Below are 72,089 nucleotides of genomic sequence, written 5' to 3' on the forward strand. Positions count from 1 at the left end.
GTTGACACAAATACCCAGAATGAGTCACCCTCAGAACCTATTCACGTTCATGACAAACCTCATAGGTTTTCTAAAAGAAGCTGCAAATAGCAACCAAATCACCTGGCATCAAAAACATTTTGCGTACATATCAATAAAATTCCTGCGAATTCTCTGGCAAACCGTTTCCTTTGGCGTCAACCTAGAAATATCAGACGTCAAAACGCTTTGGAATGCGGTCTACAATATTGCAAATCTGTGCCAGGATAGCAATGAAACACATCTTCGAGAGCTGAAACGTTATTCAAAATGAGGTGATGACAGATCGAGAAAGCAGCAACAATGTACAAAAGATAAATATCTGAACTTATGAAATGAAATAAATCTTCGCGCAAAAAACACAAAGGTATTTCGGAATATCTTATGGCAATAGATAATCTTGACTGAGCCTAAATCAATCCCGACATGACTATTCGGGCTCTTTGGTGTGTATTTCATCCCTCATGCATTAGAGGGGTGACGTCCAACACAGATTGTTACGTTGTCGCTGTAACCGTTATTTCGAGCTTGAACTCTGACTCTCACAAACAATGAGCGATAGTATTGTATATCCAGACGGTAAAAGGTATTAGACGAATATAAGGGTATGCGCAAGCTGTCGTCGCAACATGATTGCTATACCGGGAGCAGCGATTAGCAAGCGGCCGTGAGTTCTTGCTAAGAGCCTGGCTTCTATCAAGTGGTGTCTCGCTGCCTTTTGCTTCAGCTACCTCCGTTTATGAATGTGTATTGTGCGACATAAGAAAATAAATTATATTTATTAGATCATCTGAAATGATATGCTCTTCCAAGCATGCTTTGTGACTGCAGTTCACTCGAGACATATAGTGCGCAGGAATAGTCTATGGACGAGGAGTATAATAATATTTTACTAAGCAGTTCCTAATGGGCGCCGTCTCGTTTTAAGGGCGCTCATCATCAGCATTAAAGGCTGCGATACCTCAAACATAACAAAGAAACTCTGCCAAGCGTCAGAGTATGTGTAACAGAAGCATTTGTTCTTTTGTTTTCTGTTTGTCCCTGGAAGTTATGTCTTGACGGCTTGGCGCAGAATGAGATCTCATGGTAGCACTAGAAAACAGCGTCTTGACGGTGGCTCCGTCTGATTTGATTGCCTACTATGACCCAACGTCGCATATCTGAAATAACTTAAGCATACTGCGTGATTGAGCCTGACAATCCTGATGCGACAAGAACAGATGTTTTTCTGAGGCAATGATGTTGCGTATAAATATTATTCCCGGCTCTTTTAAAAATATCAATGGCGTGGTGTTCTCGGATGGCGTACTCAGTTACGTGATCTTTAATAACCTGTGGAAGTTATTCTCCTGTATTGCATGTGTTATTATTTTGTGTGTTCGTGTTAATTCCTTGCTCTTAGTGAAGCGCGATTCATTTTAGAGCTTAAGCTGCGATGGACTCGCTCCAACAGCAAATCCTGCTGACGATCTCGCCAGCCGGCGCTGGCACGATCGCACCAACAGCTTCGCCTGGCGATCTCGCCAGGCGCACTGTCGTGCATATTCAGAAAACGAAAACACAGAAACTCCTGTTAGACTTCTTTTAGGTAGCCACAGTCTGTAGAACGCTGTTTGCCGGCGGCATAGGCATGGCGTATTTCACCTTGTTAACGTCGTTCGCCGGCGTCTGGAACGGCCCAACAGAAGAACCATCCCGCGATTATAGTAATGAAAGGGTAGAATTATTTCTCTCAAAGTGCGGATGTTCAAATTTGTACAATGATCCAAGTCGACATTACACTTTGTCCTCCAGAGAGCATTTAGTGCACCAACGCGAAATATTTCAACATCTGTAAAGCGTTGGATCACACATACAATAAATGTATGTCCCGTTCAGCGTTTCGCCTGTAGCTCCAGTAAACGGAGACATAAGCAACATGCTTTCGTAAGAAACGCTTTATTATTCAAGTAATTTAAGGAAATCAGAATGCCGTACGGGATTAACCTATCCGCGTTACGCACGCTGCATGGCACGCAATGTGTGATGGAAATCCGTTACAGTTCTTCTCGAAACCTCGTCTAATGCACCGGTGGCGTCTTTGGTCGTAGTGGTACCAATCCTGCAAATACCTTCCATAGCGTAAATGGCCATTGCACCTGCAGGCTTTAAAGATAAAAAAAAAAAACAATATGAATACAACCATGCGCAACTCACATAAATGAAAACAAGCTATTATAAAACATATGCGATCCAGATGCTAGTCGGCCGTATAGTGTGCGACTTGAAAATGGAGATGCGTCAATACGTTTCGCCCTTCCATTATGTTGCTTTATCGTCCACGGCACTTTCGAAAGTTTAAATGTTTTGAGGTGAATGCGTTGGAATGAATTTAGGTTGGAGTGAACTCCGGCCGTTCCGTCGTAATAATCGAGCGCTCACAACACCGCCACAGCCAACCGCACAGGACTGATGTTTTGTCGGAACTATGCAGCAGGTTTTCTCCCGTTCCTCCTCCAACTGATTCCCCTCGCTTTGAAGCCATTAGGCCTTACTTAAACTTTTTTCGCGCGCACAAACTTTTTTAGCGCGCACGAGCGCTAACTCTCAACTGTATATTTTTGAAAGGAACGAACATTTGAAGGAGCATTAGGCCTTACCCTTTCTGAATATGACGAGATTTCACTAACACCGAGATGCCCCCACCACCAAGTGGAGGAATGGGTTTCACTGTTGCGAAAACATCCCTCTATTCTGTGTTTTTCGAACTGCGCACATGTGTGTTCCTTGCCTCCGCAAAACACAGCTCCCAACAAGGTCATACACCTTCTGAGTATATCGAATCTTATAAAATTTTGCATATGTCAGGAAACATGGACGCTTGCTCGAATGTGTATATCACTATCAAGTATATTTCCCGAAGCGCAGCTCTTAAATCCCCGTTCCTCGGTTAAGCGTCACCTTTCGTTGCTCATTGCCTTGGCCGACCAAGCGAGCACAGCGTAAGAACTCCTTGCTCCCGCGCCTCGGGCCAGTTGCGTTCTCTCTTTCGTGGATGTCAGCTTTCTTATATAGGAGCCTTTTGTTTCACAACAATAAATAAAACAAATAAACAATATATATATATATATATATATATATATATATATATATATATATATATATATATATATATATATATATATATATATATATATATATATACAGGAACGCTCGATTCAACAAAGTAGGTTAAATGGCTATTGAATATATCAGAAATTAGGTAAACTGAATTTTCATATTATAAACAAAGAGTAGTCGCGACAGGCAACTCTTGAGCACGAATAGTGCATGAAAAATTATGGTAACATGGTAGTACCGAGAACTAGCTTCAATAGCACAAAATCCATTTTCTTGAACCTGCGATCTGGTGATCGCAGTATGATGTATTGGCACAGAAATTCTCCTCGTAGAGGCCGTACCTCAGCTGTGAAGCCGAAAGAAATGCAGGTACAATGCACTGGCATAATAACGAATAAGACTGCGCAAAGATCCCGTGCAACCCAAACATACGACGGCTCGCTCCAGGGGATGTTTAATTTTTATCTCTACCGTATTCATCTGCGGCAGCACTGAAACTTCCTTATATTGAAATCACCGATGACACGCTTCATTAGGATAACAGATAGCTAAGCTAGTTAGTAGCCATTCATTCTAACAGACAGGGCTTGCAAGCACGGACACAAGAAGCAAGCCAATCCGGAGCCGCTCTTGATGATTTGCAGTAACCAGTGTGGTTTTACGTGCCAAAACATCGATGTGATTATGAGACACGCCGTAGTTGAGAGCTGCGGAAGTTTCCACCATCTGGTGTTTTTTTTTTTTTTTACGTGCACTGACATGGCACAGTACAGGGGCCTCTAGCCTTTCGCGTCCGTTGAAACGTCAACGCCGCAGCCGCGATCGAACCCCCAGTAGAAACTGCCGTTGGTCAGATGCTTGGCTGGATGAGAGAGCTTGAGGCCCGTTACGTGGGGAATGGGCGTTGGTTATTTCAGGCGCACAGCACGGGTTGCCGTTGGTTACAAAGGACACCTGCTGGGGTTGGCGCCATCATACACCTCCCTGTATGGACGCTGGCTACATAAGGAATTCCGTCGTTGCTGACGCTACTTTCATCGAAATTCTTCCGCTTGAATACCATGCCGAAGTACCAAAGTTTTGGTGCGAAACCCTGGCACAACAGTATCTTGTTATTTCTCACGGGCGTAGCTAAGACACAATTTTTTACTCACGAGACTGACTTCGCTGATTGGAATAACTTTAAAGAAATAACGCCTTTGGTATATTCGGTGGTCTCACGGTTCGTTCGCCCTCGTAAATAAAGAGTGTGCGCTCGGAAGCAACAACTTTGCGAATATTATACATCCTAAATAGATTATGTACGTCTTTTCCGACGCGTCCATGACCAAATCAGACAACCTTCCACCTACTAAAGTCATCAGCGCCGTTGCATTTAATGCCGTGGTCATAATGAATCAGGCTACTGCCACTGGTGTGGCTACGTGCCATCGTCTTAATGATCTGGAATCTGTATGGTTGCAGCTGTACGTCAATCAAAATACCACCACTCCGATCCTTCTTTGCGAAAGATGATCCGTGCAATTATACGGATGAGCTGCAGTCTACTGGCGACTTATCGGCAGCTCCCCTTGCATCCAGCATTTCTTTGCGTGCTGTTGCTTATAGGTGTTTGAATGTACGGCTTACACATCGCATGTGAACTCTGTTGTCATGATTAGCAAAGGTAACTGCCAAACCACCGATAGAAATAGTACCAAGTCATACATAGCTTCGAGTTGTATCTTTCTGTGTGCCGTTCAGTTTTGCGGTTAACTTTACTAATCATGAATCACCAAGTGGCCCACACCCACACTATTCTAAGTTACTGTGCAGTCACAAAGCTCCAAACAACATACGCTCATGTATCCCCTGTTTTATCAGCATTCGTTGATTCGATGCTTGTTGAACAACACCGGCCCACCTGGTTTCCATGTCTCGCAGCACGCCTACTCAGTCCATTCCTCCACCGTGGCGGTTGGCTCGTGCAGTCTGCTACTGCTGTGGATATCGTGGCCACATTGTGCGTTTCTGTCGTTAGCGTCAGCAGGACGAGGGTAATGAATACGGCCCATTCGGACGGTATGACGATTATACTATATTACAATTAAGGACCAGGACGTCTTATGCTGGCCTCAAGAACTTGCGTCGACGTCATGGTCGCTGAATTCTTCCGATCGAAGAATGTGACTTCACTATAGCATACAACTCTGCTATAAAGTAGCAGGTAACCGATACGCATGTTCGCTCTCCTTAACCATCCACATCATGTAATGGTCCTGCAAACAGCTTACACGGCGAGATCTTTCTTCCTTTGCTGCTTTGCACCAGATTTTTTCAAGGCGCGTCGGGATCATTTAAGACCGTTGGCATTATTATACGGTCCTCACCCACTCCTCTCACCAATACCTCGCGGACAAAAAAAAAATGTCCGCGACGAATTGTGGCTGAGAGACCAATAGATCCAAAGCAATATAAAGGAATTTTCACCATTAATATAACTGCTGCTTCGTCGATGCTTTATTGGCCGGCGTCCGTTATGAAGAAAATAATGCTGATGATGGAGATCATATCTGGAGTAATAAATAATGTTAAACACGAATCTTGTAGTAGGAATACATTGTAGCATTGACTATAACTAAATATTAAAAGTACGAAGGTAAACTTATGCCTCCGCTGTAGCTAATGTTTCTAAAAACTAGCACACGAACAGTCTCTATTAGTAGGTACTGAGTAGTCCCGGATTTCCCGGGTGACATTTCAAGATCCTTCGGAATGTGAATGATCAACCACATTCTAATGCATCTACTATTGCATGTTTCAATGTTATAATGTATAGTGTATGTGTAAATGTTGACATCTGCGGTGGCTATGACTCATGATCAATAAATTGTAAGTTAATCATATACGAAATGCTGTGAATAACTTGTACCACATTCTTGAAACGACGTGGTAGAATACGTTTTGAAAGGGTCCGCTTTGGTAATGCACTTGAACTACACACTGAAGTTTCACAAATGCCTGAACATTGAATGTGAAATATTGTAAATGGTAAAACGAACACATACGATCCGTAAGTCTACATAGTCCTTCGTCTCTGTTACACACTGAAAAAAAATGAAATGTAGGTCAAATATTGTCGCTCTTTATCCGGGAAACGCTTGTTATTTCCATATAATTACACCAGTGGAAATTATTGTTCAGTGCTGCGTCAGAGTTGGAGTCCAATTCAGTAAACTGTTAGCCATTGCTCAGGAAAACTAGGCATGACGTTCCATCTGCTATAAAGCCACCTCTTAACGTTATACTAGACTTGCGTTACAAGTCTATGGTTACTAAGGATAATTACAATCCTTAAATATGTTAAGCCTGTTTTCGTTGCGGTAAGATTGCTAATATCTGATAGCAACAATGGGTGCAATGCGACTACCGAATAAATAGATATGGACAATTATTATGAGTGCCACTGCAACACTCTCTACGAAACATTGCGTACATTTTATTTATTATATCACGCCGATGGCACACGGTTTATTAGCTTAAGCCCGTCTAATCAATTGCAACGTCAATAAAACGTCAAATATGGTTACAATGTTGGCTATCCTCTTTTATAACAATGTGATAAGTATAATACATGTGCCCCTGTGACTCAGCAAGATATAGTAAAGCAATGCTAGAATACGCCGACAACCGCTGCTTAAGAATGCGAATACCATCGCAGCATTATGGGCATTTTCTTGCAACGAAAGTCACATCTCTGCTGCAAAGTGTGTGTCTATGAAACGGCGCACCACGAGCTGCCCTTTTCACGCCAGTGTTGTCGACATGTTGGGCGATCCGACAATATGCACACAACTACTCATTTTACAAACGACGTCGATTCGCCTCGTAACGCTTGGCGCAAAGCGAAAATTGTGGCATAGTGTGCTTGCTACTCGTTGACTGCTTTGCATGAAACGACTCCCACAAAGCGTGAGATCTACCATTTGTTTATAATCTCGATCACTAATTCTTCCCTCTCAAGGGAGAAAGAAGTGGGCTTTCATACCTAGGGTATTCCTTCTTTCTTCCACACCATTGTAGGCATGTGCATCTTGTAGTAGGAACAAAAGAACGGGCAGTAACATGACGAGGAGTGCATGAGCAGAAGCCATTTCTTTGCTCAATGTTCACCTACGAAATGGCGGCATGGGCTGAAACTCGGCGCTTATAATTTCTCCAACTGTTGTGCATTACAGTTAACGTGAGCCACCACTTCGATTTTCTGCAATTCCTTCATATGTCAGAACAAAGGAACATTGTAATTAATCTTCGGAGACAAATGCACCTGCTATTTTCTGATTGCTGTCTTCTATGAGTGATTGGTTCAGCGTTTGTTGCTTGCAATGCACTCAAAGCATCAGCCCTAGCCTAAACCCATCAGCTAACCTTAACTCATACAACATAAGTTCCACGAACCACGTTAATGATTCACTGCGATGGTTGTACCATCTCTACTCTCGCTATGCTTCATTCTTCCATCGCGACACATGCATTAACTAATGGGCTCTTCACAGAATAGAATTTACCATTACTATTGGAGAAGTAATGGTAAATTCCACTGCTCTAGCAAATCGGAAAGCGCATTGACGATGATGTGTCGCGCCGTTGGCTCCGAGATTCATTCCACGACGAAATGCGTCCAGCAAGGCTTGCGCCTTCACATTCATAGTAATGTCTAAGCACTCCCGTAATTCAAGAGCGAACGAACAGCTCTCCGTCTATACTCCATCTCAGCAGTTCCTTTCAGCAATGGGGAGGCTACGGGGCCCCTTAGCCAAAAGGAAAGGCAAAAATCCCTCATGGTGCATTGGTGCGCGTCTAGTCATTTGCTCCGCATCCCCTGGCGTGTGCGCGCACGCTTTGTGCCAGTAAAGTGTGCAGACGCCAGCGCCGAAAAAGAGACATGACCGCACCCATCGGCGCTGGTGCCCTCCGCCTCGAGTTTATCACGTTTTCCTCATGTGTTGTGCGGCCCGTAAGTCGCAAGGTGTGTGACCGGGCTAGTTGGTATTCCATAGTGACGTGAACAGCGCGTATAATACAGCGCGTCCTCGTCGGTTCTTCGTCCGTGTGTATTATACGCGCTGTTAACGTCACTACGTAAGTCGCAAACTGACGCTCGTATTTGCATTAGATTTCTGTCCTGCCACTTCAACAGCAGTGCAATGATGACTACACTGCGCGTCTTCCATGAACCATTATCAAATTCTCGGCGCTTCAAGCTTAGCAGGCGTGGCTAAACAAACAGCTGATCACGCCAATAACGACAGAACGCATGTGTGCTTTGTCCTCAGTATGAGACATGAAAAAGCAACGGCCGATTTCAGCAGCTATTTGTTCCTGTCAGCGTTTTGGGCAAGTAGGATGAGCAAGATCGGCAGTCGGGTCATGTTCAATTGTAATCAGAGCTACCGGCGGTCACTGATACAACTATTAAAGAGATGCGACGTGAACGCGATAAAGAATAGGCATATCGCTTTCCGATGTACGAAGTAACACGTGTTAAGCAAGCGCAAATGCCTGAGGCCTGCGAATTCCAAGGTTTATATATCTGGAACTCTGTTTCACTGCACAAGCATGTGCCTTGCTTACACCCCGTAGCTTTGGTAGCGCATTACCGTAGTGGTGAGATAAAGTATATAATATGGTGTAGCCGCACTAAATACGATTGATGTCATGCTCCCGGCGAAAAAAACAAAAATAGAAATGAAACGTTTGATCGATTACACTGAAAAAGCATACCTTATTGTGTTTCGACAATCGATATGCCAAAGCTGATGCCATTTTTAAACCTAAACGAGCTGTAAAGCGTGATGTGAAACAAACAGTGTCTAATTCATTTGGTGGTGACGTGTCGAAGAACTAGAGGAGACATCATTATGGTCGATCACGCTTGGGGTAGTAATATGCGAGGATTCGGGAACTTATACAGGGACCGGGGCACAACTTATGCCCGCATCGCGTTTATAAAAATTCGACAAAGTAATCGCACTTCTTATCCGCTTCATGTTATGTTGGTGCCCATTGTATTACTTCTGCAAGGTGCATGTGCATCAATACGGCTGGAGGCAAGAAGAGATGACCTAGGTAAGATCATTTCCCAAGAAAAAACGTACAAACGTAGCAGATGTTTTGTGTCTATACTTAGTCTCAATCACAACACTGTAACTTGCTTTCCAATGGTGTCCGCGAGATAATATGTGTGCAATATGGCACATAAAGTAGATTTTTTGTTGCACGTCGTTTTCGGATAAAAAGAAATAAAAATTTCGCACCTTACCAATTATATGTCAGATGCTCTGATGATTGGATACCGTTTTGGCAAATAACAATATATTCGGATGGAAACTAGCCGTTGTTGGGTGTTTTTTCGCAAAACAAATTTGCAGTGAGATAACCTTAGTTCTCAACAGGCTCGCAACAGGTTGGCAACGGCACTGCCTGCAATGCGCTGGCAAATGCCAACCCGGGCTCTTGAATGGTGAACGCTCGTATTTGCATGTTCCAGCGCACTGCAGGAAGTGCTGTTCCGAGCCTGTTTTTCAAGATACGATGGAGACACTTGTCTGGTGTATTACCACTTTACCCCATTCATGTCATCCCCACAGTTCCACTTTTGTGGAGCACAGGGTACGGTATACCATGTGGTAGGGGGGTGTACACAGCTACCTCTAAGTGAATCTAATCCATACCCCATGCCTGAGATTTGGGAGCGTCTCTTAGCCAGCCACACCCTCGAAGACCAGCGCCAGCCGGTAGAGAGGGCTGTCGACGCGGCGAAAGCCTATGGTTTCCTGGAATGGGGAGACCACCCCAAAGACGATGCCTAAATGAAACCCAAATAAAGATGTTTATTCTCTCTTTCAAGATGCGAATGTCATCTCCACAGATAGTAGATACATAGGGCGAATAATAATATAGGCTTTCCATATTAGTTGAAAGAGAGAAGGGTGCGTCAGTGAACCCTATATAGGTCTGTCGGATAAGGAATATGCATGTCTCAGTTCTACATGCGACCGTTGACTTACGTGGCCTTGCACGTGCGCCTGTTAGAATTTTTATGTGGGTTTGTTGCTGTGCGTTTTAGGGTACGCTGATAAACTTTCACTGTGACGCGTTGTCTTTTGCTGGACACTATTTAGGCCGACTACGTTTATAATAAAATCCGTTGTGAGTCTGCGCTCGTCTGTACCTTTCGTTCCTTCTTTGTGACTCCTCTGCCGCGCAGTTTGCCAGAAGATGAGACCTTAGCAACTCGCCCAGCTTTCAACACTTGTTACACATAAATCAGATTCGTCAGATTCGTTGTTTTGTGCTGTATGTTACTTTGCACATAGCGCCATCTCTCGTCGGTGGCAGCGGTGGCCTGTCGTAACTGAATGGGAAGTAGGGGAAAATATATATCTCACGATAAAAGCTACTTACCAATAGTGACTCCCGGTTCTATACAGCAGATACTTATTTGAACATTCTGCTAATATTACAGTGTCGCACTACAAACCGCGTCTTCCAAGGAGTGCTCGATATTTTACAAAGCGGCCCCATATGTTTCTAATGGGCAGTGTTGAATTGTACTGGGAAGCCACACGCTTTATATTGCGATGCTAGAATTTTGCCAAAATTATGCTGTGGGACTCCGGTGCATAGAACGCGGAGTCATTTTTGATAACTAGCTTTTTCGAAGAGACATGACTTTTTTCGCCTATTTTCCATTCAATCAGGGCAGGAAGACATTGCTTCCACCGAGAGATGGCGCCACGTACAGATGTCGACGAACAGATGTCATCTTGCTACTACAGTAGCAATAGCAATTTTTCGCGTTTTATTAGTGCTCCTTCTGAAATTACTGTGTCGCTTTAGTTTCTTGTTTAGAGGAATCTGTTTTAAAGCACAAACAGCCAGTCCTACTCAGTCTCCTACCTTACGAGGTTATTTTATTATGGAATACAAACGAGCCTTAGAATAAATTTAGCATACGAATTTATTTTACATATATAACATCCATTGCGCGTGCGTCACGAACCTGGGAGCTGCATAAATACTGACGCTTTTGTTAGATACCCATGTTATGGTAACGACGGTATGTTATAGTCCATATTCCTTTTTTCTGGTCAAACTTGTTCACTCTTTCGATATTTTCAGCTAAATCGGTAAATCGCAGCCACGTGATAAAGTTTAACTACATTTATTCTTTTCTAGAGTGCAACAGATATGAAGGTATCTGTGTATATCCCGCAGGTACGTGTTAATTTTCGCTGTTTATGCTAATGCTTATTCTATGTTTCCTTATCGATAAGCGATTAATTATTTTTTGTCTTGAGCTCCTGAAGGACTACATTTGAATACTAAAATCTGTCAACTTTGACAAAGACTGTGCAAAAATAAAAGACCAAATAGAATAATAGTTTCTGTAGAATATGCAATTACTCTAATAATTTCGAGTTAATAATTTGTGAGTGATTACTCATTAACATTCTGGGATATGTGATGTCACAAGGGAATTCAAGATTGCTGTTTTCTTTATACGATGTTTAAAACTGCGCACTCAAGCACACTTTTCTTCACATCTAAGGAGTTTGGTGACACAGCATTGGCCATATGCTTGGAATTGGCCATTCTATCGTGTCATTTGCTATTCATCTTCTTCACCAGTGTAACCTCACCGCTATCACCAACGTGGCGTTTGCGCAGCGCTCAACGCTGGTAAAGTTCCCAGGTAGGAGTTGTCATACGAATGATCGGCTCTATTGGATCCCATAGTCGATAGTCCCATGGTTGGGGATTCAAATGAATATTGCTTAAGGTGAATTGTTTTATACAATCTTCAATTCAATTCTACATCAGTCGTATGCACGTTACTAACAATAGTTCCCGCTCTTTTTTTTCTTTCTTCTTAGGCTGCACCTGCCACCCCAATCTAAGATATGGACGACCCGCCAGAGACCTTTACCACTACGAGCCCCGTTTAAACCGGTGTTTTAGATTAGGACACACGCATAACTGCAACGCATTTCTAACAATACAAGCTTGTCTTATGTACTGTGTACGCCACCGAGGTTAGTCATGTACATTGTTCATATTCGAAGAGTGGTGTCATAATAAATCAACGTATCAAAAAAGTGTCTTGTGTTATGTGTTTAGCGGCAGCGACAGAAAACTCTTCTGCGATAATGCAGTAGACAATCTCAAGGAGAACGTTCGTATGATAGCAGCGGCGCGCGGGATACCGCGTCAACGTCTGAGTTATTGCATGAGGATCGGTACACAATATCAGTGTGGCATTGCTGCAGGCGAATTTTCCAACGACCGATGAGCCCTGGCTAATGGAGGCTTCAGCGACGAGATCCAGCCCATATAAAATTATGCGGCGTCAACACGTCGAAAGGGCGAACGTAAAAGCTACGACAAATATACCAAAATACACAAATTTACGGAATAACACTAAAGGTACTCTTTTTCGGTTCCATGATCATTACGCTCGGCCTTATAAAGAGTTCCAAAATAGGACACAAGTGATATCTTGCGTTATTTTCTTCGAACCAGTGCGACATAGACGCAGGCGCCGTTGTGTTGAGTATGGATTGTCGCAGACATGCTGGCGCCAAAGCGACTTGAGGTTTAAAGACGACAGCGGTAAGTAAGGAACAGAGTAAGCAAGGATTTGTCGCGAGTTTGGGAATCATCAGGTAGGTCGTTATACACGGTGAGCGAAGCTATCATGAGGTTCTTACACGTACGTGCAGTCTCCCGAAGTTGATTCATAATCTCTTGCCGACGTCAGTGTTTTAAATGGTTCTTTCAATCATGCTAAGCATGTATTTTTTCTGTACTACACAAGCCCCACAATACTCGCGCGACAAAGTACGACACGAACCCCACAATATTCGTGTGGTATTTTTATTGAAAGTGAGGTCAAGTCCCGGAAGTTGGTCCTTTTGCCGTTGTTCTGGTTTTATCTAAGGAAGGTGCTCAAGCGGTTATGTCGTTTGTACAGATCACCAGGCCTTTGTGCTTGAAATGATGCAGTTGATATTTTCTGGCCGCTTTTCAGAATAGGCACGCCATCAGATTTAATGATTTCTGTAAGAAAACTGAAATCAAAATAGGTGAGGCCTTCTTTTGATGGCTGCCACAGGCGTCTTAATAAGATGACTCATATGTTTTAGTGTGGGCAACTACTGGTCTTTCTTTAACTGTATATTAACTCGCCAATGACAGCTTTTCGGCAAAACCTTCGTGCCGCTAAATAACAGTGACATAGTTAGATTCCTGCTAAGCCCGCCCGCAGTGAGAGGGGATGAAAAAGAACTCATATTAATACATTAAAGTGCATTAAAAAATGCTTTCTGTTTTCCAAATAAATGTTTTACTGATCACTACGGCGTGTATTATAACTGTTTTTGCACGTAATAACGCTGATTTAGTTTTTTTTTTGCTTGATGCTGGAAAGACAGAAAGACAGGGATGAAGAGGAAGGCCGGGACGGTAAACAGACATTACCATCCGGTTTGCTACCCTTATCTGGGGTGGGGAAATAGGAGTCTGAAAGAGGGCATAGTGGGAGAAAAAAACGCAGATGCACACACAGGGGAACAACGAAAGAACACACTCGCACACATGCTGGAGAAAGAACAATTTCAAAGGAGCAAGAAACATCCTAGGCTATTTTAACCTCGCTCCATTATTGCATATGCAACGTTTGGGAAATGTATTATTGTTCAGGAGTGAGGCCTCAACTGCCTTTTGTGTTTGCGTAGTGAGCAGCCTGAAGCAATAAAGACCCACCACCAAAAACGCGCTCGTCGATTATGGTGAAAACGTGCTTCCAACGATATCATAAGAAATAGCTTCTGCAAAACTGTTTTCAAGTAAGGCATCCGTAATCTGGAATACAGTATATTTGCATGCTTCTTAGTATTCTTCGGTTGGGAGAAATGAATGCTAAATGTACGTCATCACATTTATTCCTGTTTATAATGCTGCCGCCATTTAGCTATTGCGTGCTTGTGGACGATGCAGAATTAGCTTGAGTTACGTCTCATAGCAAATAAAAAAGCGTTGTGATAAATGCAAGGATAATTTCTGGGATATCTCCATTGTGAAATTAGGAACGGGCGCTAAGGGGCTTGTTTTATTTCTTGTGTACCTAAACTTTACGCAAATGCGAAATACAACACTTACAAATTTATTATAAAAACTCTAAGAAGTATCGTAGTTGTGCAGTTTCCTTATGAATACGACATAAGCTTCCCCAAGGTGTTGTATATCTAATCATTGCAAATTATATTGACAGTGTTATTATTATTATTATTATTATTATTATTATTATTATTATTATTATTATTATTATTATTATTATTATTATTATTATTATTGTTGTTGTTGTTGTTGTTGTTGTTGTTTTTGTTATTATTATCACCAGCTCACTAGTGCACTTCGGAGCAACGCGCTGCGGCTCCCATGCGCACCTTTTCCAGTAAACTCACGGTGAGTGAAAAAGTGGATAAGAAAGGCGAAAGACCCGCGTCCATCGGACGTGTGGGCATGTCGCCCTTGTTAGTAGCTCAACGGCCGCAAAGGCCAAAGGCTATTTCTGTCTCATAGCTGAGCCGATGCGTTAGAAAATATGATGTCTTGCTGTATTTGGGGTTCTTTCTGTGTTCTTGCTCTACCTCGACCACATGTCCAGATAAATTGGTCGAGGTTGGCACGAGCCTACGCACAAGCTTTGCATATTGGTATATAAACGTGCGGTATATGCAACTATACAGCGTCGGTGTAGGGATTGTTCGCGTCTGTAATAATCGCCATGTTGCCGACTGGCGCTTATTGAGCGACTTGACAGGTGGTGGGTACTTCAATCTGGCCTTATGGTAATATATAAGAATTTTACGAGGGACACCGTAGTGGTGGGCTCCGCAAATTTCGACCAGCTGGGGTTCTTAACGCGCACATATGTCTAAGTACGCAAAAGTTCGCCTCCATCGAAAATTGGCCGCAGTGGCCGTGATTCGATCCCACGACCTTCGGGTCAGCACTCTAGCGCCATAACCACTACACTAACGTAGCAGGAACCTTCCGAGTGTAGCGGTAGCACACCTCCAGAAAAAGTTGCAGACTCAGACCGAAATATGACTTTAAAATTGCTCTTGGTAATTTTCTTTATGCGCAGATCGTAGTTATGACTAAATAGCAAGCAATATGACAAAAAAATTACACCATCTCCCACTAAACAGAACAATGTGGGGATGCGAAGCAGCGCATGGGTCGACTTAAAGTTCCGTTCATCACAGGCACATTGCCCGATGTTAACGCGTTCTTGCAAGTGGAACACAACATGAATTCACTGTAGTTGCTGTTGCTGTTACTCGTCCCGAACTCATGTCAGAGCGCGGCCCGCTGGTTCATCGCCACGCCACGTGGGAACACGTGGGTTCATTGCGCGCCTGCAGAATATCATTCCCCGACGTGATCATATGATTGCTGAGAGAGTGTAAGGGGGAGAGGCCACAGCGTCTTACCTAGGCCCTTACACAAGCCCGAACGCGCTAGCGCGTGCCAGCGCGTTCTGACTAGGATACAGCGCGTTGGTTCATCGCGCATCTGCAGAATCTCATTGAGGAGGAGGAGAGGTTGATGAAAGGAAAAGGCGCAACTTCTGCAACCCTAATTGGGAGCACGGCTCAGCCCCAATCTTGTTCTCCGACGCCATCGCATGATTGCTTAGAGAGTGTAAGGGGGAGAGGCCACAGCGTCTTACCCAGCCCCTTACACAAGCCTAAACGCGCAAGCGCGTGCCAGCACACACGGTTCCCGATCGGACGGTTGCCACTGGAAGGACGGACACAGCCCCGAGCGAAAGCTGCTTCGCATCTAAAAATTAAAAAAAAATACGAGATTTTAAATCACTTTCCGGAGTAAGCACAAACTTTCGCGTTCATAACACGCAGGGTGGGTCCTGTGTCCACGAGTGCAGATCATCGGACACCATCGATGAACACTTCTGTTACATTGGATTGGCTGCAACGAGGACCCTGTTGTTTGGTAGGCGACTGTTACTTGTACTCTTTCCGTGTGTAGGGACGAGGCCTCATTGGCAATAATAGTGATGGCGTGGAGACGGGGAACGTCAGGTATTACGCGCCGAGTGGTAAGTCGGGGACAATGCTGAAGATGAGATAGCGTAATATTAACGTGCTGGACGGCTTGTCACGGACGACGCGGTGTTAGGAGGCTGCACCCGATTACAGTAACGTGCGGCTCGGCCGCCGTAGCTGCAGATACATCATAAAAGGCGGTTGTCTGAAGCACGTTACCGGTTCCCTCTGGCTGGCCCTGTCCACGTAGGAGGACGTGCTGCTTGGAGTGGCTGGTGACAGGGATCTACGGCAGGCTGCACTCGAGGCTTAGCTACTACGTCTGCGTAACTGAGGGATACTCTCCGAGAGAATCGGTCGGGCCTGGCGCCGACTTCGGTGTTACTGAGGGGTGCTGACCATAGGCGGGCGCACGGGGCCGCCCCCACTCCTAATCACCTAAGAGGGGAGCGCGAAGTCAGCCCCACACATTGACATAATATGGAGGGGGGAGGGGGGCGCCTCGACTCGGAGGGAGGGGGAGCGCAATGTCAGCGCCATATATTGACATAAGTGGTAGGGGGATGCTGCGACAAAGCTTGCCCCCCCCCCTCCCCTGAAAGGGAACCCTGCGCACGCCTGTGGTGCTGACGCATGGACTTGCTCGGATGGTTGAACGACGTCGACGTAGCGAGCGCTACAGGGATCAATACCCATCATCTCCACCACTTGTAAAGGTGTTTATTAGACGCTCGCATCAGCTTCGACCGGTAGCTCAACCAACGGCTCAATTCAATGACTGCGAGCTCGAGCGGCGTTCACAAGCGATACACGGTAGCCACAGATCCACTAGTTAGCGCTTGAGAGGCTGCCCCACAGTAGCGTTTCGTTTCGATAGCCTTGCAATATTCTGCACTGTGGTTGAAAAAACCAAGACTTTTACTGGTAATCCCTTACGCCCGACCCAAGTTCTCGTATTCGCCGAGCATAAGGGCACAGAACATCACGCAATCGTTATAATACTCAGACTATCATTGATAAGTGCTTTTAGTGCGCTCTTTTGATCAAGATTATTCAGAAACTATGGAATCGGGTAGTTGGTACGAAGCAAAAATGTGTACTACTCTTTATGCACGGTTATTTTCCTTTTATTCTTTCTAAAATAATGTTTTCAAATCACAAATATAACGTATACAAAATGTGTCACTCCCAGACGCTAAGCAAACGGTGCCCAATAAATTAGGTTAGCCAGCGCAAACAAGTATCAACAGAGAGCTAGGCTGCAGCCTAGTTTATCTAGCTTTTTTTTTGTTCGGCCTTGTTTCTTGTACTGGCTTTCCCTTTGAGTTCCGAATGTTTTGTTATTCCAATATCTTGATACATAGCCGTTGCTTAAGCCTCACAGAAATATTGCCCGAAGCAATCATAAATTTTTGAACATTGCGAAAACAGCTAAGATTAGGTGTCAGGGCAAGCAAATTTTCAAATGTTTAGTCCGTTCGTTTTTTCTCTGTGAAAATATCGTGCCGGTGTACGTTTAAAGGTCAATAAACAGGTCGGTGAATCTAAAGTGGAATATGACGCTCTTACGGAAATACGAAAAGTTAAATGATTTCTTCAGAAGCTTGGAGATTGCTGATCATATAGAATTAAATAACTTTTCAGCAATAGGTCGTCGTGCATACGAGTGAATTTGTGCAGGGTTTACAGCGTGAGTTCATGCGTGACAAGAAAAGCTCGGAAAGTATGGTATAGAAGAAATTCTGGTGTTGACAGCATAAGTCGCCATCCGACAATTTGCTGCCAATATGCCTTATATGCGTCTTTGATTTCTCGCGAATAATGGCCTCGGTAAAATAATTAAAGGGACATAGCCGGGGCAATGGCGATGATAAATATCACGCAAACGCTCCCGCAATGAATTGTAGGTTTTGGTGTGCGTTAAAACAATGGTGCCATATCGACCAAGGCAAATAAATGTTGACGCCAAATTAACTGTGGTTATTTCGAGAGCTGTAGAATGTTGCATATGTTTTACGCAGATTTTGATCGCATAACATTTACGAGATGTTAAGCTACGGGACCTAATCTTTAAACGTTTACGTTGTCAAGCGTCTCACCGCACCTATACTGTGGGGAACACCATGCCGTGTGTGTCTGGTGCAGTGTCAGAAAGGCATGCTTACCCGCTCTAAATGAAAGACGATGAGACGGCAGGCCTGTTACATGGACGACTTCACTCTAAAGTTTTCTTCACAACTGCGAAGTGATCAGGTAGCTCAACTGTGTAGCGAGCAAAAATTCTATGCCGCGCCCGTTAAAGATTTGTTCTACTACCGCCGCAGTCTCTATGAGAATTTCAAGCTGCTTTTCATCAGAGACTAAATGAGTGGGTCAGCAAAAGGTAAAGGAAGGGACGCCCCTACAACAGCGCCAATGCATCTAGTCGGTAGCGCAATGGAGGGATATGCTCCTGTAGCGGCCGGTCGACCAATCGTCGCATCGCATCAGAAAGCCTTGGACTTTCAGAGGCAAATCGTGGGCAGCGGCATCGCATACGATCGATGTCTTCCTCGGTGCCGAAGACCTCGCAAGCCGCACTGTCGGTCCCTCCAGTTATGTTGTCTATGCATTCGTTAAGCCGACCCAGAAGCCCAGTTACATGTCGGAGTTCCAGCGTAGCGTTTATTTGATGGCGTCTCGTAAGTCATCTGCTTGGCGTGTTCCACTCCGCAAACAGAGACTACGTGCCAGGTGACAAAGCTGCCTTGAAGCATCTGTCCTAGAAAGAGGAATCGGAATGGGGGTCTCTTCTTGATGGTATCTGTTAGCCGCATTGGTTGCGGAAACATTGACACTGATCCCGCAATTACCAGGTAGCCACTGAAAGCGAAACCCGTGACCTTTTTCTTTGACGCAGGGATGAATTTTGGGAATTTCGACATAAGTTGTTCTAGCATCCGCGTCAGCGAGGTGACTGCACACTCGGTAACGCCCGTTTCGAGTCGAAGAAAACAGCCCATTTGCTCGGTCTCTCCAAATTGATTTACTCTAGGGCACAACACACAGCCGCAAGTTCTGCCGCCGCTGATGTAGTTACATGGGGTATATTGAGTCGAAGTGTTATTTCGCCTGCTGGTATCGCCACTACATCGCCAGAACTGAATACCGTGGTCGAGCCATTGGTGTAGATGTGCCCGTATATACTGTAGGTTTCGTGCAAGAAAATTAAGCTCAGTTGTTTTAGTGCTGAGGCAGGTAAGAGTGTTTCTTCTGCAGTCTTGGAATTAGACGTACTTGTGGAAGGCACATGCGCCACGGAGGAAATACCGGCTCCTGCGCAGGCGCATACCCTGGTGTGAACGATGCGCAATGCGCATACACAGTTGCACTAAATTTTGTACGGGGCCTTTCAGCCGCGAGGCTTGTCAGTCGTGATGGAGCAGTCCTGAGCAACAGTAATGATTTCAGCTGTTGAAGTGCAGCGTGGTAAAACAAGGCATATCCTAAGAGACTGAGCTTGAATGCTTTGGATCGTACGCAGGTTAGTTTTCCAAGTATTGGAATTGCACGTAGGCTGTATCGCAGGAACCCAATAAAGAATACCCTGCAGAACTATAACATAAATCTATAAATCGTATGTATGCATCAGTGCATGGCTTATTATACCAAGGGGGTGCAAAAGTTAAGTGAGGGTGAAGGCGGGCTGATTTGAGGAAGGCCACCAGCTCCGCTGTTTCCTTGCCCATCGCACCACTAGTGCATAGTTGTCCGAATTTATTTAACAGCATGATGTTTAAGCCGTAAAGCTTTGGTGTCCCCAGGAAACCACAGGTGGGTATGTGCCACAGACATTAAGAGACCGATGTCGAACAGAATCGAACAGCTAATGTTTAGCTGTGTTTCTATTTGCCTCTTCGTGTAGGACATGAAATCACCAGACAGAAAGTATTGCTGAGGAACCAATTTCCTCCATGTTTTTTACATGGACGTGTCTTATGCGGGGGTCCATCAGGATTTCGCCCACGTCATTTTACGTTGCGGAAGTGACGTCGGTAAAATGTACACGAAGAGATGACAGAAAACACAAGAAAATGTTTCGTTGATTTGGATGACCTGGGAATCTAACCCATAACCTCTCAGGCCGCGACGACGGGTGTCCGGCACTCTGTCCGCTGCGCCACCAACATACATGCACGAGGCGTTATGAGCGCCTCGCCGGCATGATTCGGTTTCGTGACGACGCACTACGTGCTTTGCCTTTGGTGTCGTGTTAGCGTGACGGCTCGTCGACAGAGTAGTGAAGCTTCCACATGCACCAATGGTGTTTATCTGCCGTCTACGGCTCCGAGTGCGATAGCAACGGCTAATAAAACTAATTAGCGCTACAGAAAGGCAATGACGTCGACGGCGAATGTCGCCCACTGAGCGATTTGGTGCAGCCACAAAAAAGCTCGCAGTTAGCGGAACGCCGCGTTCATGGCTAAAAGCTACAAGCTCTGGTTCTAGCGCCCCTGAAGCGCTGAGGTGTCTATGCATGAGCACATGTGTGGGTTACACTATAACTGGGAAGCGCATGACTCGGCGTTTGCCTCGTCAGATGACTACACTTTGAATAAGTCCATATTTACCAGTGTTCGTTAATTCCGTATTTGCTGATGTCATATTTGCGAGGAATTCACCCTATGCTGTGTCCGGGTGTATGTTAACTACTTCAGCTACGACAAGGGTGAAGTCAAGATCATGAACGTTAGTCGCCGGGATGCTGATGTGCTTCCAGACTTCATTGTAGGCGTATCCATGTTTTGGCGTTTCTGGTCTTGACTTCTTTCTCTCTTGTGTCCGTGTTTGCACGCCCTATCTCCTCTCCATGTCAAGTGGTGCTATGGCTGCCAAAACACCAACAGACAGTGTGGAAGCTCTCATAGGTCAATGTACAATAAACACTCAGCGGTTCTTCTGAAGGAACGGTTAACATTCGTCATATATCAATTTCTATGACGGAGGTATACACCATGCTTTTTTCTACAACTTCATTGCCCACCCTAATATACGAACAACGTATGTGAAACGGAAGGGTTACTCTTACACTGTTTACACAGATAGAGTACTCTGTTGAAGTGTCACTTTCACATATTCGAAAACAAGATTAGCAAGTCACACATCTGGTAGAATATAAAGCGCCTTGAGGGCAGCACTACAGCACTGTGCTCACTTTTGAATCAATAAGAATGCATCAAGAAGAACAAAACTATTTGCACAAAAGCTTTTGTTTCCTCTAAAATATAACAAAGCCGAGTGGTCGAGCCCCTATTCCAAGCCACCGCTGGCCGTCGCATCTTTTTTTGCCATCCGTACCAGCCTAAGGTGGTCCCGAAGGTCAGGCCTGGACAGCACTGCCTTCCACCTCACTCGCGTAGTGTTCTTGTTCTTCGGTGGCAGCGCTTCGATGGTGATGTGGCAGAACGTATGGAGGTTTCTGTATGTGTCCGTTTTGTGGAGCGAGGATTACGTTGCGCCCGGACTCCATTTTGTAGCGTGACTGATTCTTCGGGTTGAGGACCTGATGCTGGGATGTTAGGAAAACGAAAGCAAACATGTTTAGTGGCACTTCTTACAAATCTATTTACATGGTGAAAAAGTAAAAATAAAGTGTGCAGCGACGAGTCACTGGACGAGCCATTAACCCAGGGCCCACAGCGTGTTCTCTCACTCAGCACCGTCGTTTTAACACCTCAGACCACACCTTCCTTCGGGAGGGTAGCCACTCACACACGACACCACCCACCTGGATGCCAGCCAGTAACACAACACTGTCGCAAATGGGTCGTTGCACCCGTTGATGCAGCATAGTTCCAGCGGTGAATGGCACTCACGTTTGGTCAGGCTGCCAGAACGGGAGACGGCGCAAGTTCCTCCGCCTCTCCCCAGTAAGGCAGTAAAGGGTTCACGGCGACCTAATTGCTCTGGTGAAAGCCCACGAGCTTGTTCGGCGCCGTAGCATCTCAAACAACCCCCAGCGGCTCATTGTGAACTCCGCGCCAGAATTGACGACACCCCTCTAATCATCCGAGCACACAGCATTCCCTTCCAATTGCGGGGTGCTTCCTGTCGTGGAGAGCCCGTCTCCGGGAAAGATCAACGTGTCTCAAGGCACGTGAAAAGTCGCCACCAGCCAACTCTCCCAGGCGATGTGCCGCCAGTCGATGTAACGCCATTCGGACTCCACGTTACGTCGCAGAGTTGACTGAAAGTTGCGAGTTTGCGCTTAACCTCGTTTGTATTTATATTCATTTTCTGTTGTGCACCCTATCCCATAAAACGTTGGAATATACCTATTTACTGAAGGGATTGAAGCGGTCTCAAGGACACTCACAGAAAGCAAGCGAACACAAAGTGCTTAAGTTTATCTCTCGTACTGAAATAAGTCATCAAGTTCAGTTGTATTGAATCTGAGTCCTACCACTAACTACAAATTTTTGCTGGAGTATGTCAACGCTTTTTGCATCAACATACGCCAACATTTTTATCGAACAGTTAGAATCAGGGGCCGAATTCACAAAGCTTTCTCTCGCCTACGCAGTTTCTTAGCCAAGAATTCTCGTATCTGGAGGGATTACGATAGCAATGGTACGAATTTAACTTACTCGCCAGTTTTGATGGCAAGAAGGCAACGCGAAAGCCGATGAAACGACAAGGAAAGAAAGAAATGCGCGCAGGTGATAGCAATGCAGCACGCGAAGCGTCTAGCATCGAGGGTATACGATGATAGCGAATGTGTTTTAGCTGCGTCTCAGCTTCCAGTTCCGGGCGTCTGCTACAGCGCTTACACGTTGCCGCGTTGCAGCAGACATCCAGGGGTCCATCGATGACCATAGCTAACAAAAATCTAGTTGCTCGATGGCGTTAATAATCCATGCGCCATCTCGTCAAGTGCAGGCAAACAACGCTCCAGATGCACTGCATCTATAAACCGCGCATAAATTGAAACATTGAAGGTTGAAGATGTGACCGAAACGTCTGCCCCTGTTTACCACAACCAGTTTATTTACATTTTCATGAAGCTGGGCTGCCACTCAACTAATTAGGCATGTTCGAGCACGGTATGATGATTGCCATTAGGGTGTTTTGTAGCTAGACGTAAAATATTCCATTTCTTACAACGATCTCAGTACAAGACATAGGAGCGGCTTTTGAGCCTACGGAGAACTGTACAGAAATATAAAGCAGCAGTAAGAAAGGTATCATGAGCGTAATGCCGCAGGTTCAATTCACCGCAGCATTTTGACAGGGCCGGAATGCGAGAGCAATCGTATACGCTTAGACATGTGAACACGTAAAGCGAGGAATATTTGTCAGGAGCTTTCTACGTGCTAATGCTTTTCAGAAAACACGGCGCAGTCACTTCATCCTTGCGGAGTTTGCGTGTTGTATCGGCCTGAAGTGACATGACTACACGTGCGTCTGGATTCACAGGGCGCCCGTGCTGCGCGTTCGCACGATTAATAAAAAGAAAAAAAAAGAGATGGTGTTCGCGTTACTTACTAACGTCTATGGGAGCGAAAGCCATACAAAAAGAGAGCGAAAGTGTGATTGTGCTTATATATGAGAATCGAAGCATATTAGCTGAATAGTGATTTGTTTAGTGAAAGTTTATTTAGAAGACAATAATCCAAACGAATTGTAATAATAATAATATCTGGGGTTTAACGTCCCAAAACCACGATATGATTATGAGAGACGCCGTAGTGGAGGGCTCCGGAAATTTAGACCACCTGGGGTTCTTTAACGTGCACCTAAATCTAAGTACACGGGCCTCAAACATTTTCGCCTCCATCGAAAATGCAGCCGCCGCGGCCGGGATTCGATCCCGCGACCTTCGGGTCAGCAGCCGAGTGCCATAACCACTAGACCACCGTGGCGGGGCGTCCAAACGAATTGAATATTCATTTAGTGAATGTGACATTAGTGACAGTAAATTAGCGATAGTTGACTAGTAATGTCGCACTCGATACAAAGTGCACGGTAATATAGCCACACTTGATGGCTTTAACCTTCGAGTCACCTTAAGCGAATGCATTGGGATCATAATATATATATATATATAAATATATATATATAAATATATATATATATATATATATATATATATATATATATATATATAGAACGCGGAGGCATTTTTGATAACTAGCTTTTTCGAAGAGACATGATTTTTTTCGCCTATTTTCCATTCAATCAGGGCAGGAAGACATTGCTTCCACCGAGAGATGGCGCCACGTACAGATGTCGACGAACAGATGTCATCTTGCTACTACAGTAGCAATAGCAATTTTTCGCGTTTTATTAGTGCTCCTTCTGAAATTACTGTGTCGCTTTAGTTTCTTCTTTAGAGGAATCTGTTTTTAAAGCACAAACAGCCTGTCCTACTCAGTCTCCTACCTTGCGAGGTTATTTTATTATGGAATACAAACGAGCCTTAGAATAAATTTAGCATGCGAATTTATTTTACATATATAACATTCATTGCGCGTGCGTCACGAACCTGGGAGCTGCATAAATACTGACGCTTTTATTAGATACCCATGTTATGGTAACGACGGTATGTTATAGTCCATATTCCTTTTTTCTGGTCAAACTTGTTCACTCTTTCGATATTTTCAGCTAAATCGGTAAATCGCAGCCACGTGATAAAGTTTAACTACATTTATTCTTTTCTAGAGTGCAACAGATATGAAGGTATCTGTGTATATCCCGCCGGTACGTGTTAATTTTCGCTGTTTATGCTAATGCTTATTCTATGTTTCCTTATCAATAAGCGATTAATTATTTTTTGTCTTGAGCTCCTGAAGGACTACATTTGAATACTAAAATCTGTCAACTTTGACAAAGACTGTGCAAAAATAAAAGACCAAATAGAATAATAGTTTCTGTAGAATATGCAATTACTCTAATAATTTCGAGTTAATAATTTGTGAGTGATTACTCATTAACATTCTGGGATATGTGATGTCACAAGGGAATTCAAGATTGCTGTTTTCTTTATACGATGTTTAAAACTGCGCACTCAAGCACACTTTTCTTCACATGTAAGGAGTTTGGTGACACAGCATTGGCCATATGCTTGGAATTGGCCATTCTATCGTGTCATTCGCTATTCATCTTCTTCACCAGTGTAACCTCACCGCTATCACCAACGTGGCGTTTGCGCAGCGCTCAACGCTGGTAAAGTTCCCAGGTAGGAGTTGTCATACGAATGATCGGCTCTATTGGATCCCATAGTCGATAGTCCCATGGTTGGGGATTCAAATGAATATTGCTTAAGGTGAATTGTTTTATACAATCTTCAATTCAATTCTACATCAGTCGTATGCACGTTACTAACAATAGTTCCTGCTCTTTTTTTTCTTTCTTCTTAGGCTGCACCTGCCACCCGAATATAAGATATGGACGACCCGCCAGAGACCTTTACCACTACGAGCCCCGTTTAAACCGGTGTTTTAGATTAGGACACACGCATAACTGTAACGCATTTCTAACAATACAAGCTTCTCTTATGTACTGTGTACGCCACCGAGGTTAGTCATGTACATTGTTCATATTCGAAGAGTGGTGTCATAATAAATCAACGTATCAAAAAAGTGTCTTGTGTTATGTGTTTAGCGGCAGCGACAGAAAACTCTTCTGCGATAATGCAGTAGACAATCTCAAGGAGAACGTTCGTACGATAGCAGCGGCGCGCGGGATACCGCGTCAACGTCTGAGTTATTGCATGAGGATCGGTACACAATATCAGTGTGGCATTGCTGCAGGCGAATTTCCCAACGACCGATGAGCCCTGGCTAATGGAGGCTTCAGCGACGAGACCCAGCCCATATAAAATTATGCGGCGTCAACACGTCGAAAGGGCGAACGTAAAAGCTACGACAAATATACCAAAATACACAAATTTACGGAATAACACTAAAGGTACTCTTTTTCGGTTCCATGATCATTACGCTCGGCCTTATAAAGAGTTCCAAAATAGGACACAAGTGATATCTTGCGTTATTTTCTTCGAACCAGTGCGACATGGACGCAGGCGCCGTTGTGTTGAGTATGGATTGTCGCAGACATGCTGGCGCCAAAGCGACTTGAGGTTTAAAGATGACAGCGGTAAGTAAGGAACTGAGTAAGCAAGGATTTGTCGCGAGTTTGGGAATCATCAGGTAGGTCGTTATACACGGTGAGCGAAGCTATCATGAGGTTCTTACACGTACGTGCAGTCTCCCGAAGTTGATTCATAATCTCTTGCCGACGTCAGTGTTTTAAATGGTTCTTTCAATCAGGCTAAGCATGTATTTTTTCTGTACTACACAAGCCCCACAATACTCGCGCGACAAAGTACGACACGAACCCCACAATACTCGTGTGGTATTTTTATTGAAAGTGAGGTCAAGTCCCGGAAGTTGGTCCTTTTGCCGTTGTTCTGGTTTTATCTAAGGAAGGTGCTCAAGCGGTTATGTCGTTTGTACAGATCACCAGGCCTTTGTGCTTGAAATGATGCAGTTGATATTTTCTGGCCGCTTTTCAGAATAGGCAGGCCATCAGATTTAATGATTTCTGTAAGAAAACTGAGATCAAAATAGGTGAGGCCGTCTTTTGATGGCTGCCACAGGCGTCTTAATAAGATGACTCATATGTTTTAGTGTGGGCAACTACTGGTCTTTCTTTAACTGTATATTAACTCGCCAATGACAGCTTTTCGGCAAAACCTTCGTACCGCTAAACAACAGTGACATAGTTAGATTCCTGCTAAGCCCGCCCGCAGTGAGGGGGGATGAAAAAGAACTCATAATAATACATTACAGTGCATTAAAAAAATGCTTTCTGTTTTCAAAATAAATGTTTTACTGATCACTACGGCGTGTATTATAACTGTTTTTGCACGTAATAACGCTGATTTAGTTTTTTTCTTGCTTGATGCTGGAAAGACAGAAAGACAGGGATGAAGAGGAAGGCCGGGACGGTAAACAGACATTACCATCCGGTTTGCTACCCTTATCTCGGGTGGGGAAATAGGAGTCTGAAAGAGGGCATAGTGAGAGAAAAAAACGCAGATGCACACACAGGGGAACAACGAAAGAACACACTCGCACACATGCTGGAGAAAGAACAATTTCAAAGGAGCAAGAAACATCCTAGGCTATTTTAACCTCGCTCCATTAGTGCATATGCAACGTTTGATAAATGTATTATTGTTCAGGAGTGAGGCCTCAACTGCCTTTTGTGTTTGCGTAGTGAGCAGCCTGAAGCTATAAAGACCCACCATCAAAAAACGCGCTCGTCGATTATGGTGAAAACGTGCTTCCAACGATATCATGTGAAATAGCTTCTGCAAAATTGTTTTCAAGTAAGGCATCCGTAATCTGGAATACAGTATATTTGCATGCTTCTTAGTATTCTTCGGTTGGGAGAAATGAATGCTAAATGTACGTCATCACATTTATTCCTGTTTATAATGCTGCCGCCATTTAGCTATTGCGTGCTTGTGGACGATGCAGAATTAGCTTGAGTTAAGTCTCACAGCAAATAAAAAATTTTGTGATAAATGTTAGGATAATTTCTGGGATATCTCCATTGTGAAATTAGGAACGGGCGCTAAGGGGCTTGTTTTATTTCTTGTGTACCTAAACTTTACGCAAATGCGAAATACAACACTTACAAATTTATTATAAAAACTCTAAGAAGTATCGTAGTTGTGCAGTTTCCTTATGAATACGACATAAGCTTCCCCAAGGTGTTATATATCTAATCATTGCAAATTATATTGACCATGTTATTATTATTATTATTATTATTATTATTATTATTATTATTATTATTATTATTATTATTATTATTATTATTATTATTATTATTGTTGTTGTTGTTGTTGTTGTTGTTGTTGTTGTTGTTTTTGTTATTGTTATCACCAGCTCACTAGTGCACTTCGGAGCAACGCGCTGCGGCTCCCATGCGCACCTTTTCCAGTAAACTCGCGGTGAGTGAACAAGTGGATAAGAAATGCGAAAGACCCGCGTCCATCGGAGGTGCGGGCATGTCGCCCTTGTTAGTAGCTCAACGGCCGCAAAGGGCGAAGGCTATTTCTGTCTCATAGCTGAGCCGATGCGTTAGAAAATATGATGTCTTGCTGTGTTTGGGGTTCTTTCTGTGTTCTTGCTCTACCTCGACCACATGTCCAGATAATTTGGTCGAGGTTGGCACGAGCCTACGCGCAAGCTTTGCATATTGGTATGTAAACGTCCGGTATATGCAACTATACAGCGTCGGTGTAGGGAATGTTCGTGTCTGTAATAATCGCCATGTTGCCGACTGGCGCATTTTGAGCGACTTGACAGGTGGTGGGTACTTCAATCTTGCCTTACGGTAATATATAAGAATTTTACGAGGGACACCGTAGTGGTGGGCTCCGCAAATTTCGACCAGCTTGGGTTCTTAACGCGCACATATATCTAAGTACGCAAAAGTTCGCCTCCATCGAAAATTGGCCGCAGTGGCCGGGATTCGATCGCACGACCTTCGGGTCAGCACTCTAGCGCCATAACCACTACACTAACGTGGCGGGTTCTTGCAGAAACAAAGTAGCAGGAACCTTCCGAGTGTAGCGGTAGCACACCTCCAGGAAAAGTTGCAGAATCAGACCGAAATATGACTTTAAAATTGCTCTTGGTAATTTTCTTTATGCGCAGATCGTAGTTATGACTAAATAGTGAGCAATATGACAAAAAAATTACACCATCTCCCACTAAAGAGAACAATGTGGGGATGCGAAGCAGCGCATGGGTCGACTTAAAGTTCCGTTCATCACAGGCACCTTGCCCGATGTTAACGCGTTCTTGCAAGTGGAACACAACATGAATTCACTGTAGTTGCTGTTGCTGTTACTCGTCCCGAACTCATGTCAGAGCGCGGCCCGCTGGTTCATCGCCACGCCACGTGGGAACACGTGGGTTCATTGCGCGTCTGCAGATTATCATTCCCCGACGTGATCACATGATTGCTGAGAGAGTGTAAGGGGGAGAGGCCACAGCGTCTCACCTAGGCCCTTACAGAAGCCCGAACGCGCTAGCGCGTGCCAGCGCGTTCTGACTAGGATACAGCGCATTGGTTCATCGCGCATCTGCAGAATCTTATTGAGGAGGAGGAGAGGTTGAGGAAAGGAAAAGGCGCAACTTCTGCAACCCTAATTGGGAGCACGGCTCAGCCCCAATCTCGTTCTCCGACGCCATCGCATGATTGCTTAGAGAGTGTAAGGGGGAGAGGCCACAGCGTCTTACCCAGCCCCTTACACAGGCCTAAACGCGCAAGCGCGTGCCAGCACACACGGTTCCCGATCGGACGGTTGCCACTGGAAGGACGGACACAGCCCCGAGCAAAAGCGGCTTGGCATCTAAAAATAAAAAATACGAGATTTTAAATCACTTTCCGGAGTAAGCACAAACTTTCGCGTTCATAACACGCAGGGTGGGTCCTGTGTCCACGAGTGCAGATCATCGGACACCATCGATGAACACTTCTGTTACATTGGATTGGCTGCAACGAGGACCCTGTTGTTTGGTAGGCGACTGTTACTTGTACTCTTTCCGTGTGTAGGGACGAGGCCTCATTGGCAATAATGAGTGATGGCGTGGAGACGGGGAACGTCAGGTATTACGCGCCGAGTGGTAAGTCGGGGACAATGCTGAAGATGAGATAGCGTAATATTAACGTGCTGGACGGCTTGTCACGGACGACGCGGTGTTAGGAGGCTGCACCCGATTACAGTAACGTGCGGCTCGACCGGCGTAGCTGCAGATACATCATAAAAGGCGGTTGTCTGAAGCACGCGACCGGTTCCCTCTGGCTGGCCCTGTCCACGTAGGAGGGCGTGCAGCATGGAGTGGCTGGTGACAGGGATCTACGGCAGGCTGCACTCGAGGCTTAGCTACTACGTCTGCGTAACTGAGGGATACTCTCCGAGAGAATCGGTCGGGCCTGGCGCCGACTTCGGTGTTACTGAGGGGTGCTGACCATAGGCGGGCGCACGGGGCCGCCCCCACTCCTAATCACCTAAGAGGGAAGCGCGAATCAGCCCACTGACTTTGACATAATATGGAGGGGGGGGGGGAAGCGCAATGTCAGCGCCATATATTGACATAAGTGGTAGGGGGGTGCTGCGACAAAGCTTCCCCCCTCCCCTGAAAGGGAACCCTGCGCACGCCTGTGGTGCTGACGCATGGACTTGCTCGGATGGTTGAACGACGTCGACGTAGCGAGCGGTACAGGGATCAATACCCAGCATGTCCACCACTTGTAAAGGTGTTTATTAGACGCTCGCATCAGGTTCGACCGGTAGCTCAACCGACGGCTCAATTCAATGACTGCGAGCTCGAGCGGCGTTCACAAGCGATACACGGTAGCCACAGATCCACTAGTTAGCGCTTGAGAGGCTGCCCCACAGTAGCGTTTCGTTTCGATAGCCTTGCAATATTCTGCACTGTGGTTGAAAAAACCAAGACTTTTACTGGTAATCCCTTACGCCCGACCCAAGTTCTCGTATTCGCCGAGTATAAGGGCACAGAACATCACGCAATCGTTATAATATTCAGACTATCATTTATAAGTGCTTTTAGTGCGCTCTTTTGATCAAGATTATTCAGAAACTATGGAATCGGGTAGTTGGTACGAAGCAAAAATGTGTACTACTCTTTATGCACGGTTATTTTCCTTTTATTCTTTCTAAAATAATGTTTTCAAATCAGAAATATAACGTATACAAAATGTGTCACTCCCAGACGCTAAGCAAACGGTGCCCAATAAATTAGGTTAGCCAGCGCAAACAAGTATCAACAGAGAGCTAGGCTGCAGCCTAGTTTATCTAGCTTTTTTTTTGTTCGGCCTTGTTTCTTGTACTGGCTTTCCCCTTTCAGTTCCGAATGTTTTGTTATTCCAATATTTTGATACATAGCCGTTGCTTAAGCCTCACAGAAATATTGCCCGAAGCAATCATACATTTTTGAACATTGCGAAAACAGCTAAGATTAGCTGTCAGCGCAAGCAAATTTTCAAATGTTTAGTCCGTTCGTTGTTTCTCTGTGAAAATATCGTGCCGGTGTACGTTTAAAGGTCAATAAACAGGTCGGTGAATCTAAAGTGGAATATGACGCTCTTACGGAAATACGAAAAGTTAAATGATTTCTTCAGAAGCTTGGAGATTGCTGATCATATAGAATTAAATAACTTTTCAGCAATAGGTCGTCGTGCATACGAGTGAATTTGTGCAGGGTGAGCAGCGTGAGTTCATGCGTGACAAGAAAAGCTCGGAAAGTATGGTATTGAAGAAATTCTGGTGTTGACAGCATAGGTCGCCATCCGACAATTTGCTGCCAATTTGCCTTATATGCGTCTTTGATTGAGCGCGAATAATGGCCGCGGTAAAATAATTAAAGGGACATAGCCGGGGCAATGGCGATGATAAATATCACGCAAACGCTCCCGCAATGATTTGTAGGTTTTGGTGTGCGTTAAAACAATGGTGCCATATCGACCAAGGCAAATAAATGTTGACGCCAAATTAACTGTGGTTATTTTGAGTGCTGTAGAATGTTGGATATGTTTTACGCAGATTTTGATCGCATAACATTTACGAGATGTTATGCTACGGGACCTAATCTTTAAACGTTTACGTTCTCAAGCGTCTTACCGCACCTATACTGTGGGGAACACCATGCCGTGTGTGTCTGGTGCAGTATCAGAAAGGCATGCTTACCCGCTCTAAATGAAAGACGATGAGACGGCAGGCCTGTTACATGGACGACTTCACTCTAAAGTTTTCTTCACAACTGCGAAGTGATCAGGTAGCTCAACTGTGTAGCGAGCAAAAATTCTATGCCGCGCCCGTTAAAGATTTGTTCTACTACCGCCGCAGTCTCTGAGAATTTCTAGCTGCTTTTCAGCAGAGACTAAATGAGTGGGTCAGCAAAAGGTAAAGGAAGGGACGCCCCGACAACAGCGCCAATGCATCTAGTCGGTAGCGCAATGGAGGGATATGCTCCTGTAGCGGCCGGTCGTCCAATCGTCGCATCGCATCAGAAAGCCTTGGACTTTCAGAGGCAAATCGTGGGCAGCGGCATAGCATGCGATCGATGTCTTCCTCAGTACCGAAGACCTCGCAAGCCGCACTGTCGGTCCCTCCAGGTATGTTGTCTATGCATTCGTTAAGCCGACCCAGAAGCCCAGTTACATGTCGGAGTTCCAGCGTAGCGTTTATTTGATGGCGTCTCGTAAGTCATCTGCTTGGCGTGTTCCACTCCGCAAACAGAGACTACGTGCCAGGTGACAAAGCTGCCTTGAAGCATCTGTCCTAGAAAGAGGAATCGGAATGGGGGTCTCTTCTTGATGGTATCTGTTAGCCGCATTGTTTGCGGAAACATTGACACTGATCCCGCAATTACCAGGTAGCCACTGAAAGCGAAACCCGTGACATTTTTCTTTGACGCAGGGATGAATTTGGGGAATTTTGACATAAGTTGTTCTAGCATCCGCGTCAGCGAGGTGACTGCACACTCGGTAACGCCCGTTTCGAGTCGAAGAAAACAGCCCATTTGCTCGGTCTCTCCAAATTGATTTACTCTAGGGCACAACACACAGCCGCAAGTTCTGCCGCCGCTGATGTAGTTACATGGGGTATATTGAGTCGAAGTGTTATTTCTCCTGCTGGTATCGGCACTACATCGCCAGAACTGAATACCGTGGTCGAGCCATTGGTGTAGATGTGAGCGTAGATACTGTAGGTTTCGTGAAAGAAAATTAAGCTCAGTTGTTTTAGTGCTGAGGCAGGTAAGAGTGTTTCTTCTGCAGTCTTGGAATTAGACGTACTTGTGGAAGGCACATGCGCAAAGGAGGAAATAACGGCTTCTGCGCAGGCGCGTACCCTGGTGTGAACGATGCGCAATGCGTATACACAGTTGCACTAAATTTTGTACGGGGCCTTTCAGCCGCGAGGCTTGTCAGTCGTGATGGAGCAGTCCTGAGCAGTAGTAATGGTTTCAGCTGTTGAAGTACAGCGTGGTAAACCAAGGCATATCCTAAGAGACTGAGCTTGAATGCTTTGGATCGTACGCAGGTTAGTTTTCGAAGTATTGGAATTGCACGTAGGCTGTATCGCAGGAACCCAATAAAGAATTCCCTGCACAACTATAACATAAATCCATAAATCGTATGCATGCATCAGTGCATGGCTTATTATACCAAGGGGGTCGAAAAGTTAAGTGAGGGTGAAGGCGGGCTGATTTGAGGAAGGCCACCAGCTCCGCTGTTTCCTTGCCCATCGCACCACTAGTGCATAGTTGGCCGAATTTATTTAACAGCATGATGTTTAAACCGTAAAACTTTGGTGTCCCCAGAAAACCACAGGTGGGTATGTGCCACAGACATTAAGAGTCCGATGTCGAACAGAATCGAACAGCTAATGTTTAGCTGTGTTTCTATTTGCCTCTTCGTGTAGGACATGAAATCGCCAGACAGTAAGTATTGCTGAGGAACCAATTTCCTCCATGTTTTTTACATGGACGTGTCTTATGCGGGGGTCCATCAGGATTTCACCCACGTCATTTTACGTTGCGGAAGTGACGTCGGTAAAATGTACACGAAGAGATGACAGAAAACACAAGAAAATGTTTCGTTGATTTTGATGGCCTGGGAATCTAACCCATAACCTCTCAGGCCGCGACGACGGGTGTCCGGCACTCTGTCCGCTGCGCCGCCAACATACATGCACGAGGCGTTATGAGCGCCTTATATCTCACACTCCCTCTCGGAGGATCTTCGTTGGCAGGGCGGTGTCACTTCCTATGAGCGGAGAAATACTGCATCACGATACTAAGCAGTGCCGACAGGGAGCTCTTCGGTAGTGGCAGTGCAACGGAGGTTTTCAATGCATTATTGTATGGAAATCTGCGGTCGGTGCAATGTCCTCGCCGGCATGATTCGGTTCCGCGACGACGCACTACGTGCTTTGCCTTTGGTGTCGTGTTAGCGTGACAGCTCGTCGACAGAGTAGTGCAGCTTCCACATGCACCAATGGTGTTTATCCGCCGTCTACGGCTCCGAGTGCGATAGCAACGGCTAATAAAACTGCTCAAATTAGCGCTACAGAAAGGCAATGACGTCGACCGCGAATGTCGCCCACTGAGCGATTTGGTGCAGCCACAAAAAAGCTCGCAGTTAGCGGAACGCCGCGTTCACGGCTAAAAGCTACAAGCTCTGGTTCTAGCGCTCCTGAAGCGCTGTGGTGTCTATGCATGAGCACATGCGTGGGTTACACTATAACTGGGAAGCGCATGACTCGGCGTTTGCCTCGTCAGATGACCACACTTTGAATAAGTCCATATTTACCAGTGTTCGTTAATTCCGTATTTGCTGATGTCATATTTGCGTGGAATTCACCCTATGCTGTGTCCGGGTATAAGTTAACTACTTCAGCTACGACAAGGGTGAAGTCAAGATCATGAACTTTATTCGCCGGGATGCTGATGTGCCTCCAGACGTCATTGTAGGCGTATCCATGTTTTGGCGTTTCTGGTCTTGACTTCTTTCTCTCTTGTGTCCGTGTTTGCACGCCCTATCTCCTCTCCATGTCAAGTGGTGCTATGGCTGCCAAACACCAACAGACAGTGTGGAAGCTCTCATAGGTCAATGTACAATAAACACTCAGCGGCTCTTCTGAAGGCACGGTTAACATTCGTCATATATCAATTTCTATGACGGAGGTATACACCATGCTTTTTTCTACAACTTCATTGCCCACCCTAATATACGAACAACATATGTGAAACGGAAGGGTTACTCTTACACTGTTTACACAGATAGAGTACTCTGTTGAAGTGTCACTTTCACATATTCGAAAACAAGATTAGCAAGTCACACATCTGGTAGAATATAAAGCGCCTTGAGGGCAGCACTACAGCACCGTGCTCACTTTTGAATCAATACGGGTGCATCAAGAAGAACAAAACTATTTGCACAAAAGCTTTTGTTTCCTCTAAAATATAACAAAGCCGAGTGGTCGAGCCCCTATTCCAAGCCACCGCTGGCCCTCGCATCTTTTTTTGCCATCCGTACCAGCCTAAGCTGGTCCCGAAGGTCAGGCCTAAACAGCACTGCCTTCCACCTCACTCGCGTAGTGTTCTTGTTCTTCGGTGGCAGCGCTTCGGTGGTGATGTGGCAGAACGTATGGAGGTTTCTGTATGTGTCCGTTTTGTGGAGCGAGGATTACGTTGCGCCCGGACTCCATTTGGTAGCGTGACTGATTCTTCGGGTTGAGGAACTGATGCTGGGATGTTAGGAAAACGAAAGTAAACATGTTTACTGGCACTTCTTACAAATCTATTTACATGGTGAAAAAGTAAAAATGAAGTGTCCAGCGACGTGTTACTGAACGAGCCATTAACCCAGGGCCCACAGCGTCTTCTCTCACTCAGCACCGTCGTTTTAACACCTCAGACCACTCCTTCCTTCGGGAGGGTAGCCACTCACACACGACACCACCCACCTGGATGCCAGCCAGTAACAGAACACTGTCGCAAATGGGTCGTTGCACCCGTTGATGCAGCATAGTTCCAGCGGTCAATGGCACTCACGTTTGGTCAGGCTGCCAGAACGGGAGACGGCGCAAGTTCCTCCGCCTCTCCCCAGTAAGGCAGTAAAGAGTTCACGTCGACCTAATTGCTCTGGTGAAAGCCCACGAGCTTGTTCGGCGCCGTAGCATCTCAAACAACCCCCAGCGGCCCATTGTGAACTCCGCGCCAGAATTGACGACACCCCTCTAATCATCCGAGCACGCAGCATTCCCTTCCAATTGTGGGGTGCTTCCTGTCGTGGAGAGCCCGTCTCCGGGAAAGATCAAGGTTTCTCAAGGCATGTGAAAAGTCGCCACCAGCCAACTCTCCCAGGCGATGTGCCGCCAGTCGATGTAACGCCATTCGGACTCCACGTTACGTCGCAGAGTTGACTGAAAGTTGCGAGTTTGCGCTTAACCTCGTTTTCATTTATATTCATTTTCTGTTGTGCTGCCTATCCCATAAAACGTTGGAATATACCTATTTACTGAAGGGATTGAAGCGGTCTCAAGGACACTCATAGAAAGCAAGCAAACACAAAGTGCTTAAGTTTATCTCTCGTTACTGAAATAAGTCATCAAGTTCAGTTGTATTGAATCTGAGTCCTACCACTAACTACAAATTTTTGCTGGAGTATGTCAACGCTTTTTGCATCAACATACGCTAACATTTTTATCGAACAGTTAGAATCAGGGGCCAAATTCACAAAGCTTTCTCTCGCCTACGCAGTTTCTTAGCCAAGAATTCTCGTATCTCGAGGGATTACGGTAGCAATGGTACGAATTTAACTTAGTCGTCACCTTTGATGGCAAGGAGGCAACGCGAAAGCCGATGAAACGACAAGGAAAGAAAGAAATGCGCGCAGGTGATAGCAATGCAGCACGCGAAGCGTCTAGCATCGAGGGTATACGATGATAGCGAATGTGTTTTAGCTGCGTCTCAGCTTCCAGTTCCGGGCGTCTGCTACAGCGCTTACACGTTGCCCATACCCAGGAATTCGGGACATCGCTTTTAGTTCACCTTTTTTCACACCACGTGGCGTACGGACCTTCAACGTTCAAAATTCGCGCGATGACGCTTGCCGTAGTCGCGCGAATCGAGAAAACCACAATACATAATAAAAAAGCACGACGACAATATCCGCTACAAGCAGCGAGCGCGAACCTAAATCGACGACTGATAACCGCAGCGCATGCAGCGAGCGGCCGGTTGGGCTGCTCGACCGTGAATCAGCAGTTCTGTTGCAATGAAAGGAGGCTTACATGTCGCTTGGCTGCGCTTGATAACGACGAAATCTCGAAAGAGCGTGCTGCCCTTCTTCGCATCCCCTGCCTCTTCAATATATTTCGTCCGATTATATTGTTGTTGGCTCCCACGCGTTTCTTAAAAGTTCTAAAGCAATAACGTCCTTTAGCACTGCTGTTTTTGTAGTGTGAAAAAACCTAACTTCCAGAAAATAATACAAGCTTGTGAGGCGGTGATGACGATCGCGGGTTTCAAAATGTGTAGACAGACGCTTGCCGTGCCTAATTTCAGTTGGTCTCAATTTATGAATTCAATATTTTGCGCTTTTACAAGACGTCTTGCCGTGTTATATTCGCTGCCCACAGACATTTTTCTTTAAAGCTCAATTACCAGCAGAGGTAAAGCAACAATACATTTGCAAGCACAATATTGTTCAATGATCTTCTTAAAAAGAATCATTTTAATAAAGTCACCTTAGTTTCAACAGCGCCCCTAACAAGCTCTCGCGGCTATGCGCCCGTGTGTCTGAGAAAAACAATAAGGCCGCCTGTGACATACAGCATGTAAAACCGTATTGCCCATGCGTAGTTGGGGTGGTTTACGAAATACCCCTCAGCTGTGGTAGGACATACATCGGCCACACTGGTCGATGTTTAAATATCCGATTAATGGAACATGAAGCCTCCCTTAACAATGTATCTGGTTTACACTTGCCTTCGCACTGCAAGTCCTGCGCATGCGCGCCCCGGTTTTTCGAAACCAGGGTGCTTGGGAAAATTCGAAACCAGGTGGCCAGAGAATTGTTGGAGGCTTTTTGCATAAATAAGAAGGGTGCCCAATGTGTTAGTGTGCCTTCCTTGAATTTATATCGCAACGAATTGCACTTTTTAGACAAGTCTTGATAACTCAAAGTAGGTTGTCATTCTGTTACCGTGATTGTCAATGTGACTCGCCCATGCGCGTGAAGCTACCTGGAATGCAATGTTCTTTCCAATAAAACAGTTTTTAGTTTGGCACCAGTCCTGTCATTTCTTGTCCTCGTTCCCTTGTGCCTCCAAATTTTTGTCAGACCATGCACCAACTAGCCCAAGAACGCGTTTTAGTCGATAACTAAAGACGCCGGAAATCACCGACTTCATTATGCTCATGACATGCTACCCAGGCCGCGTTTTCCCTCTCCGCTAAGTGTTGGTGAAAGAGGGATGAAACAGATTAGACTGATATAAAGTATCGTGAAACCCGCCTTCTTGTTTGACTGCCTATGCTGATCTGCAACCCTTCAGGGTGGTCTAGTGAATAAGGTGCTCGACTGCTGACCCGCAGGTCGCGGGATCGAATACCGGCCGCGGCGGCCATATTTTCGATGGAGACGAAAACGCTAGAGGCCCGTGTACTTAGATTTAGGTGTATGTTAAAGAACCCCAGGTGGTCGAAATTTCCGGAGCCCTCCACTACGGCGTCTCTCATAATCATATCGGGGTTTTGGGACGCTAAACCCCAACAATTATTATTATTATATTATGCTGGTCTGTAGAATTGCAGGAGGTCGCGGCTTGAAACCCGGTTCTTGCGGCCAGTTTTATTCTGGACAAAATAGCTTGTTTCTATTTTTACATGGTAAAGTTCGTTAAAAAGTCTCTCGTCAGGACCCATTTAATATTTTCATTACGAGTTGAAATCTTTTGCTTATGTTCGCAAGTGACGTGGAAGGTTCTCGAAAAGCCGTTTTATGTTTATTCTCTGTGTCGTGCCTTTGTTTACCGATAGACAACGTAGCACCTCACGAGGCGATGTTTCTCAAATAGTGGATTACACTGAAAGTTGTTAAAGGCAAGCTGAGCAACCTTCCACGAATATCTTTCTTTTTTTTAGTCAATTAGTTCACTGTTGAGCGTGAAAAAGCGCGCCGAGAGGGGACAGAAAACGAAAAGAAGCACACATACACATCGCTAGTGTGTGTGCAACTCTTACAATAGCGGGGTGTACCCACTATTATAACAGTTGCAAGGCATTGAACTGCCCTGTTACCGTGCTGCCAGAAGGTAAACATTGCTGTCAACGCAGGCCTTGTCCGCCTCGGTGGAGCAGTAAATATGGTGCTCGGCTGCTAACCGGAAGGTCGCGAGTTCGATCCTGGCCGCGGCGGTCGCATTTCGATGAATGCGAAATGCTAGGGGCCCGTGTATTGTGCGATGTTAGTGCACGTTAAAGAACACCGGATGGTCAAGTATTCCGGAGCACTCCACTACGGCGTCTCTCATAATCATATCGTGGTTTTGGGACGTTAAATCCCGGATATTATTAACGCAGGCCTTACCTATACCACGGCGATGGTCTGCAAGTCTGCAAGCGGAGTTCTTTCCCTGCATTTCGTTACGTACCGTAGGCAATGTACATACTCTGTTTTTCTTACGTGATGAGCCCCACTTTTTTTCTGTGTTGGTTCGTGGCGCTTCTAGAGTGGCCGCATTGAGCTTCTCGCAATGGGAGCTTAACTGAAGCCACGTGCTGCAGTCAATGACGCTGAAATCAGTGTGTTGCAGTGCGCGACTCACATCTCGCAGAAAGTGTGACCCCCCTCTTAAAGGCATGGCCTACTTTTTGATTATTTTCATACTTAGTAGACACGATATTCGCCTGCTAAGTGACGGACCGAATTTGTCAGAAATCTTATATGATGAAATTCTTCGGTTTCCTCGCATCACTCATTGCCATCGTCTCAATCGTACAGTAATGCCAATAAACACTAGAGGGTGCTAAGTAATATCATTAATTAAGAGGGCAGTGTTGTATGGCTTGTGATTTTCAAAGCTCCTAGTGACCCGGTGAGCTTGGAAGCGTGGGCTCGTGCCATGCCAAGGAAAGATCGAAAGCGCACGCCTCGTGACTACGTTTGCGAGAAGAACTTCTCGTAGACTAAGGCCTATCATTCGTATAAAAAAAAACGCACTGGGCCCCTTATGCATTAGACTAAGACGACTCGAAGGTGAAAGTTTTCTTCTTGTCGTCATTCGATGTGTCTGTTCTGCCCCACCCTCGTGCAAAAGCTTTCTGCACCTAACGTGGTTTTGCACTGCCTCTGTGATTGGCCAACCGATCACAGAGGCAGTGCAATGCGACAATGTCATGTGATGAAGTCACGTTATGTGACGTCATCATGCCGTCATAATTACGTGATCTTGGGAATGTGTGACGTCATAATAACGTCCCATCGTGATGTCATCACGTGATGATTTTTTGTTGACGCCGCCAACGCCGTGGAAGCAATTGGCTGATAAAGTGTGGCGCTGCTGAGTAGCGAGGTCGCGTGTTCTATTCCCTGCCACGGCGGTCGTATTCCGGCGGGGACGAAATGCAAGAACACATGCTTACTTAGGTCTGTTAGATGCACGTTCTAGACCCCGGGTGTTTAAACCTATCACAGAATCTCCCACTGCGGCTTGGCGATAATGACAATGGGGTTATGGCACGTAAAGACCCTTAAAGTATTATTGTTTACGTAGGCCGCTTGGGGGCAACAAAAATAATGCATGAAAAACAACCTCGTACACACGCGTCATCATTAATGCGGGAGTGTCACGCACAGAGTTCTGCCTAAATTAATATTCTGCATGTTCCATCACAAGCATCTGCTTATCAATAATTCGGAAGTATCCATGTGAATGCGCACATGGATACTTCGGAATTACGCATGCTCTTGCCGCAGGATAAAAAAATCGAGATATAAAGGGAGAATGCTATGATATTCCTCTAGTCTTGCTTGCTTATTCGCTAGGCCATCTTCTGGGGCTGCTGTCGCATCCGAAAAGCTACAGCGCAGTGTGTCCGTATTTTGGCGGTGTCTGTATTTTGGCAGTGTACAAGTAAAGAAATGGCTCCTCCTGGTCTCTGTATATATATTTTTTTGCAGTGAGATCGCAAGTTGTGATATCCACAACCCGACTAGACGCTTAATACGAGTGCGGTTTAAACCGATGCACCGTGGAGAAAACAATAAAACAGGTTGAATATAAATGCTTCAAGCTTTCATTTGTGGTAATTCAATTTACATAAACCAACACTCTACCAGTTTCACGCCTTAGTAATACTACTACTACTACTACTACTACTACTACTACTACTACTACTACTGCTGCTACTACTACTGCTACTACTACTACTACTACTAATAATAATAATTATTATTATTATTATTATACCAATATTAATAATAATAATAATAATTGTTATTATTGTTATTAGTAGTAGTAGTACTAGTGGCGTTTAATGTCTCAAAACCACGATATGATTATGTGGGACGCCGTATTGGAGTGCTGCAGAATTATTGACCACTTAGGGTTCTTTAACGTGCACCTAAATCTAAGATTTCTTCCAGTACTTTTATATACGGTTCGTCGACGCCCTGATTCCGTTGTGCCTGAATGACTGCTGCCATCTCGACCGAATCAAATACCTTCTCGTAATCTCTGACGGCTATATATAGGGGTTGGTTATATTCCGCGCATTTCTCTATCACTTGATTGATCGTGTGAATGTGTTTATTGTCGAGTAGCCTGTACGGAATCTTGCTATATTTTTAAATCGCTTGTAGACAACGGACAGTAAGCAGATCGGCATGTAATATTTCAAGCCCTTGACGTCGTCTTTGTTATGAATTAAGGTGATTTTAAAATTATTCCAAGATTCTCGTACCTTCATCGTCAAGAGACACTTTCTATACATGGTGGCCAGTTTTTCTAAAACAATCTGTCCACCGTCTTTCAACAGATCTGATGTTACCTGATCCTAACCAGCGGCAATTGCCTCTTTGCGTTCCCTCTAAGGATTTCTTTACTTCCCATGTCATTACTGGTGGGTTGTCCGATTCCTCTGGCCTACTAATATACTTCTTACGTTATCGTCCTCGTTGTCCTGGCTACTGTACAGATATTTGTAAAGCTCCTCAGCTATTTTAACTTTCCTATCCATATTGACAGTGACTTTGCCTTCCTCATCCCTTAGTGCATACGTCCGGTTTTTGCCTGTGCGCAGTTTCCTCTTGACCCCTTTGAGGCTTTGTCCGTTCTAGAGATGACCAATAAAAGGATGGGACGAAGTCAGTCACTTGCGAGTCACGTTTGAGACCCCAGCCCTGCAGCAAAAATTAAATAAAACGATACAACGTTTCTTCCTAGATGAAGTCCAGGAGCGGTCTATACAATTCGCGCATCCACTTGGAATCAACGCCCATCGGCACTGTCGACGAGCGCAAGGTGAGGTTGTGATATTTACAGAGTACGCGAGAGACTGATTAGACCGCGTGCGCGTCGCTCGCACCGCATATACATGTATATAACAAATGATAAGATTCTAGCGCCCTTCGTTGATACTAACTGCAGTTGTTGCATTTTAGAAACGCTGTTTGTACTTTCACGTGTTTGCTCGCAGGTGAATGCATGCCGTAGATATGTGTAGTCGTGCGGAAGATGAGTCTCTAACACTGAAATCATCTTTGAAATACGCCATAACGGCTAAACGCAGTGAGGAAGCGCAAAAGTGTTCATGACACCAAATGCTGAGGCGGAAAATTCTATGGCATTTCAATACGACACATTCGCATTAGTACCTTCCAAGTATTCATACACTAAAGATGAATTCGGTGTTCCGCTCACATTATTGACAAACGAACGTCGTGACGGCATCGGCACGCGATAACGCACATATCGATTAACTTCGACGTCCGATATACATACGCTCGGCAATACCTACACTGACTGTGCTATTCCTTTCACATTTCATGCGTAGATATACAGGCAGGTGCGTTTGGATAAGTGTAGTCTTTTACGATGTAAGAATATTCAACAAGCCGCGACGTGTCCGTTCCTTTCGTTTCGTGCTCCCACGGCACCAACGAGCAGCGGGCGACCGAACGGCCGGCTCGCTCGATGTACAAACTATTCCCATAGTGCGCCACGCTCCCGCGGGGCTTTCTGGGATTGCTTGAAAAGATTCATTAGCAAGAGAATCTCGCAATGCATTCACCCTCTCTCTTTAGACTATCATCCGATGCTTTGTAATCATATGCCTCAATTTATTTTTATCATATATCTGCACTTAATTATTAATTTCCTAAAACTATCAGTAGATTTAATTACTCCTTTAAATTGCAGAAGGGTGTCTTGAAGGGTCAGTTGGTACATGTTACTGCGTTTCAAACAGCGCAAAAACGGGGCGAAGGCTTAGGAACAAACAACAGAAGCGCTGTTCCTTTGTTCGTTAGCCTTCCTGCCGTTTTCGCGCGGTTTTGAGTGCAGTAACATGTAGCAACTGGCCCTTGAAGACACCCTTCTGCAATCTGTTTCTCTTACATCAGGCTCTTTTGCACCCAGTGTTTTGCATAACTCATCAATGTGCGAGCGCTTGTGTTGTTGTTTTTTCCTTAGCCTTGGTCCAATTTTCGCGCCGTTTTCAACGCAGTACTCCTTTAAATCGTCATCTCTCGTAAACGTTTCTCTTGACACTTGTCGGTGACAGATGGTATCTATATTAAACGAATAATTATAATTGATTACGAATTAATGATATTTATGACTGCTAATAATGAATGATATTCTACTACTTCCCACCATTTTACTGTAACTGCATAGATTGAGATCTATAGCTGCATAGATTAGATACTATCTATCTACTTTACTGATGTCCTACACTGACAGCTTTCACCCCTAAATTGAACATATGTTGAATTCATTGTCACCATTCGTTAGTAATGCACTGTGTACCAAGGTGCGAATGTAGATCAACATTAGCAAGATACTCTTACCGTGAATTCTGCTAAGCTGACCTAATTTAAAAAAATTTCCGCAGCTTGCACTGAGTCGCGCGCCCCGCCACGGTGGTCTAGTGGTTATGGCACTCGACTGCTGACCCGAAGGTCGCGGGATCGAATCATGGCCGCGGCGGCTGCATTTTCGATGGAGGCGAAAATGTTTGAGGTCCGTGTACTTAGATTTAGGTGCACGTTAAAGAACCCCAGGTGGTCGAATTTTCCGGAGCCCTCCACTACGGCGTCTCTCATAATCATATCGTGGTTTTGGGACGTTAAACCCCAGGTATTATTATTGCACAGAGTCGCGCAAACCTGGGCTAGAGCAGAGCTGGTCGCCACTTGGCTGGTCTTGGCTTCACTAGACACACGTGCATTCACACGACGATGCACGAAGTGTTCACGGGGTCACATTGGTAATCACGAGTATAGACTAGGCGTTGATCGGGTTCGATTGGGTATCGCTCGGCAGTCACAACACCAAATAGGTTAATTAGCTTAATCAGACTAATTGGAATAATTAGCGTAATAGGTCTAATTTGCACATTTGGAACTTGGTCTAGCTTAACTTGCATCCCTAGTCAAGCTAGCATTAATTATATTTTAATTAGGTTAATTGCGCTAATGAGCTTTTCAGTATAATCTACATACTCGAGGCTTCATCTCGACGAGCTTTCACCACAAGTCAATCTAGACCTAATGAGTTAATTAACGTAATTAATGCTAATTAGACTCATTCATAATTAATATATCGGTATCGCTCGGCATCTCTTGCCGAGCTCGGCATGACTACGCAGACTAGAATCTCAACTTGGCTTAATTAGGGCTAATTAGCCTTCTGGCTGTATTATGCTTGGCTAATTAGTTTTCATCGTGCTAAACTAAACTTAATTATAATTGGCTATGATTAACATGGCTTAACTAGGCACAGCTATGCTGAGTGCGCCGGCATAATGATGATCGTGTTTTGTCTACATCGCGAGTAGTACAAAGCGTGGGCATAACTCTGCTGTAAAAAATATTAATATTAATTACGCTGCAGAGCCCCTAAATTCCAATGAGCAAACATTCCAAATGTATTCAGCCTCTTCCTATATGCTTTCATTTGATGCATTACTATGTTGTGGACCTATTAATTTATTGACCATATACCCGCACTTGGCAACTGCCTACAACGATCACTAATAAACTATAATCGTCATCTTTAATTGCTAGGTTCCATAGATTTTCCCCAAATTATCCCTGATTACTAATTAACGATAACTATCACTAAAGATAAATGCATGTTACTATCTATCTCGGATGTTAATTTCATACATTGAATACCCTATATATATCATGTACATATCCTTCTATACTGAAAGATTTCTATTACAACCTTAAAATTGGTGAATTCATTACAAGTGATTACTTATATGGTCAGGGTGCAAATGTGCATAATGTTGCTGAGTAAATCTCACTCAGTGTGAATACTTGGGGGTCATTATCAACTCTGTTAATTCTTCATAGTAATTAAGCTAAAAGACCCCTAATCACTAATTAGCAACCTAAGATTCTTATATCTTTGATCCTCTTCGTCTCCACTTCCATGTGATACATTACAACGCAATCCTCCGATTAGTTGATTCTTATTTACCCCTTTTCTATTGACCTCAAGGTGTAAGTATTAATAATGACAGAGTACAATTACCATATCTCTTATACCTTTGATTACTAATTAGCTATAACAGTATCTACTGCTAGTTACTTGCATGCGACAGCCATCTAATATTAATGGCGTGCATTGCAATACTATATCTAAATAAATATATAATATACATGTCCTTCTATACTAACCGCTTTCACCAATAAGTTTTAAGTAAATTGTTAAATTCATTAGTACCCTTGATTACTTACACGCAGTGGAGCAAAATTCGTATCCGTATCAATATGTCTTGTCAATTCTTACTTACTTTGAATTACGAGGAGCTATTCTCATTTTTGACCATCTGCTCTAATTAACCTAAGACTTCTCATTGCTAATTAGCAACTTAAGACCTTCACAGTATTCATACCCTCCATATCTTTAGCAGCTTCAAGAAAAACAAGCTTATATAAAAACACTGACATTTTCACCTGTTTTAGGGCAAACGTAAACACTATGAAGCGTATGCACCCCTATAAGGTGGTTTCGCTGCAATGCACCTTAGACAAAAGTTCCCGTCGAACCTCAGAAACTTCGCCGACATCCACCAAACTTCACAGGTACGAATATTGAATCATCGAGATTGGGTCCCTTCAGTGATTTAAGCAGGTGAGGGCGCATTGTTTTTATATAAATTTTTAAATTGTCTCCTATGGAGTTTCACATAGCACATAAAAGTGGCTCTCGAACCCAGGAAGTTAATGGGAATAAAGCAAAACTTCTCGCACTGTGGCATAATGACTCCCATATTATATGGACGAAGTGATTTAAGCGTATATTGAAGCGTTACACTACAATAAATGATTAAAGGTCGGTTCCCATTGAGTGACGCTGCCACTTAGCAGCCAGCACAACAGATGGCGCTAGTTGTCGATGTCCCGAATTCCTGGACATGGCGTTGCAGCAGACGTCCAGGGGTCCATCGATGACCATAGCTAACAAAAATCTAGTTGCTCGATGGCGTTAATAATCCATGCGCCATCTCGTCAAGTGCAGGCAAACAACGCTCCAGATGCACCGCATCTATAAACCGCGCATAAATTGAAACATTGAAGGTTTGAAGATGTGACCGAAACGTCTGCCCCTGTTTACCACAACCAGTTTATTTACATTTTCATGAAGCTGGGCTGCCACTCAACTAATTAGGCATGTTCGAGCACGGTATGATGATTGCCATTAGGGTGTTTTGAAGCTAGACGTAAAATGTTCCATTTCTTACAACGATCTCAGTACAAGACATAGGAGCGGCTTTTGAGCCTACAGAGAACTGTACAGAAATATAAAGCAGCAGTAAGAAAGGTATCATGAGCGTAATGCCGCAGGTTCAATTCACCGCAGCATTTTGACATGGCCGGAATGCGAGAGCAATCGTATACGATTAGACATGTGAATACGTAAAGTGAGGAAAATTCGTCGGGAGGTTTCTACGTGCTAATGCTTTTCAGAAAACACGGCGCAGTCACTTCATCCTTGCGGAGTTTGCGTGTTGTATCGGCCTGAAGTGACATGACTACACGTGCGTCTGGATTCACAGGGCGCCCGTGCTGCGCGTTCGCACGATTAATAAAAAGAGAAAAAAAAGAGATGGTGTTCGCGTTACTTACTAACGTCTATGGGAGCGAAAGCCATACAAAAGAGAGCGAAAGTGTGATTGTGCTTATATATAAGAATCGAAGCAAATTAGCTGAACAGTGATTTGTTTAGTGAAAGTTTATTTAAAAGACGATAATCCAAACGAATTGAATATTCATTTAGTGAAAGTGACATTAGTGACAGTAAAGTAGCGATAGTTGATTAGTGATGTCGCACTCGCTACAAAGTGCACGGTAATATAGCCACACTTGATGGCTTTAACCTTCGAGTCACCTTAAGCGAACGCATTGGGATCATATATATATATATATATATATATATATATATATATATATATATATATATATATATATATATATATATATACGGTGAAGTAAGTGTTACAGTGGCCAGATATCTTCTGAAACACTGCAGCGGTGGTCGAATCCAGCGTCCGCCTTCAATGCGGGAGGTACTGGGTTTGATTCGCAATATCGCCATGCACCCACGTATTTTTTTAATAGAAAAACGGATAGCACGCCCTGAGGTTATGTGTTGCGGGCATTCTTTCCTTGAGAAGGTGGCCTATCCGCTCTCCTCTTTCACTCCTCTTTATACCCAAAAACGCTGCGCCGTGCTCCCCCACAGATCACAGAAATAAGAGTATCTTTTTTTTGCTCAGCCACTACTATCGCAAGAGCGCCCAGTCCCGAAACCAAATTATCATACCTGCGCATTACGTTTCACGACTATGGCGGTTCGAGCGCCGGTCAGACATCACGGTGTTTTCAAGAACATCAAGCGACACGCCGCGACCAAACTGCTTGCGGCCAAGATGACTGCCTTTGTCGGGACACGTTTCCATGCTAGTTGGGTGGGGTTCATTACGCGTAGCAGTGCAAAACGACAGGGACAGAGATAAAAACACAAACACAGTGATGTGTATGCGTCTTCTCTCTCGGTCTCTGTCGTGTTGCGCAGCTCCGTGTAATGCCTCTGTCAAGGGTTTTAAAGAGCTCCAGCAGGCTATCGAGTTCTGAGGAGAGGGCAAAACAGTAGGCCTGAGAAAAGATTACGGCAAATTCATTTGCGTCATGAAGGGCTACTCTTCCCTTGGTAAGTACATGAAGTTTTCGCGCCTTCTTTCTTTTCAGCCGTTGTGCGTCTCTTCAGTTGTTAGTCGGCGTTTGTGGTGTCCTGACTTCTTTCTTGTGTCCGTGCTTGCACGTCCTGTCTTTTTAGAACGAATACTTACCAACTAGCTCAGCTCTCTGTTATTCTGAGTGAAATCAGTTGCGTATTGCTGACAGCCACCTTGCGCACTACGTACAATGTTTCGTTTTGTAATTAAATAATTTGCTAATTAGGATTGTTTAACTAATATAATAATATGTGGGATTTAACGTCCCAAAACGATGATATGATTATGAGAGACGCCGCAGTGCAGTGATCCGGAAATTTGGACCACCTGGAGGTCTTTAACGTGCACCAAAATCTAAGTACACGAGCATCGAACATTTCCGCCTCCACTGAAAATTGAGACACCGCGGCCGGGATTCAATCTCGCGACCTTCGGCTCAGCAATCAAGTGCCATACCACTACACCACCGTGGCGGGGCGACAATTTACCTAAGAATAACAGAGAGCTGAGCTAGTTGGTAAGTATTCATTCTAAAAAGACAGGACGTGGTAGCGCATGCGTGAGCCAACCGTCGATTAACTTGCATAAAGATGAAATCAAATGCCTTAACAGTTATTTTTCACGTAGACCGCCACGCGTGCCGGATTGATAGGTTCGCATGTTGCATGGGCATGCGCAGATAAGTTTTCGTGCCTTCTTTCTTTTCAGCCGTTGTGCGTCTCTTCAGTTGTTAGTCGGCGTTTGTGGTGTCCTGACTTCTTTCTTGTGTCCGTGTTTGCACGCCCTGTCTTTTTAGAATGATTTACCTAAATTGCTAAATTTTTACATTAGGAAAGAAATGGTATTTCCAAGTTCGAGAGAGCCTTCAGAAACAACCATTGCCTTATTTACGAAAAGGCAGTCTCCCGTGAGCCAATTTTTCCAAGGTGCAAAAAAAAACCACGAAATACAAAATAAACAAACAAAAAAAAAAACATGCGACTAGTGCATTCGCGCGCCGCGATCGCGCTGCTCTCAACCGTGGTTTAAGCGAACGAAATCAGCTGCTGCCCCGACTCGTCGGTTCCGTTGCAGCGATAGGCTGACAAGTTGGCGGTGGTTTCTTGGCCCGCGTTTTGTACAGCTTGCACGGTGACGCGCGCCAACTTGCTGACGCGGGCCGAGAAACCACCGCCAACATTTCGGCATAACGCTGCAATGAAGCCGGGAGTGGCGGCCCCAGCTGATTTCGTTCGCTTAAACCACGGTTGAGAGCAGCGCGATCGCGGTGCGCAAATACGGTAGTTACGTGTTCACGTGTCTGTATTTTTTATTTTTATTTCGCGGGCTTTCTTTGCACCTTCAAAAAAATGGTACCCATGACACTTTCATTATCGCAAATAAAGCAATGGGGATTTCTGAAGACGCTCTCGAACTTGGAAATCCCATTTCTTGCCTGAAGTCAATATTTAACAATTTAGTTAAATCAGCCTAATTATCAAATAAATAATGACAAAGCAAAAATTTGTCTGTAGTGCGCAAGGTAGCTGTCAGAAATATGCAACTGATTTCACTCGCGTGCCCCTAATATTGTTTTTTAACCCTTGGCTAAAGTCACCTGCGACACCCGGTGTATGTCTTTCTCTTTAAATTAAAGTCAGAAGAAACACTTGTTGCGTTTAACACTCTCACTGGCGCCGTGTTTTAGGGGCAAAAAGACGCGACGCAGCTTTTGCTCGCAGCACCAATTGTTTTGCTGTCGCGATATCGGCGAACTTTTCCATCTAGCTTTGCCGGGCATCACATAATGATCAATAAATATCAGTGGCCCCCTGAGCTGCTGCATCACGACCGTTGCAACTCTCGTGTCGCCGTCATTTTGCTTCTGTTATCCGGCAGGTGTCTGTACTGCGAAGACAAACCATGTTTCCTATGGCTTCTTCGGTGGCATCGTATGATGCTGACGTCTTCTTTTGCATCATGGACTTGGTCCATTGCTTGAGGCTACCTGTACATGAGAGCCGGAGCGCCACCAAGAGATTTTACATGGTTGTGATGAAGACACCAAGAGTCCAACCAATAAATCCTCAGTTATTTATTGGCACGGAAGAATCCGATGATTCATTGAGAATATGTCTTTAAACCCAAGTGGGCTTAGGTGCTTCACGTGCCTGCCGGCCTTGGCGGCCAAAGGTGTTTGGTCGGTACCTTGTCGCGAAGGTGGTGGGTAACGTTGCTTGCTGCAGGAAACTGGAAAGGTCACGCGGCAGCGCGTAATTGGTCACTACATTTTCCATATCCAGCTCGTAAATGTTTACATGAACAGAACCTTTTGCTTGAACATGCACCCCACAAAACAAAACACCCGCAGCACAATGTTACCCTACCGCACAATGGTCCTTCATCGATAATATGATCTCCAGACCTAATGGAACGGTTTTATACATAAGACATCGTACATGTCTGCGCAAGTACCGTCGGTCATTGTGCGTTCCAGAATGTGTGTGCACTATCGTTCGCCCTGTGCACGTATTCTGCTCTGTAAAATCGAAAACGTTCCAACACCAGTTGACATATTTAGCCTTGAATGCGCCGTGCGAGTCTCTGCAGCATCTTCAAGTGGAGAGACCAGCTCACAGTACGAACTCAGAAACATGTACGCGTGTCCAAATGACAAGTAACAGCGGCCGCACAAGAAAAAATAGGGCTCCCTAGCAAGCGAGTACCATTTCCGTGCTCTTTTGCTATCAGCCCTGCTTTTTAATGTGCGCCAATGAAACACTCGATCAGTCAAAATAAACGTGCGTACATTACATGACTGCCGAATTTATTCTTACGTCAATGATGCCAGCGATTTTGGCTATAGGCAAACGTTAGTGGGAAGTTAAATTCAAATATGCAAATTAACTTTTCTGCTGACTTGTCAAGGAATGAGAGAACAGCCCTACATATTCTCGGATACATCTTAATCTGAAATATGTAAAATTTCTGGAGCCAGTATAGGTGGCGTGCTCCAAGATGTACGAACATCTCCCGGGAAAGATCGACCATACTAATGGCTTACCCGCCTACAGTTCTTGCGTTGCTGCCCGTTATCATCATGTTTCTTCGAGGAGCATATGCATCGAAAGACGTAGAAGCAAGAGATGACTTAGGTAGGATTCGGTTTCGCCCTCTCTTGAGGTAGCAGATATCATCAGTACTATACGAATTAATCTTTAAGCTCATTTTTTTATTATCTGGGGTTTAACGTCCCAAAACCACGATAGTATTATGAGGGACGCTCTTTAAGCCTATTTTCAGACACAATGGTAGCTGGCAAATAGGTTGATTATTCACGATACGTTCATTGCAAATAGGGTAATTATTCACAATAAATTGTGCATATTTATTCTATGATTTTGTTGTTTTCAATAGATTAAGAGCTTGAAATTGATGTAATCTTTAAAACGGCATCAGTAATGAATAGATGATGCCTCCTCAAACATGCCGATTCAGGTAATTTGTGTTTACCATACTGTCAGAAAGCTAATCGAATCTAATAATTGGAAGAGCAAAATCTCAGTCCGAGTAGAGGAAGAGAAAGTAACATATTGGTAAATGTCACATCAATGTTTATTATATAAATGTTTATGCTTCCTTGAACATCGCACAGCATTGTTAGCGACTTGATCATTTCCATTTAATCACATGTCCTGGTCAGGGTACCCCTGCGAGGAATAGTAATTCCTTTAGAACGCTGACTTGACGCTGATAAATCCGTTGTATCACTATATGTTATCCACCATAAACAATTTATAGCAGGAAACAGCTCGTAATACACTTTGTACTGCTCTATGAAGTGAGATTCCTTCGTCGTTATAGAGAAAAAAAATTGAGAATGATGAAGTTGATGGAATCATAAAAGTATTACAATATGGCGTACGGATGCTGCGTATACCTCATCGACCTGCTACCGGTAAAAATTCACCAAATATTTCGGGGAGGCTTTCGAGGTAGTAGCGTATTTGATCTATGTAACTCTTCTTGTGGTCATTATTTGGCCATTTTGTTGAGACATCAGTGGAAAACTGCATTACATGAAGGTTATTCTTGACTTACTTAAACGAACATATGGATTGGTTGCGCAGTGGCATTTGTTTTTCGGCATTCACAAATAAACTACCAAGAGCACTACTATAAAGTGTACGGCTTTCGGACTCCTGATATTTATTGCCGACGGAACGATCACAAATCATCCCACTTTTTGTATAGAACACTTTCACAGACTAAAAGTGGCATAGAAAACCACTTCCAATTTCCTAGTACTATAGAAATAAAAGAAATCGCTGGTGAACGAATGCGGGGGAATTGAAGTACACTTTTTTTTCAGTGTGTGACAGACGTGTGGCTCGAATATGTAGCCGTCAAGCCAGTATGTATTAATTTTATTACTTACATTAGTTTACCTTCACACTCGTTGAACTGTAATTTTTTTTATTAATGCTTTAAATAAGTACTGAAACAAACACCCGATCGCACAGTGTTGTGGCGCCTTTTTCGGTGACGGCGCTGCAGTTAGTTAACAATTTCTTGAGCATGACTTAGAGCAGCACAAAAGACTGACATTTGTTATTAGACCTGTTTGCGTTACGCTTTACTATGTGCAGGGCTAAGAGTTCGCTCACTTGCGTTCCCTGACTGTTGCGATTCCACAATGAAGTACTATTTAAGGGGTTGTATAGAATGTCTGATGATGGTATAGGAAAACTTTCGTTCAATTTGTGACCTGTATTCACCTTTCTGGTACTTGTTTGTGTAGAGTGCCGCGCTTTGGTGTAATGCCTTACGTTCCACGCAACGTATCCACCAGTACAATGAAGTCGAAGTGTACCGCAATATCTTCGTTTAGCTCGCGGCCCTAGGATAAAGACATGGCTGCAGCACTTGCGATAAAAAGTTGGAGCTAGCTTTTATTTACTTCATCCTTTATAACCGCTTTATTTCGTGTCACGCTCACCATCCCTTTTCGTCAGAGACTATTGAACTGGCTTTGAGACTCCGTTTAGCCACCCTCGCGGTCGTTGATATACTGTCAAGGCGCATTCGCACTTCGGAAGAAAAAAGCGAGCGAAAACGCGTGGGCGGCCGGAAAATAGTGTCTGCGCACGTCAAAAACGTTCACATTTGTTCTGCCGCAGCGGCATGCCGCTGCCGCCACTTTCGCTACTTTTACCTACGCTGTAAAGAAATGAACAGAATGCACTGAATTTTGCCCGTTTTCTGACCTTTTCATTCCGTACTTAATTGAACTTATACATATCATCATCATCATCATCATCAGCCTGTCTACGCCCACTGCAGGGCAAAGGCCTCTCCCATGTTCTGCCAATCAACCCGGTCCTGTGCTTTCTGTTGCCACGTTATACCTGCGAACTTCTTAATCTCATCTACCCACCTAATTTTCTGTCTTCCCCTCACGCGTTTGCCCTCTCTTGGAATCCAGTCAGTTACCCTTAATGACCACCGGTTATCCTGCCGACGTGCTACGTGGCCGGCCCATATCCATTTCTTCTTCTTAATTTCAACTATGATATCCTTAACCCCCGTTTGTTCCCTGACCCACTCTGCTCTCTTCCTGTCTCTTAAGGTTACACCTATCATTTTCCTTTCCATCGCTCTCTGCGTCGTCCTCAATTTAAGTTGAACCCTCTTTGTAAGTCTCCAGGTTTCTGCTCCGTAGGTAAGTACCGGTAAGATGCAGCTGTTATATACCTTCCTCTTGAGAGATAGTGGTAGACTGCTATTCTACCACTATCTCTCAAGAGGAAGGTATATAACTTATACATATGAAACACGTAAAATTAGTCGTTTTCACCTTGTCAAGCTGTCATTTCAGGAGGTGCAGCACCAGAACCTATATAAGCGGACACACCGGCAGCCGCGCGGCTGTTTCAACCGGCTGTGCAGGCCCGAGATATACAGGAGCACGCCAATTCGCTACTGCAGCACCTTCAGCGAATTCTAGTCGCCTCGGCAAACTTAATGCAAATGAGGATCTCGAGGAACTCGTCCTTGACGACGCTCTGTGTTCTGTCGAGCAGGACGGGTAGTTTGCGATTGCACTGATGCGGACTACCGCCAACTCCTTGGCCCCCATAGTTAATTTGCGGCCGTGTGTTTGCATGACGTGCATTATATGCTAATGCAGCCAATGCACGGCTTCCCGTGATGCGGAAAGGCGTTCCACTATCGTGTGGCGGCCAAATTTGCCTTCACCAAATGATCTCGCATCGGCCTCACCACGTGGCTCTTCCGGCTCTTAGGCGGCGAAAAGAGCAGGTTTCTGGTGAGTTCTGTCCCTTTCGCTTGATTCGAAGACCAGCGCCAAAGTGCCTTCAGTACCTGTCAGTGCGATTAACCGGTTTTTATCTTGGCTACAATGGCGCAGCGTGATTCTCTCGCCGAAATAAAAGAAACACTTGAGTTTGTCTACTCAGTTGGACAATTTTCAAAAGTTCACAAATTTGCATTCGGCGCTACGATCCGATCTCTTGATTGAGTACTGCAATTTTATTTCTTAGCCGCGTTTCGAGTCGCTGCGTACCCCGTTCGTTAAGTATACATTCTTGGCTCAAGAAGCCTCGCGACCCGGCTGTCCATGCGCTTCGTATTAAGATACGTCTGTGCGACCTTAGTGGCACCTTTAGCGCCAGCCATAAGCCGCTCATGTAGGTGGCCAAGGTCGTCGTGATCATTTTCATTGCTCTTTCTAAGCAGTCGAAAGGCATCCCCATCAATAATTTCGAAAACACGCCCTTATGAAAATGAGACTTGAGTGTCTAATGTCGACTAAGTGCGCTACTAATGAGTCAGTAGTCAGACATTAGACATGCAAAGCCTGTCTTGTGACAGACATGCATCACGCACTCCCTTACCCCATGTTTCCCATACCTGACGTTCACATAATGCCGAATGCACAGACCTGAATCGCCTAATTAACGAGGCAAGATTATTCTGGCCTATGAATGACATATATTACGCTGCCGTCTGATCGCTGATGCTAGCGCAATTTTGAGGATGTTCGTGACTCTTCAGGGTAAACAGGCGCTTTAGTTGGCATCTTCGATTACTTTTTGCAGCTTCCTACACATACAAAAGTAATTTCCATTGAGCGTTGGGTTGAGTATGAGTATATGCAGGTAAAGCTCGGTCAGCATGATGGACAAGAACCCATATACGTGGACTCGAACACATTATACGTGCTTGTGGGCACAAACGTAGCCACTTTGCCACCATCGGTGTGCTGCCTTTCTAACCTTTAGGAATTCTTCCAAGGTGTTACATGAGACAAGAATAAAATAGCAGCAGTCTTGTGTTTTCAAGCCGCAAGATTTAAACGAATGACTGCTCTTTGTACTTAGTGCTCTTACGATGTGCATTATTTTCAGTATAGACGCGACATTTATTATTACCAGTTTTCTTAACATTAGACTTACTTTCCAGTGTGCCGATGCAATCCGAACTTATACCTTGGACTATTCTCATGGCAGTTATGGAAATTTTACCCCCAAAGAAGGAGCTGTGCACGAGGTGGTTATCTTGATAACTGCAACTCATTTTTGTCACGGGTAGAGTGCCAGAGAACTTGCGCACGTTACAGGGGGTAGTCGCGTAAGTTACTTCACGTTCTTAAAAACATCACACGCAATAAACTGGTTCATGGAAAAAGTATCGTGACCAAGTCTGATTTTGTGTGCAGTATGAGTGCTGATGTTACCAAGCCACGTCTTAAAAGGATCGTACTTCACGCTTGCAAATGTGCTGTTGGCCAAAATGAAAATCCAGTATAATACACCGTACATGCAATAACGCATTCAGTCGCGTTCTGAAATAGACAGTAATCAATATTAAAAAATCTCGCAGAGTCTCCTTTCAGAGAGTATTTTTTTGGCGTCTGAACCGTGCCTCAGACTGGCCTGAGCTCGATTCGTGAAGGCTCTAGCTCTTACTCGGGTCGTTTCATTGCCGATGAAGCATTTAACAGATTAAAAAGCTCAGAAGGTGGGATCGCGGTCTGCAGAAAAGCATGGCAAAGGCTGTCGTGGGGACCTAACCCGCTCTGAAGTGCAGAACTGCAGTTTTGGAGTCACTCACTATGACAGAGTTATTGGCGATTGCTGCCACTGCCACCTCCTCCAAATGGGTTCAATGTATGTAGCTATCGCAACACTGCCCGTGGCTGAACGACTGACATGACAAATTTTTCTCCACACGAATCCTGTGTGGCATCCACATAAACCACGTTTTTTAGTTAGATCTGGCAATGCAAAAACACCTTCCTTCCCCCTAAGCTTTGCATATTTTCATGCAACCGCGAGCTGTGCGAGACTGTCATGCCTTGCTAGAACCCATAACCTGAGCCTCCCCGAGGTGGGCTCAGGTGGTAAAGGATAGCCTCCCTCACATTCTTGTCGCAGCTCATTTGCCTTTAGGGTAGGATAAATAAAGTTGTTACTCTCTCACTCTACCTGTCCTATTTCATACTTATCTAAGTGACGCGTTATCGTCTAGTTGCATTGTAGGTAACTGCCACCTCTGGAACAGTGCTTTCGCGCGCCATGTGCGTGGCCTTTTTGATCCTTTCTCTAGCATTTGTGAGCTTCTTGAACGGTGTGTCATAGTACGCGCATGCCGCAAATACCCAAGCATTCTTTGATATCATAACATTGCAAAGATTGAATTTACCTGATGTTTTAATTCCTTCCTGTTGGCTTTTCATATTGTCCTGCAGATGGCGTTCAAGCAACTTCTATGAGTTTCAACCAAGCGTTCACATAAAGTATTATGTTACTAGATTTGCTTCGAACCGCTGTTAAAACGCATTCATGTAGGACAGATATGTTCATATTTTGAAAACATGGGTGCGCAGCGTAGGCAGTAAAAAAAAGAAAAAGGTGTGCAGCAAAACGTTTAATACACTCGCCTTGAGAGCATGGTGGTCAAGATTCGCAGGCCGGCTATCCGGGCCTGAAGGCAAGCGTCATAAACACTGGGCTCGCACACAAATACCCTCCGATCTCGCAGCGAATAACGCCAGCGTCTACAGGGGCCATTCGTGCTTCGACGATCTCATGTTTGTTGAGCGGCCGTGTTGTGCCATAATCGCGGAGCGCTAGCGACGAGACGACGGCGGGTTTTGTCGGTGCCAACAGGAGCTTACGCGGAGAGACGCTTAACAAGAGCCAGCTCTGTCAAATATTTCAGGCTGTATGAAATAGCCACGGTGTATAAAATAGTTCAGAGGTCTCAAACATGCGGCCCGCTGTCCTTTCGCTAGCGGCCCGGTCCGCGCATGAATGTCTTCGCCCTACGCTTCTTTTTCCACCGGCGATGTACAATGAGGGTCATCTTTGCACAAAGAGTTCAAAGGACACTATAAAATGAGAGAAATCCCCTTAGAATAATAAATTATACTTTAAAAACTCTGGAGTCTTCAATTTCACCATAATAGGCTTATGAATAAATGAGGAAATCAATGCCAAAAGTATCACTTTTAAATTTCACTCTGAACTCTCCAATGACGATGTCACAATTTAAATCTGTTTGTTCGCAATTTCGCTATATTGGTTGAACATTTTTTTTTGAAATTGGGTGTGGAGTAGAGTAGAGTAGAGTAGATCCTAGAAACTCTGGTACAAACACACACTGGGGGATTAGCCAAGAACCAGATAATTTTTAAAATATAATTCTTAAAGTAAAACCTAATTTTTTTCTATTTAAGATGAAAGAAGTAATCTATGGATTCCTCAAAAGACCATGTACTTCTTTTTCACTTATTAGGAACTACGTACGCCGTAGTTATTTCGTGCTTCACAAGGAGTACCGTTTTGTAACTTTGACAATTGGTACTCGCATCATTTTCTTGTGTGTTGCTATTAAGAATACTTTGTACGTGTAACCTGCACTGGCGAGACTGGTGTGAAGCATTTCTTTTTCACGAGGAGCACCCTTGTGGTCACCATGTGCTGAAATATAACCGTGGAGTACAAAATATATCTCATGACATGCGTTAGAATTTGAGCCATTCAAGAGGTCGGTATCGGCATTTTTCGTGAATTCTTACGCCAAGTTCCCATCGGAAATGCGCCAATCATATAAGAGATGTAGGATATGGCTTCTTTCAAATGGTAAGGTTAGCTGACATTTTGCCGCTCCCGCTCTTACCTTCTTCGCTGTCCTGACCCTTGCATGACTAAATTTAGGGACTGCGGCCCGCTGCCGGGCAGGAGCTTGAGACTCCTGAAATAGATGATGAAGACTTTGCCGAAGCTAAGGTGAAAAATATAATGCCTGACGAAAAGGGCGACACCTTAGGGGCCCCACGCATTTCATGGTGTTGAACTGGATAAAATTTTCTGTCATTCACTTCTTTGTAGCGGCGACCGTATCACGGGACAGAGAGTCAGACGGACTGCTTTCTGCTTTCGCGTTGAGTCAGCACGTAATTGCTTAGACACCTAATATTCTACTTGAAAATTTTCATATTGTGAAGCTTCGCAATACCAGTGTCGGGCACAAGTAAAATGTACGTATGCCTAAATAACACAGGCACATCCTAAATTACTAGACATTCTAGGAGAAGTCTTGCGCCAACGTGAGCTTTGAGATCGTAAGTAACATCTTTATTGGTACAACTGAATAGAATGCAACGCAATGGCAGGCTTAATGTACGCATCAGTAATAGAGGACCTCTCAATTACCCCTAATTCTTTTATAGCTAAAGCTGTTATGAGATCACAACAGCGGCCGTTTTCTGCGCCATAATTTTTTGCCGCCCCGCCGGTGTCCGTAACCGCTATCGCGCGATGTAAGAAAACAACGCAATAAGAACAAAATTCACCGACGATTACGATACTGCATAATGCCAAATCTGAGCGTAGCTTCTTGTTGGGGCAACGCCAACTGTGTGCTTTCTGCAGTCGTAGCTGCGTAACGTTGGCTACATATTGCCACAGAAACTGCCAGCGCTCGAGGGCTACGCGTTCGCTCTCTTTGGTCCTCCTTTCTAAGCCCGTTCTAAGCTCTCTTCGGGCAACACTACAATTGCACATGTAAGGTGTCCACTACGCCATAAATCATTATATTTGTGAAGTGGGACAGCACCCACTACGCCATTATTCGCATTACTGTGGATAAGCTACACATCTTTAAGGTATTAAGATACCCGCTACACATATTTAAGGTATTATGGACACTTTCTTGATGCTGCATTACGCCTGAGCAATTTGCAGTAGGTGGGAGGCATTAAACCACAGACTCGTTGCACAATTAGCGTTGTGTGATGACTGGTTGTTATTTTACTCTTCAGCCACGCTGTATTACGTAGGTTAACGCAATCCCTTGCCCGACATAACGCCCATTTAGGGTCTTGTTGCAATTGAGCTTCAAGCATCAGCGTGGCTCCGTGGTAGAATACTCGACTGCCAAGCAGAAGGCCCGGGTTCAAATGTTATTCGATGCTGGATATTTTTTCTCAATTTATTTCTTCATGTCTATCGGGACTTTTTTTGTCTATCACTTTTTTCATGTCTATCAGAACGGGCACCTAAGAGCTGTGCTCTAAAGAACATCCAGGACGGAACGGGGTTCGAACCTGGGCCCTCTGCGTGGGAGCCCAGTATTCTACCACAGAACCATGTCAGGGCATGAAACTCCTTTGCTAAAAGACACTATACAGGTCATATACCACATTAAAATATGTAATGCAGCGTGATAGAAGAGTAAAATAACAACCAGGCGTCACCAACGCGAAATCCGTAACCGGTCTTCACACAATGTTAATTGCGCTACAAGAGGGTTCTTGAGTGCTTCCAACCCATTGCAAAGGGCTGTGCTATAATTCTTCATGGTCATCAGGCGCAGCATCATCAAAGTGCACATAATGCCTTACAGGTGCTTAGCGGGCGCCATGGTTCTCAGCAGAATGAATAAAAATGCCATAGTGGCTGCTTCACTACATCACAAAAATTGTAGTGATTTATAGCGTAGTGGGTTCCTCGCAAGTGAACTTGTATTAGTTTCGAAGTAAGCCCAAGAGGCCTCCCTGATCCAATTCCTCAGTGTCCCAATACAGTTCTTTGCCTCTCTATCATTTTCGTGTGAACGTATGTCATAGCATGGTGGGAGAGTGAAATAGCGATCGGGCGTCACACAATGCGAATTACGCAACTAGTTGGTTGATTAAAGCTTCTAAACCATTACGTATTTCCGTCACGGATAGGTCTTTGTAAAGCATACATTAACATATTGCAAAGAAAAAACTATAAGAGAAAGTTTCATTGCCGGGAGTCGAACCTACACTCTAAGGTAAAAAAGGACCAAAACGGGGTATGCCATTAGTCCTTTGGGGGACCAAATGGGCTGCAACATATTTTAAACCATTTTCGGCCTCACCGCAGGAGCATTTGCAGTGGTCTAACGGTGAGACTAACCACTGTAGGGTAACCGCGCGAGCATCTGTTAGCCGCCCGCATTTACCCCCTAAAGGTTCAACGGTTTGTCTGTTTACGTTAGACCACAAGGACTAAATGTAGGATCAACTATTGTTCTCTCACATTTAGCCCAGAAAGGTTCAACAGTTGGCCTGCTTACGTTAGACCACAAGGACTAAAAGCAGGAGTAACAGTTCACCTACTTCAGTTTATCCGGAGAGGTTTAACAGTTCGTCTGTTTAAAACGGTCCACAAATACTAAATGCAGCAGCAATATTTAGCCCCCTTCAGTTATTCCAAGAGGGTTAACAGTGTCTGTTTAAGTTGGTCCAGAAGGACCTAAAGGAGGAGCAATATTTAACCCCCTTCAATTAGTTCCAGCTCGTTTAATGGCTAGCCCACATCAAGTAGACCACATGGGTGACCTCTTTATCCGTTGGAGTGTTTAATCTGCTACAAACATTAAGACTTATGAAGTCTGTCACTACCTCGAGCAGCAATTTGTGCCAGTCAAATGCTCCATCTGAATCCTGAGCACATTGCTGTTGCTCAGTGGAAACGTGAACACAATAAGTGGTTAAAGTGGCCCGGAATGTTTTAGAGCAGAAGGACTGTCAACATGCACAATCATTCACACTTCAGAAATACAGCATTTTTGAGCAGCTGTGCATAGCATAATGAAATCAAAGTACATGTTATTCAACCAATTGATCATTTGTATTAATAATATTGCTATTAGAATAAAATAACAGAGTTTTAATGCGATAGCGTTAGAGAGCTCGTGTCGCAGAAATTCCGCCGTCGGCGTCGGCACCATTGGTTGTGAGCGAAAAATCGTCCCTGACCGACAAATCGAGAAACAAGCAAATTAAATAAAGAATAAAATCTTCGGTCCCATTGAGGATCGAACCCGGGCCGTTCGCCTGGCAAGCAGGTGTCCTACCGCAAAGCCACGATGTTACTTGTTGCTGCTTCGGAAAAAAGCACTACATAAATGCCATGTAGTGGAACGAGTCTCCTAACGCATTTTGTTCGGCAGATGTCACGACAAAAACGAGCCCATTCGGCGATTTGTAGGCGCAATTGGGAGGCCATCAAACTACGTGGAGAAAGGCCGGGATAGTGCAGCCATCGCCGCTAAAAAACACACACAAACTTTCAAACAAAAATGGACAAATATGTCCATCCAGCGGAAAACATATCAAGTCAACGCCGGCTTGCGGAGGCGTTGATCAAGCAAACAACAAACTCTAGATAATGTGCTGCCATCTGTGAGGCATCGTGAGACTCTTCATGGCCTCCGAGATGGCGAGCGCGCGGCGTATATCTTGGAGGCCATGCGGCTCTTGCTTTAGATAAAAAACCAGTACCATTCACGCGCGCGCGCGCGCGTGTGTATGTGTGCGTGTGTGTGTGTAACAATACACATTAATAAGTATGCACTTAATGGTTGAAGTGCACACTAGGGGCCGGATTTCGATATCGCGTTCAACTCTTAAAGGCGAAGCTTAAGGCGAAGCTTAAGAAGTAGGCACCAAAGTGTAAACTTTCAGGAGTCCATCTGCCAGATACGAGTAAAAACGTAGAACACGATTTTAAACTAGGGTGAAAACAGCAGGATATTGCTATTCAACATAACGGAAGAAAAAAGGAGGTCGTAGCACTTCGGGCTTATGGTAAAAAAATACAGATCCACATATCAGAAGTGGTTAGTTAAACATCTGTTAGTAAATGATACACAGAAATGAGTGAGGGAGATTCTGCTTTTAAATAACCACGGCCAGTCTGGAGGCACGTGCGCTCTGCCGAAGGACAAAGCCCACGCCTCTAGATCGGCCACGAACTAGCACAGCTAAACAGCAACCTGCAGGAACATTACCGCATTACCGATATAAATCTGGAGTTAAATGGCACACTACAAAAAAAATATTTGGCGCGCCATGGCTATCACGGGAAGAGGGGGCAAGTGCAGCTTGGCATGTGCATACCTGAGCTACTCTTTTTTAGGTGCCGAGCCCTTTAGGGCCCCAAGCTCTCGTATGCTTTCGTCGGCTCATGTAGGTTGGCGTAACGCTGGCAAAACCACTGTCGTGTGCTGGCGTGCCAGCGTAGCGACGGCAGTGAAGTCTGCGGAGGCGTTAGCAGATGTAGCCCTGTCACGTGCTGGTGTGCAATCCTGAGCGATGACACCTCGTATAGCATAGCCATCTCTAGCTCAGCCATGCATAGCAAGGGGGCGGGAAGGAGAAGTTAGACTGTGGAGCAGTCATGTGAGGATGACAATGAGGAAGAGCAGGAAGGCGAGGGTGGGAGAGCAGGACGATGACATGTTGTCATCGTATGTTGTCGACTTTTGTTGCTGCTTGGCGTCCCGCACGCAAAACAATTTATAACATACCCATGTATAACAGGGGGGGGGATGGAAGTCATGGAGCGGATGATGAAAAGGAGAAGAGATATTCGTAGTAAAGCTATTTATTTATTTATTTGTTTACAATAACTCAATGGTCCCAATGAAGAGGTTTTACATGAGGGATCAGTTATTACAACGAATTGAATGTGTACATGCTCGGTCGCTGCTTTGAAGTTGATGATAATGGAGTGGTGCACGACGTCAGGAGGAAGGCCATTCGAATCTTGTGCTGTCTTTGCAAAGAAGAATGAGGGGTGCGCAGTGATGTGAGCAGTTGGCGGGTACACAGTTTTCCCGTGGCTGATGCGGTCTGAATGAAGATGGGTTGGCTTAATGGTGTGAGTACGAGGTGATGCATGATAGAACTCGAAAAACTGACATTGACGAGTGATGCGGCAGCCTTATCAAAATCTAGCGAGATTAGCGCAAGATTTAGGTTCGGTTATGCTTGACAGGTATGAATAACCTGAAAAGACGAATCTTTCTTCCGGTTTTGCACAGATTCAAGTGTTCTGGTGTTGTTACTTTGGTGAGGGTCCCAAACAGCGCATGCGTATTCATGTTTGGGTATGATTAGTGTCTGAAGTGCGAGTAGTTTAACACGGGTAGGAGCTAGACGAAGGTATCGACGTAGACAGCCAAGAGCGCCGTTAGATTCGTTAGTAACGTGCATTATGTGAAGAGACCATGTTAGGTCAGAAGCCAATGGGCAGCTAGATACTTGTGTGCACTTACAGATGAAATTTGCGTTTGTTAATTAGGTCTCTTTGAGCTGGGTAGTACTGTCGGCGATGAAAAGGGTTTAATGATGTTTTATTTGTGTTCACGAACGTTAACCATTTCCTACACCTGATTTCGATTTTATGGAGGTCAGATTGAAGTTCATGAACATCTGATGCGTTGATAATCCGGCGATAGATGACACAATCATCTGCCAAAAGTCTCGTGTAAGAAAAAAATGTTATTTCGCAAATCGTTAATACACGAGTACACTAGGAAGAGCAGTGGACCTCGACCCGTGCCCTGAGCCACTCCTGAAATAACGGGGCTTAAAGAAGAAGGTAGATTATTGGCGTAAACGAACTGCTGGCGGTTAGCTAAAAAGTAACAAATCCAATAAAATCTAATCGGTCAAGATTAAGACTGGAAAGGTTTAAAAACAACCGTTTATGAGGAGCTTTGACAACTGCTTTCTCCAAATCCAAAACAACTGTGTCTTCCGGTATATATTTACATCACTGCTAGAGCTAATGTCGATAATTAACAGATCTAGTTGCGTGTCGCAAGAAGCACTTTCTGAAAACCATGTTCGTTATCATTAAATAAATTAAAAGCTACGAGGAAGTTATTTATGTGACAATAGATTACGTGTTCCTTTATTTTGTAGCATACAGTGGGGAGCGAAATAGGACGATAGTTTTTTTTTGTGAATACGAGTTACCTTTCTTTGGGATTGGAATGACCTTGCCTGCCTTCCAGCCTTGTGGCACCTCTTCAGATGAGAGGGATGCTGAAAAATGTTGCACAAAATCACAGTTTTTACAATTTTAGTGTTCTTCAGTATTTTGGTGTTAATCCCATCTATACCCATTGATGAAGTAGCTTTATCGATTTGATTATTTTTGCAATGCTGCTGGCATCAAATGTGATTTTCGACATAATCGGGTGGCGTAAAAGGGTATTGGGAAGGTCATCGTCAGGTTCTCTGGGGAATACAAAACAGAAGGTTTGGTTTATTACATGCGTGGTATAGTGCTCAGGAATTAAAACATTATGTTTGTCCCGTAGTGTTATGCTCGATAAAGGAGTAGTGGATGATGGATTAATTGTTTTCCAAAATTGTTTAGGTTTTTTGAAGCATATCAGGCAAGGCAAAAGAGTAGGAAGAACGCGTGGCTTTAGCTGCGAGGAAATCAAAAAGCTTTTCGTTTGCCTTGTATTTATCCCATGTGGACTGAATGTCTGGAAGCTTAGGGAATCGGATCTGGCGCTTTCTTTATTTTTCAGAAGTTTCAGTGAGGCGTTGAACCATGGGGATGTTGACCGTATGGTTAAGGCGGCAGTGAGAATGTAAGTTTTTATCAAGTGCTGCAGTTTGGTTTTAACAAGGTGTTAGTTTTTTTGACACGCCGCAAGAAAAAATCGGTTAGAAATGATTCAGAGAAAGCTGATGTTCATCATTTATAGCCCGTAGTTGCCTCTATCGTATAATGTTATGGTTTCTTAATTTTGGGGAGATTAGGTAGATAGCTTTGAAAGAATGGGTGAAGAACACAGTGATGGCTGATGGCAGATAAACTTGGTGGGCGCTAACACACTCCGATTAAAACAGGCGCATTAGACACTTGGCAAAGTACCAAAAGCACTTAGGGAGAGGGCACATCAACTATGGAGCACTGGACACTGTTATGAGCGGCGATCAAGATGCCACCGCCTCCTTTGTTTCCTCGGCAGCGGCGAAAAATACCAAAATCAGGAAAACAGCACTCTAGCTCAGTGTCGGAAACACATGAATTTAGCCAAGTTTCGGATAGAATTACCAAATGACAATCCGTTGTTTCTGTTTTATGTGAAAGTGAATCGCGTTTTGGCAAGATACTTTTTATGTTAGTATATATTAGAGACAGGGCTGTGCGTGAAAACTCTCTGAGAAGAGTCACGTGATTGCTAGCGTGACTGTTGAATGATATTCTGCTCAGATGAATCAAAATGGTAAGTAGTGTTGTCGAGTACATATTTGTCATAACGGAACCTAAAAGGCTTACGTTGAGCTCTACCGAATTCCACAAGCTCTTCACGGGCAAGGCGAGTAGCTGGCGAGGAATATGCTGTAATCTTGTAGTTGGTGCCATTGAGTCGCATGCTTCTTGGTAGTGTGAATTCCTTATCTTTGAAATGCGAAAACCTGATAATAATTGGTCTATTGTTATTAGGCAGAAAGCGGACTATCCAGTGGGCGCGCTCTATTTCTCCTGGCTGCAGAGAAGTTTCAATGTTCCAGCTGCAGAAATCAAATATTGACTTTTCTGATAGCTTCCATCTTTCATGATCATTGCCCTTCAGTCCAAAAAACACTAGTTTTGAGCGTCCAGCCCTATCTTCGGAATCGTCCTGTCTGGCAGCCAGATTGGCAAATAGTTTAGTGATCTCCTCCACCATGGCTCGAACTTCATTGATGTGCTCTTTGACTGAGACTATCGATGAGCAAGCTCCCTCTTTTTTCCCTAGTCTCTTCTTTATGTCGTCAAGAGCTTTGTCATTTCCAGATAATTTTAAGCTTATTGATTTCATTTCATTGAAGAGCGTTGCCTATCCGGTCTGAATTGCGCTTAGCACTGACACATTGTCATCGGATGTCTGTGATGTACAATTAGTTCTTCCTAATACTAACAGCAGAATACAAACGCACGCGGCGTTAGGTGAAACGCACGGGACACCACACGTGTCGAAATTAAAGTTATGCGAGACGCGGGCCATGCTACATGTAGGGCGTTAGGCAGGCAGAACCATGTAAAGCATGGCGATTAATAGCAAGAGGGCGGCAAATGGAAGTGAGGTGCAGGAGAGGTGTTGCCAGAGTGAGGATGATAGGAAGGAGGAAGACGAGGGTCAAGCATAGCATAGTCATGTATGGCGCCCAGTAGGCAAAACCATGCATAGCAAATGGTGTGAAAAGCAAGTGAGGAGGATAAAAATTACGTAGGGCGAGGGCAAAATATGGCATAGCCACGTATAGCATCACGCCGGCAAATTCATGTACAGCATAGCCATGTATAGCGAGGGGGTGGCGAAGGAAAGTGAGGGTGAGGAGTATGGAAAAAAGGAAGTGAGAAGGTAACAGTGCATAGTCACGTGTTGCATTAGGCAGGCAGAATCATGCATAGCAAAGCTGTCTATATCAAGGAGGTGGGAAAGAGAAGTGGTGATGAAGGGTATGAAAAGGGGTGTGTGAGTGGGTAAAGGAGAGCGTAGACAACTATGGCGTCACTAAGGCAATAGCATGTATAGCAAAGCCGTGTGTAGCAAGAGGGTAAAAAAGGAAGTAAGGGTGAGGAGGAGGAAAGAGGGGAAGGGTTAAGCATGGTGATGTATGGTGCTAGTTAGGCACAACCATGTATAGCACCATGTATAGCCATGTATAACCATGTATAGCAATAAGAGTTAATGGCGAGTATCTCAGTAACCTGGCATTCGCTGATGACATTGCATTGATGAGCAACGCGGGAGACAAACTACAGCTCATGATTACTGACCTGGATACGGAAAGTAGAAGACTAGGTCTGAAAATTAATATGCATAAAACTAAAGTGATGTGGAACAACCTTGGCAGAGAACAGCGCTTTGCGATAGGTGGCGAGACACTGGAAATTGTAAAGGAGTACGTCTACTTAGGACAGGTAGTAACCGCGGAGCCGAACCATGAGAGTGAAATAACTAGAAGAATAAGGATGGGATGGGGCTCATTCGGCAAGCATTAATAAATCATGAATGATAGTCTACCACTATCTCTCAAGAGGAAGGTATATAACAGCTGCATCTTACCGGTACTTACCTACGGTGCAGAAACCTGGCAACTTACAAAGAGGGTTCAACTTAAATTGAGGACGACGCAGCGAGCGATGGAAAGCAAAATGATAGGTGTAACCTTAAGAGACAGGAAGAGAGCAGAGTGGGTCAGGGAACAAACGGGGGTTAAGGATATCATAGTTGAAATCAAGAAGAAGAAATAGATATGGGCCGGGCACGTAGCACGTCTCCAGGATAACCGGTGGTCATCAAGGGTAACTGTCTGGATTCCAAGAGATGGCAAACGCGTGAGGGGGGACAGAAAATTAGGTGGGTAGATGAGATTAAGAAGTTTGTAGGTATAACGTGGCCACAGAAACCACATGACCGGGTTAATTGGCGGAACATGGGAGCGGCCTTTGCCCTGCAGTGGGCGTAGACAGGATGATGATGATGATGATGGTGTATAGCACAGCCACCTATAGCATATCCATGCATCATGCAATGCGGTGGGAAAATGGCAGTGAGGGAGAGAAGAAAGGAAAGGATGAATATAGTATGCTGTCAGTTTATACTGTCATCTCATGTCGCTTGCCATCATGCAGGCAAAGCCATGTACAGCATACAGGGGCGTAGCTAGAAATTTTTTTGTGGGGGGGAGGGGTTCAACCACACTTTATGTATGTTCGTGCGTGAGTATGTATGTGCGCTTGTATATATACGCACGAAAAATAAAAAAATTTGGGGGGAAGTTTGCCTGCCCCCCATCCGCCCATTGGCTACGCCCCTGTCAGTCTAGCTGGAAATTGTAGGAAGACGTTAAATTGTAGGAAGACGTTAAGAAAGGGAAATGTGGGGGACCAGGAGGGAAGAAGGTGAGGCATAGCATAGTTGTGCATAGTAGTATACTAAAGTAAGTGGACGGACAAGTCAAATCAAGGGAAGGAGGAGTGATGTGACAGAAAGGAGTAGAGAAAGGAGGAGGGCAGAAGGCACCAATGCATACCAAATGAAGGTTTCCCAGCATATAGGCCTAGCAGGCTGCAAGGCTGTAACGCCTGCGATTGCCCGTGAACGCGAGTGTCGCTGTGACACGCAGATCCTTCAGCGACGCTCACAAGCTGCGGTCGTCCTGGCTTTTTCTACTCAAGTATCACGCCCTAAGCGCAGTTCGAGCTCACATAATAACGTCTTAACAACCAGCCCCTCAACACATGGTCTTTCAGTTCGTCCCTGATGGAGAGGCGAATCACTCGGCACCTTCTACAGCTTCGACGCTGAGTATAACTGCATAAATCTTTCTTTCTTTCTTTTTCTTTTGTATTCTATCGCAATGTGCAATGCTCCCTCCTAAGTTCTTTCTTCCATGTTGGCAATTGTGCCTTCACCCACGTTTTACTGCGATAGCAATTATGTGGATACTCTCGGCGGATTTTCTCAGTCTCCGTGATGTTCCGTATATGTGTGTATACGTGCATCAAAGCCACCAATAAAATTATTTCTGAAGAAAAACTTTTCGAATCTCGCTAACGGGTATACAAACCTGCAGCCCCTCGCTCCGCAGCGCGCTGCCATTACTCCATGAGTCACTCCTTCTCCATAATAGTGAAACGCACGGGACACCACATGTGGCTAAATTAAAGTTATGCTAGACGTGTGCTATGCTACAAGGTACCCGCGCTGCGTTCACGTCGTATTGCTGGTGACCTACACTAGTTTTCCATTTTGGGGATTAGCAATTACGACGCGAGGTAGTGGGAGCGCTGTGGCTCTTGTTGGTGTATGCTGCAGGTGGAAGAAATGACACTGCTGAACCGGAATCACGGTACGACACAAGCACTGCCTAAAAACTGCTTCAATCTTTCATATTGCATTGCAATATAACCCCCTGGCAACCTTACCGCACATGCCTACACAACAGCAGCTTTAACCAAAACTTGTCACAAAGTTGATGGGGTATTGGATACAAGAAGACATGAAATCATGTTCGAATGGGTGTAGGAGAGAGAAATAAGGACAAAGAGGCGGCTTTGTGCTGCAAGTTTGGCCTCAGGCACGTGTACCAACTAGGCCCTAATGAAGTTATATTTTAGTCACCAGAATCGACGCGAGAGGGAAAGCGACCCGTGGCTTCACGTGCCGCTGCGAATTTCCTGGGTCGCCAATTCTAAAACTCTCTGGTGTTTTGCTAGGGTTGTGATGTGCGCCTCCGACTTCTATTTTGACATTTAGGGCGTGGCCGTCCGTGCTCACGCGCATATCTCTCGAGGGGGAGTTTTGTACGTCTTGTGTTCTCTGCGCAGAGCTTACGTTCAAGCTATGAACTGCACGAAGGTCGCTTTGTTCGCTACAGCGGCCGCGTTTGCGAATGGAGTGAATTGCTAGCTAGAAAAACCAAAAGGCGAGATGAAGTAACAACTGTGACAGCTCGCGCTCGTCTTATGTATTACATGTGCGTTCTTTTTGTACATCCTTCTTTGTGTTTGAGCAGCGCGAAGCAAGTTTCTAGCTCCTTGCAGTTCATCTTGTGACATTCCAATTTCTTTCTCTCGCATTCACTGCTTCTCCCTGGAGGCGAAACTGTGATTTTCAGCAGCGTGAGCCTTCAGGTACTGCAGCCAAATACAAAGGTCATGCGTCAAACGATGACAGGGAGCAATAGAAGCAGTACTGGGCAGTATCGAAGATACATGTATCTTAGATACTATCTTAGATACTCCTCGGGTATCTTGTATCTGTATCGCGATACGTCTCTAAAGACGAGTATCTGTATCTGTATTCCCGATACATTCAATAATGTATCGTGTATCTTAAGATACAAGATACTGCTATAAAAAGAAGACCGAGCGAAACAATTAACGGTGGCTGAACTACGCTTCTCAAGCTGATAGTACTGCTACTAAGCTACTTGAATAAAACTAACGACAGTGACATTGTTTTATATATCTGCCAGAGCTCTCCAGCGAGGGCAGCACGTCCTTATTGGTGGAGCACAGTCACGTGGTGGCGCTCGCGCGATCTCGACAAAAACAAGCCCGCGAACGTCTACGAGCAGTCGAACTTCGCTTTCTCGCAATTTCTTCTTTCTTTTTACTCGTGTCGGTACCAGGACACTTCCTAGTAAACACTGTACTGTTCTACGTACTCTAACGCGTACGAAGCTCTCGCGAAAATTCTGATGCTCCTAAAGTGTCGTTATCAAAGTTTCCCTTGCGTAGTGCTTCGTTACGAAGCCTGAGGAATGCAAGAATGGGGTTTATTTGCGTCTCGGGGCTTTCACACGACAGCGATTTAAAAGATCTCATGGATGTAAGTTTGACTTACATACGATGAGATTGACTTATATGCAAATGAGATTCTAAGAACTGTCGCTCCACTGGTGCTGATGTTAGATGCCATAGAACAAGCACTTACGTAACATAAGATATCTTGGCCTACTGTATCTGTTCTTCCTGCTTAATTATTCAAGCGGGTATTTTGATCATAATTTGATTGTCAGCATGAGTGCTATCTTTTTTGTCCTCCGTTTGCATCACATCTAAAGGAAGCCCGCGAAATATGACCACGTGATTGCCCTCGTGCGCTGCGGTTCTGCAGCGCTCTCAAACCCGCTTCGAGCGAAACAACCGGCGCGAGGACCATGACGAAATAACCGGCCGCCGCTTGATGCATCGACTTCACAGTGCGTCAACATTCCTGACGACCGCACACGGCAAGGAAACGCCGTCGTCCTCGATATGCTAACAGCTCGCGCGCCGGTTGTTTTGCTCGAAACACGTTTGAGAGCGCTGAAGTAGGGTAGCGCACGAGTGGCGCAGTCACGTGGTTTCATATGCTATTTCGCGCGCTTTCCTTTAAAATCGAAAAGAAAATCACCACGCAGAATGTACTTCGCCACCAAAAATTGGACCGGTTGTTTTGGAATGCCCTCTACGACGTCATGGCACCCACTTGGTCGTAAACGAATATTAAAAATCATTTTTTGACCTCAGTTAATCATAATTGACCTCAGTTAATCAGCCAGTTAAGCGCAATATAAAACACATTACAAGGATCGCCACATGAGGGTAAACCATACTCCATTGATTTCATTCAGTCGCGGTTAAAGCGGCACTAAAGAGAAACAATGAATCAGTTTAGGTTGATAAATTGTACTTTCAGAACTCTAATGTTGTTAATTTCACCACCATAGATGTATTAATAAAGGAGAAAATGTAGTTCAAAGTTTCATTTTTAAGTTTCGCGCCAAAATCTCCACGCGTGACGTCATGAATTTCAAAGTGTACTTATCGTATTTTGGCGCCATTGGCTCAACAAAGCTTGCTCAATCTTGGTATATTAAATCTATGGCCCCCTCAGAGGACAATGTACTTCATTTTTACCGTTTAGGAACTACGTAGGCCATAGTAGGCGCCGTCAA

General features: G+C 44.7%; 2 long non-coding RNA genes across 4 annotated transcripts; one reads left to right on the forward strand and one right to left on the reverse strand.

Annotated features, from left to right (window-relative positions):
* Window positions 1–1,940: 1,940 nt before the first annotated feature.
* Window positions 1,941–7,300, reverse strand: LOC119374077 (uncharacterized). Of its 2 annotated transcripts, XR_005180085.2 has the most exons (4): window positions 7,145–7,300; window positions 6,165–6,203; window positions 5,587–5,669; window positions 1,941–2,163 (listed from the first exon to the last, which is right to left on the reverse strand). It is a non-coding gene; the product is annotated as an uncharacterized LOC119374077 (long non-coding RNA). The 2 variants fall into 2 exon arrangements; XR_005180084.2 differs by lacking the exon at window positions 5,587–5,669.
* A 1,716-nt stretch (window positions 7,301–9,016) lies between these two features.
* Window positions 9,017–25,839, forward strand: LOC119374339 (uncharacterized). 2 transcript variants are annotated; one of them, XR_007414392.1, is made up of 3 exons: window positions 9,017–9,225; window positions 11,338–11,376; window positions 25,634–25,839. It is a non-coding gene; the product is annotated as an uncharacterized LOC119374339 (long non-coding RNA). The 2 variants fall into 2 exon arrangements; XR_005180140.1 differs by lacking the exon at window positions 25,634–25,839 and adding an exon at window positions 12,036–12,245.
* The last annotated feature ends 46,250 nt before the right edge of the window (window positions 25,840–72,089 follow it).

The sequence above is a fragment of the Rhipicephalus sanguineus genome, chromosome 11, assembly GCF_013339695.2.
Source record: "Rhipicephalus sanguineus isolate Rsan-2018 chromosome 11, BIME_Rsan_1.4, whole genome shotgun sequence".
In the NCBI taxonomy this organism is placed as follows: Eukaryota; Metazoa; Arthropoda; class Arachnida; order Ixodida; family Ixodidae; genus Rhipicephalus; species Rhipicephalus sanguineus.